Source organism: Malaya genurostris, chromosome 3 (assembly GCF_030247185.1).
Source record: "Malaya genurostris strain Urasoe2022 chromosome 3, Malgen_1.1, whole genome shotgun sequence".
NCBI classification, from domain to species: domain Eukaryota; kingdom Metazoa; phylum Arthropoda; class Insecta; order Diptera; family Culicidae; genus Malaya; species Malaya genurostris.
The window spans coordinates 42,018,502-42,090,590 of NC_080572.1; the positions used below are offsets into that span (position 1 = coordinate 42,018,502).

At 37.0% G+C, this 72,089-nt stretch overlaps 5 protein-coding genes across 5 annotated transcripts; 2 read left to right on the forward strand and 3 right to left on the reverse strand.

Annotated features, from left to right (window-relative positions):
- The first annotated feature begins 21,444 nt into the window (after positions 1 to 21,444).
- LOC131437827 (protein Dr1) lies at positions 21,445 to 22,280 on the forward strand. The gene is made up of 2 exons (XM_058607438.1): positions 21,445 to 21,720; positions 21,786 to 22,280. The coding sequence occupies exons 1-2, from the start codon at positions 21,622 to 21,624 to the stop codon at positions 22,206 to 22,208; spliced, it is 522 nt and encodes a 173-aa protein (XP_058463421.1). The 5' UTR covers positions 21,445 to 21,621; the 3' UTR covers positions 22,209 to 22,280.
- A 50-nt stretch (positions 22,281 to 22,330) lies between these two features.
- Positions 22,331 to 23,345, reverse strand: LOC131437826 (DNA-directed RNA polymerase II subunit RPB3). Its single transcript, XM_058607437.1, has 2 exons — positions 23,187 to 23,345; positions 22,331 to 23,132 (listed from the first exon to the last, which is right to left on the reverse strand). The coding sequence occupies exons 1-2, from the start codon at positions 23,270 to 23,272 to the stop codon at positions 22,391 to 22,393; spliced, it is 828 nt and encodes a 275-aa protein (XP_058463420.1). The 5' UTR covers positions 23,273 to 23,345; the 3' UTR covers positions 22,331 to 22,390.
- Positions 23,346 to 27,720: 4,375 nt separating this feature from the next.
- Positions 27,721 to 31,161, forward strand: LOC131436854 (snRNA-activating protein complex subunit 1). Its single transcript, XM_058605796.1, has 4 exons — positions 27,721 to 27,987; positions 28,044 to 28,534; positions 30,580 to 30,973; positions 31,031 to 31,161. The coding sequence occupies exons 1-4, from the start codon at positions 27,854 to 27,856 to the stop codon at positions 31,044 to 31,046; spliced, it is 1,035 nt and encodes a 344-aa protein (XP_058461779.1). The 5' UTR covers positions 27,721 to 27,853; the 3' UTR covers positions 31,047 to 31,161.
- Positions 28,150 to 30,553, reverse strand: LOC131436853 (juvenile hormone esterase-like). The gene is made up of 3 exons (XM_058605795.1): positions 29,121 to 30,553; positions 28,784 to 29,058; positions 28,150 to 28,729 (listed from the first exon to the last, which is right to left on the reverse strand). Exons 1-3 carry the CDS (start codon positions 30,348 to 30,350, stop codon positions 28,561 to 28,563), a joined length of 1,674 nt encoding a protein of 557 aa, XP_058461778.1. The 5' UTR covers positions 30,351 to 30,553; the 3' UTR covers positions 28,150 to 28,560.
- A 9,530-nt stretch (positions 31,162 to 40,691) lies between the features above and the next one.
- LOC131437455 (spondin-2) lies at positions 40,692 to 56,641 on the reverse strand. The gene is made up of 4 exons (XM_058606822.1): positions 55,951 to 56,641; positions 41,408 to 41,685; positions 41,112 to 41,333; positions 40,692 to 41,053 (listed from the first exon to the last, which is right to left on the reverse strand). The coding sequence occupies exons 1-4, from the start codon at positions 56,171 to 56,173 to the stop codon at positions 40,727 to 40,729; spliced, it is 1,050 nt and encodes a 349-aa protein (XP_058462805.1). The 5' UTR covers positions 56,174 to 56,641; the 3' UTR covers positions 40,692 to 40,726.
- Positions 56,642 to 72,089: the final 15,448 nt, after the last annotated feature.

A 72,089-nucleotide genomic window follows, 5' to 3' on the forward strand; every position in this document is an offset into this window, starting at 1 on the left:
GCGTTAATTTGCTCACTGCTAAAAAGTACAGGTGGAGCTTCTGAAATCGAAATACTAAGCACAGATCGCAGTTCGAGAACTTCGCAGAAACAGCTTAAAACTGTGTCGTGAAAATAAATTGAAATAAAATATATAAATTCAAGATATCTTGACGATTTTGAATTATTTGTACTGCAGCTTAAACATTGCAATAAATATAAACCAAAAGGAATTAACGACAACCAGAATGTAAGCACAAAAACAGCCTCAACGAAAACAAGGTCACCATCGTCAACCATCAGTTGATGCTTGGTTTTGGTGCTGAATTACCATCGTCAGAATGTATAACACGAAACTTAATTAAGAAACACAATCAGCAACACGCCCTTCGTCGGTGACTCGTTTATCCAGGGTTATGCCTTGCCAAGCAACATCCGTCGATGTCGGAGGAAGGGGGGGATAAAACACCGATCTCAAGGCACCATTCAGATTAAAGCTCTGATTTAAGTTCCCGGTAGGGAAGAGGATAAAACATACAAAAAGAACTCATCTTCGCCCACCGTTCGCGGCAGATCCGTGATCCCAACTACTCTACATAACGAATGGGAAGGAAACTGGGAAGTTAGTTGTCTGCAAGCCAGAATTGCACAGTAAATTAGCAGAGGGGAACTGGTGTAATTGAATTTTTTAACTTTTTTTTTAATTTAAGCTGGAAATAAACGCAAAGTGCGAACAAGGTGGCACTAATGCAACTTAGATTGCTTGAAGTGACAAGTGTTTAGATGATTAGGGATTATTTATTCGGTGGAATTCCATTAACTTTTCTATTTATCTTGTCAATACAGTTCACTCCTATTCCAGACGCAGATGCAAACTCTTGTGGTTCTTACAAAACTCGGTAAACTCTTCCAGTAGGAAAAGTTTGTTAAGATGAAGAAATCAATGCTAATCTAGAGAAAAAGCTGTTACCGTTGAACCATCTCACCTCAGTTGGGATTGCGATGCCAGTCACGTATCCACCCAGGATACAGTTAAAGTTAAAGTTGAACTCGTGTCCGTTGCCATCTAGATGTCCGTTAGACATCGAACCGCAAAAGATAAAAAAAATCCAGGTGCGAACAGAATCACGAGTAGATGCCGATTGATTCATCAGTTATGCATGAAAGAATCATTCTACCCGAAAATTCTACTGCCAAAAGATGCGACAATACTCTGCTCTGTGTGGATTCCAGGAAACAACGAGTCGTGGGAGAATTTTTTTATCGCTAGTTATTTGCTGTCCTATTTAGGTGGGTAATTAAATTTCTTAGAATTATTATAGCTCACTGGGCCGTAAATAGAGTAAAGGAAACCTATTTGAGATTATCAGTTTTTACTAAAATCAGTACACAACATATTGTTGTGTTAAGAACTACGCTCGATGGAAATCCCAAAAATATTTACAAGTAAGTTCAGGCATATTGACTCTGAGAAAATATTTTACACGGACGGATCACGAATTGAAGAGGCTACTGGGATTGGTATATTCAACAATAATGTTTCGGCTTCATTTAGGCTTCATGAACCTGCATCTGTTTATATAGCAGAGTTAGCAGCAGTTCATTATAGTTTGAGTGTAATCGTCACATTATCTCCAAACCATTATTTTCTCTTCACAGCCATTCGCCCAAACGCTTCTGGCAAAAATGAACCGTTTTTCTTGGGCAAAATAAAACAATACCTGAACGACATTTTGAATAATAATTATCAAATCACAATAGTTTGGGTCCCGGTTCATTGCTCCATTCCAGGCAATAAAAGAGCCGATATTTTAGCCAACCGTGGTGCTATTGAAGGTGAAATTTATGAGAGACCGATTGCTTTCAACGAATTCTATAGCGCGTCTCGCCAAAGAACACTTGCCAGCTGGCAAGCTTTTTGGGATAAAGGAGATCTGGGTCGGTGGATGCACTCAATTATTCCTAAAATATCGACAAAGATTCAGGGGACTGGATGTGAGTAGGGATTTCATTCGTGTGATGCCCAGACTCATGTTCAATCACTACACGTTAGATGTACATCTCCTTCGAATTTGACTATCCAAGACTAATCATTGTGCTTGTGGCGAAGGTTATCGCGATATTGATCATGTCGTTTGGACATGCGTTGAGTATCGTGATGTCAGATCTCAACTAATAAATTCCTTGCGTACCCAAGGTAGATTATCCAATGTCCCCGTTCGCGACATTCTTGCTAGTCGTGACCTTCTTTACATGAAACTTCTTTATTATTTCATTAAGTTCATTGGAGTTCCAATTTAAATTTTATTTTATGTTAGACTCCTTTTTCTTCCATGAGTTCAACCAATAGCCAGGCTAGCTTATATTAAATAAAAGTGATGAACTGATACAAACAAACTTGAGAGTAAATGTATTTTATTTAATATATCATATCATAATTCATAATAGCAAATCGCTTGATAAAAACAGTGTTTAGATTAACTAATAAACATCAACATACTAATATGATATTCGAAGTGTACTATGCATGTATTGTGGATGCCACGGCGAAGAAAAACTTATTTGTATATTGAATATGAAATAACCGTAGTTATGGAAAAAAATATTGGTGTGTTTTGGTGTCGGGTCTTACAACAATTTCAACAAAAAAGTAACATAATAAGCTTTCAAGCCATGTCTGCTAGTTCTGTGGTGACTGCCGCTCGACTAGTGAGTCGTCCTGGCAACAAACAAATATCTGGAATCAGAACTAATTGGCTCAAGTGGCACGTTTCCCTAGTTATTTGGAGATATGTGCCTTGCCGTAGCTTCACATCAATTTCCTGATAGGAAGGGAAGGATAAAAGGGACATGGAAGGGAATTTTGAAGTGGGTGAGATGGGAAAACAACACAAAACATAAAGAAACAAATCGTTCTGCATTCCCGAATGCACAGTTAATAAAACCTCCAACCCCCGAGAGGATTTAGAGATTTTACAAAAGCGGCACCATTCTGCATTCCCAGAAGAATGCAGAACGATTCGCAGTACGTACGAGCAGAAGTAAATTCGGCACCCCATAGAAGATGTCAAACAATCTGCTAAAACCTTTTTAAGGTCAATACAGAAAGGATTCCTTCACTCTAGGAAGAACGATGAACCCTTCTGACTATAGCTCCTTACCACATTGGGTGAGCAACGATAGAATATCCTTTAATTTTAGCTCCCCATGCACAGACTCAACCATGTATGGAGAATAAAAAACCCGGGTACGTAGTTGCGTCAATGCGGGACAGTTACATATCAGATGATATGAAGTACCGTAATCGCATTCACACAAATCACATGAATACACTTGGAATTTTCATATACAAATCAGGTAAAAATGCTTTTGTCTGAGCGCAAGTTTGCAAGCTTCGCCAGTAGCTGGCATCTTTGAAAGTAGCTCAAGAATAGTATCCACCAAGTGAATGAGACTGCTCCAGTATTATTTCATGGCAGTAGACACCAGCACCAACACGACAGAGAACAGACTGTATAACAAACTATGTGTTCATGAAGAGGATATCTCATACTGAAAGTCTTGAAAAGTAAAACTTCATGTGAAAATTAGGTCACTAGGAGCAAGGAAACACTCATTCAAAGTGATTATTTGAGACCACAAGTGTGTGTGGCTAGTAGCATAGTGTATAGGGTTACTGTTCCGAAGCCCTGTAACCTTAAGACGGTATGCACAAGATAATGCTTCTTGTTTTAGGAAAACATGTAGTCGTTTAATGCACAGTAGCGCCTCTAGAGCAGCAGTACTAGTTGTCGTGAATGCTCCTGTTATCGCCATTAGGACCATCCTTTGGAGATGATTTAGCTTTGACTGAACTGTCGGGGGGTGTGGGGATAGTACACCACCTTAAGGACACCCGCAGACACTCAGCTTTCTAATCTCTGCTTGCCGAAGCGATGAACAAAGAAGTCGATTGCTCACCATTGCGTGTATACAATTTGTGATATTTGAAGGTATGCCATGACCACGGACAGGTTATGAAAGTCACCTTCAATATCTAGGAAAACTCTCAAGTAAGATTGCTTTGATGAGAAAGCTTTTTCAATGTTGTACACAACATCATGTAACAGGGTTGTAGTGGACTTTCCACGCTGGTAAGCATGTTGCATTCCATGTAGCGGATGCACGCCCAAACTAATACCGTTTTCGTTTTAGAACCTACACACGGGCAACTCTGACTCCGAGTAAAACGAACACGTGGTACGCGCCCTACACAACAACTCATATAAAAAAGAAAAAATAAACAAACTCACATGGATACGTCGTGCGACCCGAGAAAATTTTCAGAGTGAAACTACGATTGGAGTCCGATTCAGAGTGACCCCAGGTTGCTAAAACAAACTCATCCAAAGTTGTTTTGGTGACTCTGGGTCAGCTCTCGGGCTGCTCTGATCAATAAACGAAAACGGTATAACATTCCTGATATAGTGATCGACTATGCGTTCCACTGTTTTAAGAAGAAATGAGCTAATACTGATAGGCCTGAAACTCTTCGTTTCCTCATAAGTGTCGCGACCACCTTTGGAAATAAATTTGACAATTATTTCCTGCCAGGCTCTTGGAATATATCCTGTCGCAAGACTAAAAGTAAGTATTTTCTTCAAAACACGTTTGAAATGTTCATACCCTTTCTGCAGTAACACTGGGAAAACTCCGTCCTTTCCAGGAGACGAAGCAAAACTCTCAACTGTCCATTTGACCGATTCGATCGTCACAATTTTTCAAGTAAGGGCCCAAGAATCGTAACTACTCGAAAAGGTCTCAGGGACAGCTGTCGGTGATGGCTGCATACATCCTGGAAAGTGAGTGTTAAAAAGATAGTGAAGTACATCACCTTCATCAGACAAGTACTCACCATCTGAAGTTCTTAAGAAACCGACATTAAAGTCCTTAGATTTTGAAAGTGATTTATTTAATTTGCTAGTCTCGTTAAGACTAGAGACATTTGTGCAAAGGCTTTTCCAACCACTTCGCTCAGACGATCGAAGAGCATCTTCTGCATATTTTTTTAGTCATTCCACAAAGGAGTTCCTCTAGTAACTCGCACAATCCGAAGTGAACAAGCGTCTTCATATACTGCAACTATGAGTGAGTTTATCTCGTCGACAACAAATCAATCGCGGTTTCAATTGTTGGTTGGTACCCGTAAAATCTAGTCGCCAAGTCCTGTTCATAAAGTTCCCAGTTTGTAGATTTTAGACTACGATATGTGACAATATTAAATTTAACGTTTGAATGATAAAAAAAGATGTACTTATGATCAGATAACGAAGGTTCGAGCTCATCAGAGACGAGCCAATTTACCAACTCATGCGCAATTCTATCAGAGCAGAGAGTTACGTCCAAGACGTCATCTTTTCCAGATCTCGCAAAAGTTGGACGATTACCTGCATTGACTATGTACAGGTTTGTACTACTCACAAATTCCATCATATCAGAGCCTCCCGAATTTATACCTGTGCTGCTCCAAATGATACGGTGAGCATTTATGTCACTGTCGCTTTTACAGTCGACTAGTGCGTCGTCTTGCCGACTTGCGTGATATTCTACGGTTCGCGAAACATCTCAGAATTTGAAAAGCGAAACCGAAAACAGCGGCGAGGAATTTTAAATGAGTTTTTTTTAGTGATGAAACAAAATACTGTGAGTTCGCAGATATGAGATTAGCGTGGAGCAAATCTTATTCCCAATCTTCGTTTGAGCCTAACAATTTTGTCCGCAGATAATGATGATACCGGAATCGGGTTTTGCACCAAGCTTGAACATTTGTCTGTTGGCTCGCTTTTAGTGAATTTTCAATAACAAGACAGTTTAAGGCATATTCAGTCATTCAGTGCCTTGATTGCCGTTTTGTAAGTTTCGAGAAGATCCTTGAGATTCATTGGAATTAATAGCTATCATTAAACCAATTCGTTCCGATTCAAACCTATCTTTATAGACATATATCTGGAGCGTCTCTCTGTCTCTATTCGGTGCTTGAGATTCCGAGCTGAACCAATAAAATTAATGCGCTATCTAACCGACGATGGCGGCGGCAGTCTTTATGATCTACGATGTCCAGTTCATTCCTGGTTTATCTCGCCTCGTATATCATTCAATACGATTTCAGTCACTCTGTTCGGCCCAGTAAATTAATCGCCGATCCAACTGCCTTAATTCGGTCCAAGCCCAGCTCATTCTCTCCTCCGAACGTGTACCTAGCAATGGGAGGTAGCAACAAAAACATCAACAAAAATCAATTCACGCAAATTAGCATAATTATCAGCACAATCTTCGCTCCCCCCCTCACCAGATTCCACCAAGCAACGCTCATCAAATGGTAATTTTCGATCCGAAGCCGTAGTGCTTCCATCAGCATTCCGAAACCAATCATCATAAGCATCGCCTCATCATTGCTATGCTATTAAACCTATTGGATCAGACTGGTTTTCTTGGAAGTTTTTGCTCTGTTCATTCATCCGAGCAAATACACGAGCAACCAAAAAAAACTCACTCATTTTTTCTCAGTTATCTCTGTCTCTCTCGAAATTCACTAAAAAATAGATGTTTTCTCGCGGATCGAATTTTATTCCTGGTTTATTCCTTTTATATTAGGTATTAGGCTTTTCTTCCGATCGTGCAACCTTGGCCTCTAAACTAATCCTCCTGACAGTTATGGCCGAATCCAGTACGAAGAAAACCAACGTTTAAGGTTTAGAAACTTTAGATTTTAGTTTTGAGCTGATTTTTTCGGAATATAATCAACTTGCGGAACATAATCATCTTGCAGTCCGGTTTCTCTGGACTGGAATTTAAACATTTATAAAACTATACGTACCTACATCTCTCGAGTTTATGATCTCAGGGTGGAAACTGATACATATCATGACACTTTCTCCATGAATGTTTACGATGATTGTAATATGCGTTACTCAGTGAATGTGCTACTTTTAAAAGCGATAATGCTATTCTTTACCCAGATATCACCCAGAACCTATTCGCTCAAAGGCTGCTGGCAAAAATGAACCTTTTTTCTTGGGCAAAATAAAACAGTGCCTGAACGTCATATTGAATAATAATTATCAAATCACAATAGTTTGGGTCCCGGCTCATTGCTCCATTCCAGGCAATGAAAGAGCCGATATTTTAGCCAAACGTGGTGCTATTGAGGGTGAAATTTATGAGAGATCAATTGCTTTCAATGAATTCTATAGCGCGTCTCGCCAAAGAACACTTGCCAGCTGGCAAGCTTCTTGGGATAAAGATGATCTGGGTCGGTGGATGCACTCAATTATTCCTAAAATATCGACAAAGGCATGGTTCAGGGGATTGGATGTGAGTAGAGATTTCATTCGTGTGATGTCCAGACTCATGTCCAATCACTACACGTTAGATGCACATCTCCTTCGAATTGGACTTTCCGAGACTAATCATTGTGCTTGTGGCGAAGGTTACCGTGATATTGACCATGTTGTTTGGACATGCGTGGAGTATCGTGATGTCAGATCTCAACTAATAAATTCCTTGCGTACCCAAGGTAGACTATCCAATGTCCCAGTTCGCGACATTCTTGCTTGTCGTGACGTTCCTTACATGAAACTTCTTTATTATTTATTTAAGTCCATTGGAGTTCCAATTTAAATTTTATTTTATGTTAGATTGTTTTCTCTTCCATGAGTTCAACCAATAGCCAGCTATCTTATATTAAATAAAAGTGATGAACTGATACAAACAAACCTGAAATAGTTATAAGATCATGTACAAAATAAATGTATTTCATTTAATGTAATTTATAATAGCAACTCGCTTGATAAAAACAGTGTTTAGATTAACTAATGAATACCAAAATACTAATAGGATATTCGAAATGTATTAGGTTTAAAGTACTATGTATTGTAGATGCCACGGCGAAGAAAAACTTATGTATATTGCCTATGAAATAAACGTATTTATGAAAAAAAAAATCACCCAGAACCAAACCAAATCAAGTACAGACACACATACATACATACACACAGACATTTGCTCAGTTCTTCGAATAGAATCGAATGGTATATGACATTCGGCCCTCCTGGCATCAGCAAGGTTCCCAAAGTTTGAGCAAATTCTATACTGGTTTTCTATATTTGTAAAAAACGAAGTGGGTTTACTATTATATGTACTTCCAGCACCGGAACCCGAGAACCGGTATAATCAGAGTCGGTTCGCACGGCCACAACTAACTTGACGTACAAACTCTACTAGTTTTTCATCAAATTTTGAAGATTGTATACGATTTTGGTATCGTACTTTAAACGACGGTGTAAATTATAAAAATATGCATAATTTTTGGTAGAACCATAAAATCTTTCATTTGAACCTAAGATTTGAATATCGGTTCTGCCATCTTTGAAAAAAGTGTGTAAGATCCAGTTTTGAGTATGTGACTATTATCTCCCATCGTTGTTTGACAATCTGAAACCAGAATAACCGGAATCGGTTTGTTTGGCTGCTCACTGATAATGGCTACCAGTTGGTGTACTTTTTAGGATATTTTAGAAAAATTTTCACGAGTTTTGTTTCGTCACTTTAAGTGAGAGTATAAAATTTCTAACACACTTTACCCTACAATTCCGGAACCGGAAGCAGAAATTGGTATTGTTTAGCTGCTTACTGATAATAGTTACCGACTGGTGTAGGTTCTAGTCAGTTTAGAATTTAGTTGACGGTTTTTGTTTTGCCACTTTTAATGAAACTTTTCAACACACTTAACTCTATAACCGGACGTCGGATCCGTATGAAATTCATATGGGACCATGAGACCTTTTATTTGAATCTAAAAACAAATAAAAATGTTAAAATCGGTTCAGCCATCGCCGAGAAAACCTAGTGAGATTATTTGACACATACACACACATACACATGCTGACGTGCTGATTCGAATGGTATATATGGCATTATTTTTACTAGTTCGATTTTTAAGTGATTGCATAATCTTTCTATATGAGAAAGTCAAAAAGTTAAATATAGTTGATTTAATTTTTTATTACTGGAACTCATCTTAATGAGAAAAACGCGCATCGAAGTACCTGCCGCTACGGGCTTCATAGGTAGTGGAGTCTCGATCACCCCGAAACTCTCGAAAACACAATTTCACGGTGCAAACGAAAGGAGCACTAGACTCATGATATCATATCTTAACTTTTGTTTGTCTTCGTCCGCCGTTTTGCCTCCCAAAGATTTTTTTTGAAATCAAAATCTTTAACCAAAAAGTTTTCTATGTATAAGAATCTATAGTTTCCGATTTCGGGAAGGGCCAGGGCTTCTTGGGAACCCCCTCCCTCTGGATACGTGACTGAGTACTATAAATCTAATTGCATACATTTCTGCTACTGATATAAATAATTTCGTATGCTTTAAGACAAATACAAATTAAGAAGAAAAGTGTCTTGGTTCACATCTTCGAGGTTTTTAGAATTTTCATGAGATTATATATCAATAATTATGTATCATTCGAAAATTTTGTTGCTTTTTTTTTAATAAAAATTTTTATTCAGACCTTTTCGCGTATAAGCTTTACGTGGCCGATTGGCTTACATTTTTTTTTGCTATTGGATCTCGTTGTCACCCGTTTTCAAGGGAGAGATGAGCTTCAATTTCCATCTAACAAGGATTGAGACTCACTTTGTCCGTGGCTTATCATATCATCCATTGTTTCATCGTCGGTGTTGTGTGTGATTTCCATTTACTTTTCGTTTTCCTTGCTGATCGTAGTCTTGGTCTCGTTGAGAGTTGCTGTAGATGCACCTTGCACATTGGTTGCATTTCCTGGTTGATTTTAGGGTAAGTTGTTAACTGCAGCTGGTGTTCTTTGTTCTATAGGGGGTACTGATGGTTTCGTTGAAGGGGATGCTTCATTGTTGTTGGTGGGTGTCTAAGGTGTACTGGGGTTGCTTGGGGTTGGTGTGAAGGAAGCATAGTTGTCCTTTGGTGTAGTTGTCTCCTTTTCCAGATTATCACATGGCTTACCGTAGTGAACAGCCTTTTGGAAATATTGACATGTGGCCATCTGATTGTCATAGGTAAGAAGTTATTTGCATGGGATTCTTGTATCCTGACCGAAAGTCACATAAGAAGGTAACAAACGTACGCATGCGCTTGAAGAGTAGGTATTTAGAATACCGGGGAAAAAGTTCTTCCACTTTTTTTTTCGATAGAGAGAATCTCTCCGTATAGGGACATAGTTTTGCGAATGTGAGGATCGATGATGTTTGAAAGAAGATCATGCACACGCACTTCTATAGTACTATCTTCCATATATACTGGAATGTTGTACTTAATGTTTTCGTGCTCCACATAGTGCACATTGTTATTCTCTTTTGCGATATGAATTGCATCCAACTCTTTATAAAACTGAATGTAAACAACATTATTTGTCTTATTGCATTGAAGTAAATACACACGTTTAATGTCAAGATGCATCTGCTCTTTAAGCAAACCTTCAAGTTCTCGTATCGAAAGTCGAATTTTACACTACCTGAAGTCAACAATAATTGTATTCTTTCGTACCGGCGGTAGCTTTTGTTCGTTTGGTTCACTCATTTCGTTCTATTGTTCACTACACAATACTGTACTTGGTTTCTTCCGTTCCGAACGTAAACGGTTTTGTTTTATCGACTGACTTGGATGAGATGTGAAAGCGAACTGGATTTTTTGTTGCTTTGTTCCACATCATTAGCTCGAACAACCCAATGAGGCTGATCCTTCAAGGTTTCTCATTCAATAGCCGTGCTGCCAGTAACCAGAACTTTTGATGATATATTTGATATGAGTTTCGTTACAGTGTTTTACTTTTCTCTATAGAAAGAATGTAGAATTGTTGAAGAATTTGACATTTGACATCGGAGCTCTAGAAACTACTAGTGTTATTTACTATTTGACTCAGTTCGACGAGATTGGAATGTGTCTGCATGTGTGTATGTGTATGTGCATCGTTCAAACATTTTCCTCTACGCTCGATTTTCTCGGAGATGGCTGAACTGATTTCTGCAAACTGAGGCTTATTTGAAAGCTTCTCTGGGATTGGGAATCAAGTTTGTGCTGTTACTTCCGGTTCCGAACCTATAACGGTGACGTAACCGACAAAACGCATTGTTTCCTCTGATCGATTTTCAATTAAATTATTACGTATTGCTTAGTTCGTAAATTTCTTCTTTCTCGATTTGGTACGCGCAAAAACATCAAGAATGAAAATAAGCAGCGAGTAACTTCTCTCCAAAAATCAAGTTATTTTTATTTTCACTTTATAACAGTAGTCATTCAGGGGTTTTGGTACCTCCTGGGTAACCGGTTTGGGCATTTTCTCGGGGATGGCTGAATCGATTTTAGCAAACTTAGGCTCATTCGAATGCTACTTTTGGGATGTAAATCAAGTTTAAAGATTAAATGACTGTCACTTCTGGTATGACTTCATTTTATTGAAGTATAATTGTTAAACAATACTAATAAATAATCAATAACCATTAAAGACTGACCCAGAAAGTATGGACGCACTTTGATTTCGCTGTAAATAATTCACAAGTGTTAGATATTCAAATTTTATTCGATATACTGATAATATTAGACTACAACAAGAGAATATTAATCTCAACATTTGCTACTTAGCCATTGTAGACTAGCTGGCGCAATTTCTTGCGAATGTTCCTCATTAAATTCCGTTTCGAACTGTTCTTTTTCGAACTGTTGAATGGTTTCGGCTGCCAAGACATGTTTTCTAAGATGTGCCTTCGTTAATGCCCAAAATTCTTGAATTGGTCGAAGTTGTGGGCAATTTGGTGAATTCATGTCTTTTGGGACGAAAGTGACATTTTTGGTAGTATATCATTCTACCGTTGATTTCGAGTAGTGGCAAGAAGCAAGATCTAGCCAGAAGAAAACAGGATCCTTGTGGCTTCGAATCATGGGTAGAAGTCGTTTTTGTAAACATGCCTTGATGTATATTTCGCTGTTCATTGAAGCAGTGGTGATGAAGGGTTTCGAAATCTTACCGCAGCTACAAATTGCTTGCCAGACCATAGCTTTCTTACCAAATTTTTCGACTTCAATCGATGTCTCGGACTGGTTTAACACTTGCCCTTCTCGCACCGTATAATATTGTGGTCCCGGCAAGGATTTGTAATCGAGTTTCACGTAGGTTTCGTCGTCCATGATTATGCAGTTCATATTTCCAGCAAAAATCGTATTGTACAGCTTTCGAACCCTCGGCCTGATCGATGCTTCTTGTTTCGGACTACGTTTTGGTTGTTTCTGCTTCTTATAGGTTTGAAGATTCAAACGAACTGAAACCTCCTTCTTCTGCTCGAACGCCTTCAGTATACGTTTATCCAACTGAGGGTTAGCAGGACCTTTTTTTCGACCCGTTTTCGGTTTATCCTCTAACCGAACTTCCTGATTGCATTTCGCACGGCTTTTTCACTTACTCCTTCCAATTTGCTATTTTTCTCAGTGACAGTCCGCGTTCTGTGCACCGTTTGTACACAATTTTTCGACGTTGTTCTGCTGAAAGTCCACGCATTTCGAAACAAACTAATGGAAACAACTGCACAAGTGCTTAGAGAAGAGTGTAAACAACAGGACGCAGAAATAAAAATTGACATATTCTGAACCATTGCGAAATGGCAGCGGTTTTTGGTTGCGTCCATACTTCCTGGGACAGTCTTTAACGAATAATATGATGATTAGTTGGAATTAGAATTTGATATAATTTTACACTAATTATTGTTGTATCCAAACAAAAAGCTGAATTTTAGAGGAATATCACACAATAAAAGAAACCATTGAGCAATTTTAAAATATTTTTACAAGTACGAATAATTAAACTAAGGATATAAAATTAAAATAGTTATTAAATTTCTCAAAAAATTTTATTAATTCTATTACTTCTTTTTAAAACATTATTCAACAATTAACATATCAATATTGCACTTCGAATAAAAACACAGTTCAAACATAAATTACATTCTTTATCGTGGAAAATTATTTTTTAGATTTACATAAAAATCAGAGAAAATCATTGATATGAATTGCTAAATATTTTAAAATTTTGACCTCTTGAAAGGTTTACCCAAATTGTGCCGCCCTAGGCTCGGACCTCAGGGGCCTAGGCGTAAATCCGTCACTGCGCATAAATGACGTATGCATTTTTTTCTCTCCGTCCAATTTTCCCTGAGATGGCCGAACCGATTTTAGCCAGCTTAGTATCTTTTAAAGATTTTTTTGGGTTGTGAATCTGCTACGAAAATCAACAAAATTGAAATGTAGAATACAGTGACTGACCTTAAAATGTATTTGAATTATCTTTGAGGGAACACGATTGACGGTTTCAAAAAGTGTATTTATATTGTTGATACATAACAAATAAATGACAGTATAAAATAAAACGTTGAATAACTGCTGTACAGTTTATAATCCAAAACTTTAATGAATATCAAACAAAATTTGAGTTTTGCTTGTATTTTTACTGAAATAACTAATATTTTTAAAACATCTCTAGAAATAATCAAAATTGTCTAATAATTTATTGAATATATTGGTCTTACACCTACATAAATTATGTTATATTTAAATTGAGGAATAACTATACCAAATTGAAGATTATTTTGCATTTTCAATATATAAGCTAGATAAACAAGTTAGAGATATGTTATTAACGTGTATATCACAAAATTCTGTATTCGCTTGTACGGAGCTGCTCTTGAGATGAATTCTATCAGTTGGCTGGACTCCCGCTGGTATAATTGTGTGATTATCTTGCTAGACGGAAAATAAAAACTATGTTATTTCACTTCTTTTTACTTCATTTTGAGTTCTTTAGCATCTTTTCTTCCATTCGCTTCTTCCATTGTTGTTAATATACAAAGAGCCAAACCACCCAACAGCGAGAGTTTCGTTCAATAAGTTAAAAATAAGTAAGTCGTATGGGGACAGGTATAGCGTGATGGGTTAGTCGATGCCTTTCACGCAGCCCACCTGGGTTCGATTCCTAACCCCGCACATAGGATCAGAAAGCTTTTCTGGTCCGAAGAGGCAAATGATCTTAAGGTTGAAACCGTATCAACCTGAATTTGAGTCAATACGAATCAACTGTAGAGTAAATATAACTCATCTTTAAGTATTTTTTGCACGTGTCTTACGGAAACTACCTAGAGCCTACATTACCTAAAATTAGGTTACTGAACGGAACGCCCAAATAGGGAGGAATGTACTTAAAACGGTACGGTCCAGCCATCTCCGAGAAAATCGAGTGCACATTTTTGTTACATACGCACATACATACACACACATTGGCACACACACAGACATTTGTTCAGTTCGTCGAGCTGAGTCGAGTGGTATATGACATTCGGCCCTCCGGGCCTCGGTTAAAAGTCGGTTTTCACAGTGATTGCATAACCTTTCTATATGCGACAAGCAAAATACATTGACAATTAGGAACCAATTCAAAACTTATGTCACATTTTGATGTTATCGCTTGTCAATTGACGTACATACACATGCATAAAACTAAAAACTGTGCTCTATTCGTGTTTTAAATTCATTTTCAATTGAAACAAATATGCCGAGTAGTTTTAAATCAGTTTCAAATTTGGGCTAGAAAAAAAATTGATGCTCAATGTTGCGATTGGTATGTTTTAGCTTCCAGTAGAGCTGAAGTAGATTAGCCCATATACAATGGAACAGCATTGAGGACAGTTTTTCGACTGATTGCGACTATATGTGTGTAGACTTGATATTACAACTGTCCACATATCCATTTTGGAATAAATTCCGATGAATTGCACGAAAACTGACATACTTATGTCACATCACCCATTTCTATAACAGAGTGTTAAAAAATGACATGTCACTTTTTTAACACTCTCTCCACTAACACATTCAATAAGAGTGTACCTTATTAAATATATCGTTGAATAAAAAAAACGAGAATTATAATTCAATCAGAACTACGTAGTCGAGTAATAATACATTTCTCAGTTCGTCCAGGAGAGTGCATCTGTCGGTACAAGTCGAAATCGTTGAATTTGACAACATAATTCACTGAAGAAATTATGATTCCCGACACATTAGTAGATGTTTGCAGTTCTTTTTCGGTATGCGGATAATATTCAGATGTATAGTTTCTCAAATGAAAAGTACAGATTGACTCGGACAGACGTCGGCATTCCTAATCGATTCGTAATCTTAATTAGAGACCCTACTGATATGGACAACTTGATGGTTCTTGTTACCCCGTTCTGGATCGTGCCTCCGCGTCTTCATATCGCTTATGCTTTTGTCCGGATTCCATCGCTGACGTTCCCGTTTCTCTTACGAGAAGCTATGCTCTAAACGTGATTCGATATCTCAATTCGTTGATCAAAAGCTCATTATAAATTCATCAGCGATTCTCGATCTCTCCCCTCCTAACACAGCATGCGTCTTTTCAGTGGCCGCTTTAGTCCCATCCAATAATCACGATGCGGTGATTGTTGATGGTAGCAGCCGAAAGTGTTCTATCTTGGCCACGTTTTGTCGCCTATTATTTGCTACAGTAGAGCTACAAATATGTAGTGAACTTGTGGTTCGGAAATTGGAGATTGTTTGTTGTTTGTGTGTACATATTTTAGATATGTTCTTTGAGTGATGAACAAACGGGTACGTAGTGATTTGTCAGCTTTTCAATGTCTTGTACCAGCATTGGTTAAAGATAATGTTTGATTGAATGTATAATGTAATCGATACAGTGAATCGAGAATGCTATATATCCAGGCCCGTGCGCAGGAATCATCCATGGGGGGGGGGGGGTTTCAAAGGGAGAGGGGGGTGTCCAAAAATGTAAAACGAATTCTGATAGGATCGTGCGCGGGGGGGGGGGTGTGTTTCAAATTATGTCAGTTTAAAATTGATAAAAAATTTATAAAAAAATATGAATTGTCAAGTTATTTGCACTTTAATATAATAAATACTCCATTGTTCATGAAACTTAATTTTAAAAAAAATTTTCATGGGGGGGGTTAAAACCCCCAAAAACCCCCCCTGCGCACGGGCCTGTATATATCCTACCATATGTTGTAGAAACTTGTCAAGACTAGTTGTACTTCATATAAAATGTAAATCATGATTTCTTGACAGATGATTTTGATCTTTTATTTATAAGATTCAATAGCGCATTCTAAGCCATTCCACAAGACGTGTTTGGTTTCTTACAACTGGAGCTAGCCCTGGAGCGATGGAGTAATTTTGGAGGTCGCGAAATAGAATATATTTTATCTGGTATTTTTGTGTCTTAACTTATCAAACATGAATCTACCTGACCAGCTCTAATGGTATTTTGACAAAACAGACCTGAATTTCACTGAACCGGTGTGAGCCTGAATAATAACTACAGCTAAACAATTTATAAAATTATGCAATTCATCAAGCAATAGTTATTAGTGCTTGGTAGATTAGTCCTGGTGTAGTCAGAACGATTGGGTCAAATATCACATTCACCCGGTTATTTGGAGATGTGTCTTGTTTGTTATATCACGAGTTGTATGTTACATATAACGTCACGCAATTTTCTTAGAGATGGCTGAACCAGTTTTCACAAACTTAGATTTAAATGAAAGGTGGTCCCATCTTATCCGACTTCCGGTTCCGGAATTACAAGATAATACGTGCAAAATTATGAGAAAATGCGCACTTAATTTTCTCGGAAATTTCTTGACCGATTTTCTCAAACTAAGATGCAAATAAAAGGTTTTGAAATTCTTTAAAAAGTCCTCGAATTGTTGATCCCAATCCGACTTCCGATCTCGGTACTACAGTGCGATAAGTGTAAAAATTTTTGAGTATTTTTCCACAAGTAGTGGTGAAACGAGGTGCAAATTAGTATAAAACTTAGCATCATATAAAATGATGCTCAGGGCCACCGAGAAAAAATAAGGGTCCGGGAGATTACAATAATACGGGGCCCTATACATGGGAATAAACCCTCCGTGTATTTCCCACTTCAGAACTCTCGCCTGAATTGCACCTTAAGGCCTTTCCGTAATCGGCCGGTGAGGTCCGTCAGACACGTTTTTTTGTCTTCGGCTTCGACTGAAAGTGCTGTTTGTGCATGCATTGGTATGACGGATATCCCCTCCCCCCTTCCTCTCTGCGGCCCTGTACGTACTGGTACGGAAGAAAAAACACCCCTGCCTTTGCGAACGTATCACACAGTGTACTTTGTTCAGTTTCGTAAAGCGTGAAGGGGAGAACGAAAACTTACAACGGCTGTGATTACAAATTATTGTATTGATAATAATAACAAAAATGAAAATCCAATCACATAGCATGTTTCATGGTGCTGCTTGAAAAGTATTATTACCGGCTTTACGTCAAACCAAATAAAATTAATAAATCGATAAAACTTTCGCCCGTCTTCTAGCAATCCAGCTTTTCCATTGATTTTTTTTCGCTGCACATGTTGGTGAAAGCAGCGCAGCATATTATTGTTAAGAAAACACTAACACGATACCTACCGATGGCTACCTTAGAACCGATGTGGCAAAATTCTGGTGGATGTGGTCAGGCGCGGCAACTATGGGGGGGGGGGGGGGGGGGGGCATGCCCCCCAATATTTTGACAACAGGAATAAATATTAGAAAATTTGCTAGAGATATCTTATGACATAACACTTTTTTCTGTTATCCCCGTAGTTGGTCTCCGTAATCCTTCATATTACTTAACTAAATTAATAAAAATTTATAACTAATATACTACAATGTGAAATGTGCTATACTTTACCACTTTCGAATATTGGTTATTACTGGAATGGTAGGGAAAATCCCATTACCCCCACCCACCCAATATTTCATGGAACTTACCGCCCCTGGATGCGATTGTCTTGTTTGAGGAGTACACGGTTGAATTGAGTACCCATTTAAGTGTACTATTCGACTCATTTCTGACAAAACTGGGAAAACTCACTTAATGGGTAAATACTCTTTCCTTAATAATGGGTAAAGTGAAAATGTGTATCAAAAACAGGTGATTTAGTATCCAGTTTCAAGTGAGGGAACGAACTTACCTAAAAACTGGGTAATGATTCAGAAATCAAGCATGATCGGTTACTTAGAAAAAGAAAAATGTGTGAGAATTATTGGAACAATTTATTGAGTTATGAACGTATGTGATACCTTCAATTTTATTAAGATTTTTTTAAATTTAAGAAGTTATACTTGTCATAGAAATTTCTAATATTCTTGACTTCATATGGCGGTCTTATGATTCGCATACGATATTGATGTGGCTAAAAACCATACGATATCATTTGAAATATATGTTTTGCCTGAGTGCACATATTTTTATCAATAACAATTGAATTTCAATTCCAGATACTTAGGCAGTTTGAAAATGTTGATATGGAATTTCAACGCCTAATATGCAACCTCTAGTGATGTCATAAAACTCTCAGTCTGATGAAGTTTCGTAATGCAAGGACTTTATTCAGTTTAAATTATTATATAAATATATATTAATGTTGATCATCGAATATCTACACAAAACATTTCCATTTCAATTTGTGATTCGTCCGTTGATTAATAAACTGTTATGTCGTTACTGCAATGAAATATCTCAGGCGGAAAAGTTTAATTTTTCCTTTCTTGCTTTTTTGTGGAATCTATTTAAATTTGTATTGAATTAAGGAAATCTGTTTTGTACAAAATCTGTATCTGCATGTAAAATCTGTTTAACACAGTTAAATCTGTATAAATGGCATCTCGGAATGGCTGGCAGTGATATTATACCCGCTATTAGCTGTTAGTCAGCCGTCTGGCAGCCATGCAGGTGGTAAAACAAAAGAAACTAGCCCGGTGGCAAAGATAAGGCGCTTCAGCAAGTGCTATCATAGCCAACATCTGGGGCATTTGGTGGGCAAACAGAGCGCTCAGTCTGGTAAACAAACAATCAAGCATTTCAAATCGAGTAAAGTCTTAGTTTCCTTATCGTAGTGATGATATTCTGATCGATAATAAGTGGTGAAGAGTGATAAAGGATGCTGAATAAACAAGTTGTTAGTAATACCCAATTTGTTGTTAGCCATTCTTCTTCATTGTTTTGGTCTTTGCAGAAGGATGCTGACCACAGTTACATGACTTCCTAGCAGGAGGCTGAGAGAAACTCTCGATGAACATTAGAGAAGGTCCCAAGTGCAAGTGACAGTTTCTCTTGGTTTACTCTCTCTTTCAATTATTACGGCAAATTACAGTAATTTCCAACAAATTCTACAGTGCATATCGAAAGTTGATGGTTTTTGCTATAATCCTATGTGAAGTGTTAGATGGGAAGGTTGCTGATTGGACCGTAATACTCGAAAGAGAAAGTAAACAAAGAGAAACTGTCATTTGCACTTAGGACCTTTTCTCGTGTTTGTCTTCAACTGTTATTTGCCGATAGGACCTTTCCTAGAGAATGTCGTTATTTTTATACTTCAAGTTGACAAAGATTGGATAACGTAATATTTTCACAACCCTCAATGAACCAATATTCGACGAACGGATATTTGACAGTTCTGTTGCCGATGATGACCACGATGATAAATGAACAGGTGACAAGATTTTTCTATGTGTGAGTGCGGTTCCCGTAAAAAATAAACCATTGATTTTACAGCATAAACAATTGATTCACAATTAGGCCTATAGCAGCCCTTACACGTGACAATATTATTGTCAATCCAAAGTATTGTCAATACCGTCAATCCAATTGGCTTGGTAACTTGAGTCCGCGTTTTTCGAAAAAATCAAGCGTTTGGAGCTTTAAATATTGCAACTGAATATTGTAACATTGAGAGAAACGGTCATAATACATATTTAACTGTTTCCTCTCTGGAGAGAAAGTATTGTAGGATTGATGAGCAGTTTTGATTTTTTGACAATATTTTCGTCAATCCAAAGAAGTTTCCACTACACGATCAAAAGTATTGTCAATACTCCTTGTATTGACAATAATATTGTCTCGTGTAAGGGCAGCTTATGGGTAACAATACATTTTATTGTATCTTGATAATTTTTTTTTTATTTTCAATGATTCAATATATAGTTTCCACGATTTTATAATTGAATGAATTGTACACGTGGTGTTTCAAAGAATATGCGAACTGCAAATTTGATTGTTTTCAGAGAAAACAAGTTTGAGAAAATTTTATGATTCGAATTATTAGGATACTTATCAACCTATACATTCTATTGTAAAAAGCATATTCACAATAAATTGAATAGTATATAACAATACATTAAAATATTTTTCAATGGTCAAAGCAAAATTGTGGAAGGTTTTGTAACACCTAATCGTATTGTTTTTCTATAATATTTTTTATTCGCATTGTCATTTATTTTAGCAAAACAAGAAGATGTGGGGAAGAAAAGTGTAAACATCGAGCGTTTCCGGATCATCCGTCGAATCACGCATAGTTGCTGTAACCGAGAACAAAGTTTTATTTCATACTAGCTGATTTCCTCCGCGTTGCCCGAAAAAGTTTCGTGAAGGCAAGGCCGAAAAAAAATTTAGGAATTGTCCTCCATTGATACTCTGATTGTAATGGGACACAGCTTAAACGACAATCCGATTGAACAATACTCCGTTCATGTTCAAATTGCGAATGATCTGTCCCATCTCAAATCGTACTTGAATTACTATATATATATATATATATATATATATATATATATATATATATATATATATATATATATATATATATATATATATATATATATATATATATATATATATATATATATATATATATATATATATATATATATATATACATATATATATATATATATATATATATATATATATATATATATATATATATATATATATATATATATATATATATATATATATATATATATATACATATATATATATATATATATATATATATATATATATATATATATATATATATATATATATATATATATATATATACATATATATATATATATATATATATATATATATATATATATATATATATATATATATATATATATATATATATATACATATATATATATATATTTATATATATATATATATATATATATATATATATATATATATATATTTACCAAGACATAATACTTGGAGAAATTAAATTTCATACCCGGAAACACAACACTAGATATATGTGTCAAATGTTTATTACGATTTAGTAACAAAAATAAACAAAACGAGTTTTTTATTGCATTTTGTATGGATTGTTCTAATACACGCAGTGCCCGAACACCGTTTCTCAATTCACTATCAAATCTGTCATTTGGCAATATGTTGACCAACATACATGCACGGACTTACGAACAAATAGTTTTTCAAGAAAAGCAAATCTCGGCGCCATACTTAATTTTGTGAGCCAAAAGCCCTATCTCGCCACCAGTGCTAATTCTACATCGTGGATGGTGACTGGGCGGCCATGTTGTTTGTTTTGAATATAATATATCCATCATCGTAACGTTCATTTATCCCTTTTTTGTTTTTGTTACTCTTTGATAATTTTTACCGTAGAACTACGATATTCTTTCGATTGAGATTTGTTTGTTACCCCGGACGCTTGTGCCGAGGGATCATAATGTCGGATCCTCAAGACGAACTTTGTCCACCTAACAATCCAGAGGACGATGAACTTACTTTACCTAGGGCAAGCATCAACAAAATCATTAAAGAGTTGGTAAGCTATTGAATCGTTTATTAGTGATAAAACATCGTACCAGTTATCTGTTTTCATTGTTGTAGGTCCCTTCGATACGGGTAGCAAACGAGAGTCGAGAACTGATTCTAAATTGCTGCACAGAATTCATCCACTTGATCAGCTCAGAAGCGAACGAAGTATGTAACCAGAGAAATAAAAAGACCATAAACGCAGAGCATGTGCTTGAAGCCCTAGACCGATTGGGATTCAAGGATTACAAACAGGAGGCAGAAGCTGTGCTCAACGATTGTAAGCAAGTTGCCGCCAAAAGGCGGAGGCAGAGCACCCGGTTAGAGAATTTGGGCATTCCGGAGGAGGAACTACTCAGACAACAGCAAGAGTTGTTTGCCAAAGCTCGAGAAGAACAAGCAGCTGCCGAACAGCAGCAGTGGTACAGTCTTCAACAAAATGCAGAGCTTTATCAGAAACAATTATCCCAAGATGAGGATGACAGTGACGACTACTAAGCTTATGAGTAGTGTAATTTCTAGAGTTTCCTAGGTTTTCAATTGAATGAAAGAAATAAAAGGTAATATAAACTTTTTGCAGATTCTACTGCTACACATAAGAACCTATCACACAGCTTACGTTAGACTTTCTCTAACAAAGATTTATATTTATATACTAAAGTTTAAAATACGCAATATATTCAAATTGCCAATGCATCTGTTTGCGTCTCATGACTGAGCTGCGTCTGCAAATTGGACAGCTTATTTTTAAGCACCTGCACACCCATCATAACAATATTTTCTGGCTTCAGGGCTCCTGAGGATTCTACATTGAAAAAGAATTTATTTGGCTTAGCCTCCCAGTTGAATTCCGCTTCGTACTTGTCATCCTCTAATTCAGTGTGTTCGGACTTCGGCCACTCGTCCGGTTTAGGGAAAAGAGTGTGTCGCATCGAGTTATCGGGATCGTACTCGAAACAAACGCCGCATGTTGGATTCCATTTGGCGTGTTCTTTACCGAAGCCTTTTTTTGCATAGGCCCGCAATTTCAATTCCTGTCCCTTTCGTAGTTTAATGATCAATATCTCGTCGGTACCTTCACCGTATTCATTATCCTCGTCATCACGGTGTCGGGACGTAACAGGCAGCACTCGTGGATCGCTAGACTTCAAATCGGCTGTCGTTACGTGCCGCGTATGCTCGTCATTACATTTAACATCCAGAGTAAATTCCACGCTGCACTCGGTGCAGAAATCCAAACACGTGCAATCCCTGCTGTACTGCATTCGTTCCACTACTTCATCGGATATTAAAGGAATCAGCCCAACACGATGAGCGAGAAACTCGTCGGCGAGTACTGTAGTGTTCGACTCCAACTGGACCCAATCAATTGCTAGTGTTGGTGTTTCGGCTATGAAAACTCGCCGCAAACTGTTGGTAACGCTAAAAGTAGATAAACAAATAACACAAAGCCATCACCAATAACGCTAAATATACCTTAATTCGGTGTCTTCTACCACAAATTTCACATTTTCATCCGTAAGCTCTGTAATAGTAACTGATGGTTGATTAGCGTATGGCATTTTAAATGTAAATCACGCTTTGCAGAAATCGCGTAAAAAAATATGAAGCCGTTTCAACGCTGATACGACCGAATTTGACAGCGATAAACCCGAGATGCCAGGTGAAATTTCAAAAATCTGCAGGCAGGGTTGCAAAAGTCTATATAGCTGAGAAAAAAATCTGCAGTCAGCAAGTATGTCTTGCTGGCAGCAAATTCTCTACACGCTCATTCAATGTTACTCTCAAGTGAGTAGTTTGTACTCACTTTTGCTCATTTAGTTCAAATGTCAAAAAGTGAGTAATATTGATTTAGAAGAATGAGTAACTTCGACTCAGTTTCTAAATTGACAACTCACAGAGCTTTGAAAACGTTGTGTGAAAATTTACGTTCACTGAACTTTTCCCTTTGTCGGAGGCGGAACTTTTCCTTTTGTCGGAGGCGGAACGGAGGAAGGCAGACGGATCCTTTCCAATGACCGATGAACAGGTAGCGGCTTCCTTCATTCTTTGCTTTAAACAAATACCGACTTACTTATTTGTTTAAAGAAAAGAATTCCTTATTCCAATCCCTTATTCAATTCGAATGATTTAGTAATGTTTACTCACTCGAGCTAATTTTACCATTTGTAGCACTAAGTAAATGTTACTCAGAATTTGACAAATACCATATTTACTCAAAAGTGAGTAAACAAGCTTTGCTCAGTATAGAGTAGTTCCACTTTTAACGAAAGTGAGTGAAATTGTACTCACTTTAGAGTAACATTGAACGAGCGTGTATGAAGTATGACACGCAAAACTGATTTGACGAGCAACAAAAAAGGTCGCGGCAATTTCAAAAGTCTGTAAAATTGGACGAACGTCTGCGAAAACCTCGATTTGCAAAAGTCTGCACCACAAAAAATGTTTGCAGCACTATACACGAAATTCGCAAATTTACAAACATATCTGCAGATCTGGCATCTCTGTGATAAACTGACATTATACAGTCGATCAAACTTTTCGTCGATTCGACGATTCCGTACATTTTCAGTGTTGCCATTCAGTACATTTCACACTTACTATGACTAACTAAAATTGGGTTGCAAGTCATCCAATTTCGTATCGATCATACCTAGAGCACAGACTAACAGGGACTCTAATTAGATTCTTTAACCATATAAACGGTCATTTCGAATATTCCTTTAGTTGGGACAGTACTCGCATATGTCATGATGGCGCCACGTTACCCTATCAAATTAATCCTGTCTGTCATCTAGACTGCGTTTATTTTTTTCATTTTCCAACCGAGTTGCCATTCATACAGAATTACCTGTAATGTATTGATTTGTATACGTCCATGCGAATTTCATGCAGGATACAGATTTAATGCATATTGCCAAAACTATATACAGAATTGTGCCTACTTCTCATCCTCCAACGCAATACAAAATCGAACCCGTTTTGTTACAATATTTATTTGCTTCATGTCTGCCGCCACTTAATTTCGGGTCCAGAAGAAAATTTGTTTCTGGTCTGCCGCAACATAACAATCAAAAATAATCTAGATGAACAACGTTGAGAAAAATAAAAGGTGGAGCTAGTGTATCACGAAAAATAATTTTTACAAGAATTTACTCATACTGTCATGTCTGTTAGTCTGTGCATGGGGCTTCGGGAACTGCATGAGCTTTCTATTATTTGCTTTCTAAGCCAGGCTAATTTGATGAACTTAAAATGACTCTTGATTTTAAATTAAAATATGTAAATTTTAAATTTGAAAACATCAATTATGAGAGTAACTTATAAATTGCTTCCGAAGGAGCAAAAGTAATGTTGGTTCCAGAAACTAAGTGTTTATGAATTTGTTCCGAATTTAGGCGTTACAGAAAACAACCCCGAGAGGCTTGTGTTTATACGACGAACATTAAAATTCCATTTCTTGTGAAGATCACAATTTGTTCACTTGTAATGAAGGCATTTTTGTCACAGAAGAAATGACGTTATGTTCCAATCGGTATTAGCACAGACTAACAGACATGACAGTATTAGTAAATTCTAATAAAAATAATTTTTCGTGATGCACTAGTTCCACCTATATTGTACTGCGCGAACTATTTACTATCGGTACACCCCTTGTGTTATGCAAAAGTTTTTTTTTACTAGTTGGTTTCCCCTCGTTTGTCAACACCGATCAGCTGCTTGCAGAGATGCCTGCTTTCATCAAAATATTTGAAAATGAATCGTCGCAATAAATTATTGGATTACGTTGATAATATATTTAACTTTTTTGCGATGTTGGAAGGTAACCATTTATTTGACTCAACGTTGTTCATCTAGACTATTTTTGATTGTGTTGGTAATTTTCACCCGAAATTAAGTGACGGCAGACCAGAAGCAAGTAAATATTGTAACAAAACGGGTTCGATTTTGTATTGCATTGGAGGATGAGAAGTAGGCACAATTCTGAATATAGTTTTGGCAATATGTATTAAATCTATACCCTGCATGAAATTCGCATGGACGTATACAAATCAATACATTACAGGTAATTCTGTATGAATGGCAACTCTGTTGGTAAATGAAAAAAATAAACACAGTCTAGATGACAGACAGGATGTTTTTGATAGGGTAACGTGGCGCCATCATGACATATGTGAGTACTGTCCCAAATAAAGGAATATTCGAAATGACCGTTAAAATGATTGAAGAATCTAATTTGAGTGTCCTGTCTGTTAGTCTGTGGTATTAGTATCGGTCAATCTGATTTCATATCGATATCGAGGATTTCAAAGTAAAGCTTACTAATATTTGGTAAATTTTATTTTTCTATGCGTAGTCACTAACATGATTGACTAGGCGAGATGGATCAACCATGATCTTAGTCAGTCTGTTTACTCCTGACAACACAAAGGAAAAAAAAATGATTGGCTTAGGCCACAATCAGCGTTGCCAGGTCATTTTTCCAAAAATCTGTCTGATTCAAAAATTTGTCTGGATTTGTCTGGGTGTACTATCTACAAGGAAATTTTGATCGGGCTTCATTTTCAGTGACCAAAAAAACAACAAAAAGGTCTCACCATCTACCGTCTTGAGGCCAAACGCAAGAAGATCTAACGAAATTTGGGAAAACTTTTAAAATCTGGCAAAACATATCTGGTTAGTTAGAGCGACGACACGACCAGGCACTCCGAAGAAAAATCAGCATTAAAACTGTTCGCTAACGATTCACCGCCAGTTACCATAAATCTAGCGACCCCTTGTAAATGATAAAAATAATCTTCTCGAGCAACACTGTTTAAGTTGCTATGGACTTGTTACCAAGGAACCCCAAAACAAATAAACATGTTTTGAAAGCGGTGGAATAGTTCTATTAGTATTAAACTTTGTCCAAATTAAGCAGAAATGCATTTAAATGGACTCGATTTTCGGAATTTAATCGAAACTATGGATGAAACCAACGAACGAGGACAATGATCTGCTTCCAGCGATTCATCCGTACACTTCAACAGCTAGCTTTTCTGGGCAGTAGGATTCGGTGTAATATGCCGGTGTCAAAATTGTTTTGTGTCGGTTGATTGCGCAGCAGTGGAAACAGTATTTCACTTTGTTGGCCACTATTCGAGGATTACTAGTGGAATTCCACGAAGAAATCATTTTACCGTACGTTATGCAGGTACCGCAGAGCACTAGCTTCGCTCAGCTCGTTGTCGGTCATTTCCATGTCTTCCTTCTCACACAACGGTTCCAAGTCAAGATTTGAATTTTGAACTTGGCTTTATAAAAGACATAACTCATACTCCTCAATTTTTACATTCCGCTCGAGTCAGGTAAATCCATTAAAATGTTCCGTAATATAATAACCGATCTGAAATTTATTTTGTTTACATTAATCTTGCCTTCGATATGCAGTAACCAAGGTTATGGTGACTGTTATTCAAAATCAATAAATATATCAACTTGTGCTGCCAGTTTAAAAAAATTCACTAGCGTTTTCGATTTGACATTTCCAGTTACTGAGGGGTAGTTAAATTTACGATACAGTTTTGATAGACGAGTGGCAGGTCGTGTCGTCGGTTAGAGTGTCTGCCTCAGTGAGAAAAATCCGGCATTTGCCCAGCCATCTGACACCGGTATGTGAGCACCAGCCATTTGAAAGTACACCGATTACGTGGAGCCCCAAACACTGCGATGTTTTGATACTCATCGCGACTCTCAAATTGTGAAAATTACCTGCACTTGATGTCCCAAAACATTGTCCGCTGTATGTTAGCTAAACCGACAAGTTATTGTGAGAGAGTCGACCCAAAATTCACTAATTTTCGAGCTCTAAACAAGGTAAACCGTAAAACAATTGCATTATTGATTGTTTGTTTACGTTGCAATCAGCTGATTTTGAAGCTCCGATTTTGATCTTATCAAGATGGCGTCGTGATAGGAGACCGCATTTGTCAGATAAATCTGGCAACCTGGCAACGCTGGCCACAATTGACACATCTCGTCATAAAAAAGTATTTTGTATTTACATTCCTCTTTTCAAATCAAATCAAATTTGATCCCACTTGCCGCCAACACAGTTTGAAAGAAAACAAGTTTTCTTTTATATTTTAGAAGAGGTTACTGGAATGGTTAGTGAAATATCCCGTGGTTTTCGGGAAGATTGTTTCACATTTCTAAATGAATTCTCCAAACATGAGTCTATGGAATTCCGGTATTTTTGCCACGAATGGAAAAGAGTCAACTTTCAATACGTATTTCAGTAAGACATTTCTAATATATATTCTGATCCATCGGACTAAGTTATGCATATTACAGCGGTCGCAATACCGACGTTGAATTGGTCGAATTTGTCAATGAAGCGCTACTAATCGTAAAGCAGATATTTCTTTGTTCTAAGAAACCATTGGAGAGGATTGGATCGTTCTATTTAATGTATGCGTTATATTTCAAACAACCTTCAAATTTATTCTGTAAGATACGTGTCACTCCCGGAGATTGGCGATTTTTTAAACGGTTTGTGCAAAATCCATCGCAAGGAAGTGAATCGCAGGAAATCAAAGTAATTTTTTGGAAATTGTTTGTCGGTGATGCTTTTCGGTTTGTTCAGGATGAAAAAGAACACGGCTATGATCCGTTCTTTGTCAAAGGACTTCAAAGTAATCGGTTTGATGATAAGGTTCGAGAATCGTTTAAAATTATCAAAGAAGCGGAAAGTGATTTTCAGGCGATGAAATCAAGCACTGGTCTGTTTACGGCTCTAGATGCACTGGAGATGGCCTACAATGAGATGAAGGAGTCGCTGGATGGTAGGTTCCTTTGACAGGCTTTTGAATTATTCGGTATTTTCTGTGGGAAGGGGAAATAGCTGATCCCAAATAGCAAATCTTTCAGCGAAGAGCCCTATCTCCATTGTTAGAACCTGTCCAATGTTCAAGTAGTGATTGTCTGTTTTGGTGACAGGTTTCCAGTGTGGCATTGAAATTTGTGCATTGTTCGGATCTCTGGAAAGAAAATTATACTGTAATTTTTAGCTTTGAAAGGTATTACTAACGCACCCTGTATTAGCAAATGCACTCCACATTCCAGTAAGCCTCTCAACTGTTAAATTTTCCGGATCCGTAACATTGAATATAGGTGCTCTTGAAGGAATAGACAGCAGATATAGTAGATCGTCGTGGTGTACTGCTCCGTAAGGCGTTTTCTCATATGGGTAGTAGAGAAAGCTGTATCGGCCGACGTAGGAGAATTTGTACTGATAAACAAGGGTGTGCCGTGAGGCAAGTTGCACAAATCGATGCATTGCAAATCCTATAAGACTATCAGCGAAGAGCTACCAGAATAATTTTGATTTAGAATTCAAGACTATCGAGCCTTATATGCGTTTATACTTACATAATTTAAACCCTGCAGAGAGTTGTTCAAACTAAGGGGTTCATCTCTTAGAAATTCCTCTCGCAAAAGTCGACTCCTGTTTTTAGACTCCTCTGTGTGTCTTTCATATAAAAATAAAATGGGTGCAAGAGTATCAAAGTTTAGATCGAGCTCATTTCTAAGTGTTTCATTCCTTAAAAATGCCACCGCTGGACCTGCAAATTCATCCTTTGTAATTCCAGCAATTATGGGAACCTTCATGAAATCGCCTTTCAAGAATGCCTCCGTTGGATCTTGATCTAGGAAACGTTCCTGACCAAAGTTTGGTTCAATGACCGGCTTCCACAGCAATACTGGGTTCCACGATATTACAAACATGTACTCCAGGCTGTCGGCATAATCCGTTGCCGGTTTCTTGCGTAAACAGGCCATCATTTTATCAGCTGGTATCACTGGGCATCCCAAAAGTGCGGCCTGTTTCCGAGCGAGTTCAATTTGATCGGTTGGAATTTTAACTTGACTGGTAGCGGCAGCACTCATAACGATTGCCCGATGAAACAATCCTCGAGACATCGGCGAAATCAAATGCAGTGTAGTGCTTAAAGCACCTGCACTATAGCCCATCAATGTCACTGAATCTGGATTACCACCGAAACTGGAGATGTGATTCCGAATCCAACGAAGAGCCATGACTTGATCCTTTAGACCGGCATTTCCTGGACAGTCTTCCGTTCCAGTACTCATGAAACCTAACGAACCTAGTCGATAGTTGATTGTAACAAGAACGATATCCTGATCCATTAGATACTGAGGGCCTGCGTTGTTGTGGCTCTGACCGGAGAATGCATAAAATCCTCCCGGATGAATGTATACTAGCACGTTTTGAGGTTGTATTCTGATGAGTTTACCGGGAATTTGCTTCGTGTAGATGTTGAGGCGAAGACAATCTTCAGAGACTTCGCTTCTATTGTAGGCAGGCTGAGGACACATCGGTCCATCTTCGGTGGCATCCAGTAAGTTTTCCCATGGATCGACGGGTTGTGGAGGCCGGAATCGAAGATCTTCGATGGGCGGCTTAGCGTAGCGGATGCCTCGAAACGCGAAGATGTTCTTTCCTAATCGAGATGTTAAAATGGATCCTTTGATTGATCCCAGCGAGGTGTTTACGACGGGAAATTGTGACAAATGATCTGCTAATGCACGGTTGTTTGAAAGCAAAATTGCTATCAAAATAACAGTAAACAAATGCATGATGATCGTGTCAACGCCGAATAGAACTGAGCTATCAGTCGGCTGCGAACTCTTATTTAAGCAATGAAAACAAAAGGGGATTTCCCGTTTTATGCATCGGTTTACTATTTTTACTTGAACCCATACACACACACTCTCGGTAAAACTATGATCAGGGGGTTTCAACTCATTTGAATACGTTGTCTTCAACTCGTAAAATTCTTTCTGCTTTCTTATATTTTTTATCTAGAAACTGAAACAAACTCAAGCTCAACAGACAAAATCCCACAATCGAATCTGATGCAAAGCTTGCATGGTGATCTGGATGAAATCGTAAAAATTCTCGGTACTGATGAATCCACTATAGTCACTAGTATGACGATAGTCGGTCTCGATCATAGCGACGAGTTGTATACTGTGCGATCCAGCGAAAATATTGGAGCCAAACGGTCTTCGCTGCGTGAAAAAGCCTTTCGAAGGAAGGTTAATAAAAGGGATCTCCAGATAGCGACAGCGATAGTGTCTAATGTAAATAGTGATTCGACGATGGCATCATCCAGTAAATCTTTGCGACCACGGGCTACCAAGAAACGGGATATGAATACATCGGTGTTGCTAGATGATTCCATTGCGGATATGATGAGGTGAGAATCACAAACTAGGAACTGTATTACAAGCAATTTTATTTGTATATCTTACAGCACTGACGAAGACTGAACGATCGCGTAGGAGGTATCTCCGACTAGCAGCTGGATAAGTATCTTAGAAATGGCGCAAAGGGTCTACCAAGTGATATTTTTTTGTTAGTATGTAGTAAATATAAAATATTGAACCTAGATTTTTGTTTGATTGTTAAGTGTGATATTTTTCTGTGTGTATTGTTGATTAACTCAAAACTAGTAACCCACCGTTGCCGTTCGCTCGGGAGTCGATAAGTCGGAAGTCCCGCTGCGGTGAAGTCGTTTTATTTCTACGGGAAATTTTGATTTAATTACGGGAACAATGCGCAAAGTTAATGAAGCGAGATTTTTTTTATGTGGAACACATCTTTGTTTTCTATATAAGGGTGCAAATTAGAAACTCAAGGGAAAATACACGTAGAAATGTGATCAGGTTTTGAACACTTACGGCCCAGTCGATTTTGAATCAATTATTAATATTGTTTCACTATTTGATTGAAAATATTTGATTTGCATGTATCAAGCCACGTATTTTTAATCATATATGATTGAAATTTTGATTAATAGCGAGAAGTGTGGCAAGTGAATTTCCGATTTCAATTTCCTGGTTTTTTCCCGGTTTTCCCTTTTTTTTAGATAAAATTTCTCGGTTTGTGGAATAGGCTAGAATCGCCCCTGTTTGGTTTTTTAAAAATATTTTTTCATTCAAATTTTAAACAGATATCCCATGTCCAAAAAGGATCATTGTAATAGGCCCGCTAATTAGGGATTCAAATACTTTCCAGGCATTTCGATGTATAAATAGAAAATATTCATTATAATATGTGCATATAAGAAAAGCATAAACCCTTTTTCATTCAGGGGTTTTGGTTACACGTAACCGATTTCTTCCGAGTGCAAAATACTGTTTTTATTTTTTTTTTGGTATACATATGATTGAAAATAAATCAATAAGAAACAACCAATCCCTAAAACGAACGCTTGCCACTCGGAGAAAACAACAACAATCTATGCTTGCAACTTCGAATCATTTTGTACAGACCTTTCTTCGCTCCTTCCAGAAGTGAAAGTAATCTCAGTTCGGCGGGAAAATTATAAACGGCATGATGGCCAAGAATGGTTTATATCGTATCAAAGAACGCTCTTTATCAACTCTTCACACGATTCAATCAGTGCCATCAAAGAGAGGCGGATATCATCTCAGCAACAACACACCGTCATGGTTCATATAACTTAGAATGGGCACCAGTGCGAAAGCGATTTTCTTTCGATGACCTGTCTGAGCAACACGGGTTAGCACGCTGCTGTGGGGATTGTCTCTGAAGCAACAAACGGTCGTTTATTCTCGTTTTGCGATCCGATTCTATATAGGTAGTGGAAAATTGCGATAGAATCATTTTACTATTGCCGGTTATTCTAACTATGTGCATTTCTATGAAAATAGCTGTGAATGTTCCAAATCAGGGTTTTGAAATATTATAGATGGTGACCTAGTATGAGAATCATCAAGTCGAATTATCTACGATAATTATAAACTTGCGATTCTCTTGGGATTGGTAAATTCCTCACCGCGCCGATCATTGCCAGACTGTATATATTTTGTTAAGGGCTGTGAAATACTCAGAGTATGAAGTGGAGTGAAGAAATGTAGAAAAATTTTCTCACTGTTCATGCATTGAGAGACAGCGAGTTCTTGTAGCATCTTCTACCAGATTGAAAATGTTGTATACAATGTAGAGAAATATCGATCCACTTTCTGCCAAATTATCGGCAATAACAAACACTGATCATGGCACAGCGAATCTAACATAATATCGTCATTGCCAGGGCTTCGGCCATGGTACAATAAATTGTTATATGGACATATACTGTTTAAAATATGTCGCTTGCAGGCACATCTGTTCATTTAACGATACCCTCAGATGAATTATCATGCTGTGATTGTAATGAAAACCATAAAACCAATTATTAACAAAGTCCTGTCAGACAAAAAATTTGAAATTTTCATGTAATAGAATTGAATTTAAAATCATTAGATGTATTGGATGTGTGTATTAGAAGATTTCGCAAAACCGTTCGGCTGCCACGACTTGCTCTTTTAAAACACAATTTTTTTTCTAATATATCTGCTATTTAATAAACAATGTTTACGATTTCAATGCGTTGATGGGCAAATAAATCAAATGATAGCAGTTAAAATGCACAATATATTGATCTATTTTTTTCTAATAGGATTCTAAATGCTCGTAGAGTAATCAGAAAAATAATCAGAAAGTACGAGTTATTTCCGATAGCTTAACTAATTTATCTATATGATAAATCTTTCTACAATTGATCTGATTCTAGCAGATCAATCAATAACATTCAGGGTTTCAAATTGAGCAATGAATATTTCAATTAGTTATATATTCTACCAGCTTAGAACTAATCGACTAGAATACTATCGAATGTAAACCCTGAAATTGTTCTGGGAAAAATAGATATGGCCGTATATAATTTAAATCATTACCTTATTGAAGTTCCAAAAGCTCAAATTAAATTCAATTCACCTTTACCTACATCAATATCAATGTTCTTGTGATCCTACTATGGAATACTTGAGGACCTTTAAAAGAAAATTAAACATAGATTCACTGAACAAATCAATCCATTTTCTAAATCTTTCATGGATTCTATATTAGTCCTCAGAAATCAGTTTCAAAACATGGAGGCACAGACTGTGATGGATGTTCCTAAAAATGTTCAATAATTAACAGTTCGGTTGAAAAGTTCGTATCGTTTAATAGAAACACACATTTTTTTTTTGCCAAAATTCGTTTTTATTATTCAACATAATTGCCATCAGAGGCGATACAGCGATTATAGCGATCTTCAATTTTTTGATACCATTTTTGTAGTACGATTTGTCCTTTGCCTCAAAATAGGCCTCAGTTTTAGCGATTACCTCTTCATTGCTTCTAATTTTTTTTACCAGCGAGTATACTCTTGAGGTCTGAGAACAGGAAAAAGTCACTGGGGGCCAAATCTGGAGAATATGGTGGATGAGGGAGCAATTTGAAGCCCAATTCGTTGAATTTCAGCATGGTTTTCATCGACTTGTGACACGGTGCATTGTCTTGATGAAACAAAACTTTTTTCTTCTTCAAATGAGGCCGTTTTTTTGAAATTTCGTCCTTCAAACGCTCTAATAACGATATATAATAGTCAGTGTTGATGGTTTTTCCCTTTTTAAGGTAGTCGAGGAAAATTATACCATGCGAATCCCAAAATACAGACGCCATAACCTTACCGGCCGATTGTTGAGTCTTTCCACGCTTTGGGTTCGGTTCATCGCGTGCAGTCCACTCAGCTGACTGTCGATTGGACTCCGGAGTGAAGTGATGGAGCCATGTTTCGTCCATTGTTATATATCGACGAATAAAATCGGTTTTATTTCGATATAACAGCTCCAAACGCTGCTCAGAATCATCAATTCGTTGTTGTTTTTGATCGGTTGTGAGCTCACGCGGCACCCATTTTGCTCAAAGCTTTCTCATATCCAAATATTCGTGAATAATATGTTCAACACGTTCCTTTGATATCTTTAGGGTGTCAGCTATCTCGATCAACTTCACTTTACGGTCATTGAAAATCATTTTGTGGATTTTTTTCACGTTTTCATCGGTAACAGCCTCTTTTGGACGTCCACTGCGTTCATCGTCTTCGGTGCTCATATGACCAGTACGAAATTTTGCAAACCACTTACGAATTGTTGCTTCGCCCGGTGCAGAGTCTGGATAACACTCATCAAGCCATTTTTTTGGTATCGGCGGCACTTTTTTTCATAAAAAAGTAGTGTTTCATCAACACACGAAATTCCTTGTTTTCCATTTTTTTCACAATAACAAAAGTAGCTTGACTCAAAATGCAATATCTCACAAACTAATAATCAGACAGCTGTCAAATTTATACACGTATCTTTTGAAGGTTGGTACTAACTGAAAATGGTATGGATTTAGTTCTAGTGGCGCCCTCTCATAGAAACTATACGAACTTTTCAGCCGATCTGTTATATTAAAAATTTTCCCTATGTTACCTTGAGATTTTGCCATACATTTTGCAGGTGTGTTGAATACTTATTCAAAAATTTAATAAAAAATTCAACAGAAGCATCCAAATTATCCTTATTTTTCATTATGCTGTTATTGATAACAACTAAAAAAACTTTGATGTTTCCTGTTTGATTTAGAACTGCCTGCAAGCCTCTATAAATCGTTGGACGAGACATAGGGTATTGGCCCAATTTCCAATAGACAATAAGTTATTTCAACACTTGTACTGAACATTTCGCTCAAACGCAAACTTGGGTCTTGTCTCCTACTTTTCAATTGTTGAAAAAAATCATTATGCTAACAACTGTTACTCATAGGTAATATTTTTATTCACTAAAATTCCCTAAATTCACTAATAGTAATATTTTTATTCACTAGAATTCCCGACTTTTTCCCGGTTTTCCCGATTTTTCCGGTCACTTGCCATCCGGAAGACGCTATGCTGGCTTACAAGATTTTCCTGACGGAGACGATGGTTTTGAAGGAGTAAGCGATCTATCAGCGGAAAAGCATCGCTCTGATTGGTCGATTGATGCAAAAGCGGTAATTTTTTCATCTTTGCGAGTTCAGAACAAATCCGAAAAAAGGCGTGGAACTTGTTTTTTCGCACACATTGTTGACAGTACCCATACGTTTGCAAAGGGTATTTCTCTTTAATAGTACCGAGAATTTCGGTTGTTTTATATTTTACCGAGATGACTGCCGAGAGCCCTGCTGTTCAAATCTCGGTAAATTTTTTCCGAGGTTCGAGAAGAAAATCCAAGATCGAATCGAAATGGGGAAAAAATCCTAAAATAGAGCAAAGCTTTTAGATACTGGAAAATCTGTGTATATGGTGATGAGTTTTGTAGTGAATACGACTTACTTTACTATGGGGCGCCTTTACAAAATTTACCCTGATAAGTTTTTGATCGTGAATATCTCTTGTTATACTTAACGCAGCAACATATTTTTTTCTCCATGCTATCAGAAATATAATCAGGAATTTGTGATTAAATTTTCAACAGTGTTTAATAACCATAAATAACTCAAAAACTAACTCTGACTTTTGGAAACAATGAGGAAAACTCATCACATTTGCTTGCCCTTTTCGCACCAGGACGACGGTTTTGAGGTAGTCAGGCACATATCAGTTCCAATGTTCTACTGGCCGAGTGTGATAGGTAAATCTTGACCGATTCGCATTCGGACGTCGTGGCTAGCAGTAGCAGAGAACTGAATTTTTAGTTAAATTCAAGAACTAATCTCAGAACCTAAATTCTGGTCCACCTGAATTCTGAAGTTAGTGTTAAGTTCCGAATTTAGTTTCATACTTCTATTTCAAAATGCAGTTCCAGATTACTGGTTCAGAATTTAAAACTATGACTAGAACTGAATCCTGTTTTTGGATTTTGAAACTGGTTTCAAATTTAGTTCCTTATTCAGGGATCCAAATCCAGAGATATCATTTAGGATTTTATCATCAGAATTCATGAACAAAATTCAGGATATAAATTTTAGATCTGTATTCTGACACTAACTGTCATCGTCATCGAACCTTCATTTAAAAACTGAATTCAAAACCATAGTTTAATTCCTGAATTAAGTTTCAAAATTTAATTCATCAAATCAGTTTCAGCATTTGTTTCCAGAATTCAGAACCTACATGTAGGAACTAAATTGTTAACATGATTTCTGGAACTAGATGTTGGAACTGAATTCAGTTCCTATATTAAGACTTGATGTTAAAGTTCAGAATTTAGTTCTATAACGCAATTTGGAAAATTCTAAAAATATCTACAGTTCCTTACTCTTAGAACTAAATTTTTGACCTGAGTTCTAGATCTAGATTCCGCAAATTTGCAGTTGAATTTGGAGCGTGTCCCAGATTTCTATATAAGTTCTTAAATTTTACCAGTTATAAACATTGGACAAATTACGCAAAGTGGTTTTTTTAGAACTACTAAAATATTTCCAAAGGATTTTTAGAAGTTTAATTTTACTAGTATCTAAATCAACAAAACTGTATTTGTCCCGTGTTATTAAATTGTATGGTAGAATGTGTTTGTAGTCAATTATTCGTACTGTTGTACAGATGCATCGTTAAAATTCTGGAAGCAAAGCAATGAAAGTTGCAAAATATACACAATCTTATACGAATGATTTTCTTTATCCGGAAGTGAGAAAGAAATATGTCAGTTTTAGTCGTATTCATGTCCTCCAGTTATGTCTGTGACATTACCCACCCGCCTTTTTCCAGTTAAAATAAAACTTCCTAATTTTTCAAGTTCATTCCAGGAGTCACCAACTTCTTAAGTAGTAGTGAAATGTATGAATATGTGTTTCGTTTACTTTTTAAAAGCTTTATAAGTGTTTGATATCGCTAAATAGTTTGAACGGTTATTTAAGCCATAACAAAAAAACGCCATTATTGAAGGCGTTTCATACCACGTTGTTTACTCTCAAGGTGTGTTTTCAAAGCATGAATAAGTGAGTTCCGGATAAGGTCCGGTAATATTATCAATTTCAAACTAGAACCACCAAATCGACAAAGAAGCGTAGGTCACATTTAAGAACTGTTGCAAACTCACTATGAAATAAAATCTTTTATGAGATGCAAATATCTCAGACTAATGCTACGCGAACGATCCGATGGCGTTGGTTCTCCTCATCAGGTGTATCGAATCAAAACTATTTTGAAACAAGGGGAAAACGATTTGAATAAATGATATGCTCAAATCGCTTATAGAAATCAGTTTTGAGAATATTTACGACACATTTAAAACCATTTTTGCTGTGGCGAGCATACTGGAAAAGCGTATAATAAATATTACAACAGGTTGAAAGTGTAAATCGCTCATAAAATGTTAATAATGAGATCACACCAACAAACTGTGATGTCGCCCACACAGTGCATCAGTCGAATATCTCATTCAGGATCGGAATTATCGTTTTTACTAAGAGAGTAAGTTATTTTTATCCCGCTCCAACTTCGTATAGTTGCGCTGTCTTCAGTAACTTCAATATCACTATAAGTCTTGGAAGTGAGGTGCTGAATCCCATGGTAATTAATAATTTCGAACGACTAGTCGAGCTTCGATCTCAAACAAAATTCATGACAGTATATTTTAACCATATGTCACAGGAAATCAACCCTTCAAGATATATTCCTATCCGTGTCAGCCTCCTAAATGTCCCTGACTCAACTTTATTTTTCGATACATCCATGCAGCGCGAAGTGCGTGGAATCCCGGATCATCTACGTTCGACGGAAATCCCAAAAATATTTTCAAGTAAGTTCAGGCATATTGACTCTGAGAAAATGTTTTACACGGACGGATCGCGAATTGAAGAAGCGACAGGGTTTGGTATGTTCAACAATAATGTTTCGGCCTCATTTAGGCTTCAAGAACCTGCATCTGTTTATATAGCAGAGCTAGCAGCAGTTCAATATAGTTTGAGTGTAATCGTCACATTAATTCCAAACCATTATTTCCTCTTCACAGATAGTCTGAGTGCAATTGAAGCCATTCGCTCAAACATGACTGGCAAGACTGAACCGTTTTTCCTGGGCAAAATAAAACAGTGCCTGAACGACATATTGAACAATAATTATCTAATCACTATAGTCTGGGTCCCGGCTCATTGCTCCATTCCTGGCAATGAAAGAGCCGATATTTTAGCCAAACGTGGTGCTATTGAGGGTGAAATTTATGAGAGACCAATTGCTTTCAACGAATTCTATAGCTCGTCTCGCCAAAGAACACTTGCCAGCTGGCAAGCTTCTTGGGATAAAGATGATCTGGGTCGGTGGATGCACTCAATTATTCCGAAAATATCGACAAAGGCATGGTTCAGGGGACTGGATGTGAGTAGAGATTTCATTCGTGTGATGTCTAGACTCATGTCCAATCACTACACGTTAGATGCACATCTCCTTCGAATTGGGCTCTCCGAGACTAATCATTGTGCTTGTGGCGAAGGTTATCGAGATATTGATCATGTCGTTTGGACATGCGTGGAGTATCGTGATGTCAGATCTCAACTAATAAATTCTTTGCGTACCCAAGGTAGACTATCCAATATCCCAGTTCGAGACATTCTTGCTTGTCGTGACCTTTCATACATGAAACTTATTTATCATTTCATAAAGAAAACTGGAGTTTCAATTTAATAAAGGCCCCTTTCAAGACTTAGTTCTGATCCCAGCTGCGTCCATGAGTTCAACCAATAGCTAAATTAGAATAAAAATAATGTAATGATACAAACAAACTCGAAACAGTTTATGAAATTATTAACAAAATGTCTGAAAATAACAGCTTATTTTATAATTTATAGAAGTTAATCGTTTGGTTCAAATAATATTTCCGAGTAGATTTCATAATTAATGACGAGTTACCTAAGATGATATTTAAGTAATAAGAGAATATGTTTTAATAAATGCAAAACGTTGTGACTATGTTAGAATTAAATTAGGATAAGAATATTATGTAAAAGTGATGCTACGGCGAAGAAAAACTTATGTAAACTGCCTTAAGAAATAAACGTATTTATGAAAAAAAAATAAGTCTTGGAAGTGCATTTCCAGCCATGTGACTTGGAGGCTCAATAATTACTGGTTTAATGGGACTGACCACGCACATGATCTGAATGGTTAACCTTGGCGGAGGATTACAACCGAACAGTGGTAATCCGACATGATTAACATACGAAATGAAGTTGTGATTTATAGTAATGTGACCAGATCCATTTTTGGCATCTACGCCATCGACCCTCAAAATGTAGATCGATGGTGCGGTATTGTGAATTGGAGCTGGCATCGTGTTTTTCAGAATGGTCTGTTGTTTTTTTTTTAGTTAAAACTATAGAACAAACACTTTCATATACTAGCCTGGGCTCGTAATCAGTGGAATAAAAAATAAAATCCTAAATTAGGCTGAAATATTGCGATGAGTTTCAGCTTCAACTAACTTGCTTAAAACCAATCCCAGTTTATTCATTAAAAGTACGATAGTTAAGTCCTGATGAGGAGCTAAAAAGCGATAAATCTGTTTACGACCTCACTGTCACACAAAATTACATTTATTCCGTCGTCCATTCGTTCGTCGGCCAGCTGCTGTTGCCGTGAGCGACTATAAAACGGACGTTACTGCAAAACCATGCCTAATTAAATTGCTATGACGAGTCAACGCGCCTGATACAATCATTAGCAACGACCACCAGCCAACCGATGCATCAATCGGTCTGCAAAGTTTTCCTACTTCTGAATGGATGGCCATCCTTGCCACTTGAGTCTGTCTACTGGACTGCTACTGCATTGCGACGGAAAACTGGCTGCAGTACTTGCAGCAACAGTTTCCCATTGATAGTAAATTTATGACTGTAATTTGGATACATAACTCGGTCTGCCGTTAATAAAACAAGTAGACAATTTACAATTACAGAAGTGTTTTATGAGGGCAAACACTTGGAAGTTGCCTTAATAGTAAAATGAATGCTTTCATGTGTTTATGTTGTTTATCGTAACTGTTTGATTACAGTTGTTTCGAGCTCATTCGGATAATATGTTAATTTTTTAAATTGTGAATATTTCAGCGAAGGAAATCCCGGTGTTTATTTAGCCAACAAATTTATTAACCGTGAAGCTTTACCACCGGAAATAGTTCTCACTAACAGTACACTCCCGGGCCGATCCACACCATTGCGTCTCCATCAGATGCGGACACTCTTTGCCTTGATCTTTCGCCGGGCTTACGATGACCCGAGTACGGGTTCTTTTTCCCAGTCCACAGGATTGACTACATGGACTCCAGCGAGACCAGCTGTCAACACGACAGTCGTTGATCTGCTCATCGGTTTCATTTTCCAGCTTCCGGTTGGCTTGAGCCAGTTTCTTTAGCAGTTTCGATCGCTGCTTTGATTTGAATTTCTTCACCTTCCTGGGTAGACTTTTCGTGCTGCGATACTCACGGATCTTGCGGTCGAAAGGAAACTGATCAGCACGGGATAATTTTTAGGAACTATTAAATTACCTTCGTAAATGTCACTTGAGCAATGGTCGGTAGATGCTTGATCTCGGGGTAGAAGAAACTGCTAGCTAAATGTTTCGGGTATCTGGCCGTAATAGTTTCAATGACATTCGGCGGATTCGTTGGCCACTTGGGCGAAGTGAAAGTCAATCCATTGTTAGTACCAGCATCAAGAGGGTTCAAATCAATGGTCACGTTTTTGATCCATTTCCCCCCTGAGCACAACTAAGAAAAGAAGAAAATGCTATCATTATATAGTTGCTGATAATCTTTTTTCTTGCATCTTGAAGCTTACTTACATTATACGAATCCAAACCAATAAACCAATCTGGTGATGGGATAATTTTGGTGATAAATGAAACCTTATTGTGGTGACCATCAACGAAGAATGTAGCTTCACTGACACCAAGTCCCTTGGGAATTTTGTGCAGATGGAACTCATCATATATTGCAGCATTTCTATCGGTCAGCTCTTCCTCCAAGGCATGCGCGTGGCCGCTTTCGACAAAGATTTTTACCGATTCGGATGCCGGTTCGTTCAATTGGAACAGGTGGAAAGCAGCACTGTGAGATTGGCCTGGAAGAAAGTATTGTTGTTGTAAAAAAACTAGAGTAATGGTTAAATCTGGACCTAATAGAATCCGGATATCATCCGTCTCTTTAAATGGCGGTTTGAAGGTTACAACTGTATCTCCTTTGTTTCTAAAACCAAATGTCGGATTCGAATGAATTTCAATAGAAGTCTAAACAACCTTTAGACTTTTCATTTGAAGAATACCACAGTATTATATATGATAGTATGATTAATTTGAGAAAGCCATCATTACACCACTAGGCGGATGAAAACAGGTTTTTTTCTTTGTATTTTCTTATAGTAAATCATTTCAAGAATGCGTTGTCCAATTTTGAAGTCATTCGAAGCAAAACTCTGGTAGCTATCGGCTTTTATCTCTTCTTTTCTCATACTACGAAAAGGCAAGAGTTCGCCGCCAATTCATTTCAAATTTGTTACGAACTTTTTACTTCCCAAGTAACAACGACGCATTATAACTCTACATTAATTCAGCTTTAAAAAAAGCTTACTTTTGCTAATTTAGATTTTTTAATTCTAATTCCCTTAATAATAATAAAATATTTGTTGAAATGGTTATTTTTTAGATGAATTCACCTATTTAACGTGCTGTCATTTCTTAGCTAAGACACACTTAATTTCCATTCAACTAATTTTTTAGTGCGAAATTACATTGGGTTTCTCCAGGAAACTGTTTAGCGCACCAATAGCTCACTAAAACGCGAAAATTTGTATTATCCCGTTTTTTAGGTATCTCCTCTTCGTGTCGATTAAGGAAACTCGCGTACAAAAACGAATAACCACACTTAATCTCACTACTTACATTTGAATACTTTGGCATCAATGCAATCCCCCTTCTATAAAGGGTAATAGAACTACAGGAAAAAAAACGACTCTTAATCGAGCTCGATCAAACGACCAGGTCGACGAGATCGGAAAATGTTTCTCAGTGTGTATGTGTGTTTGTGTGTGTTGAAGGCTGAATCAATTAAAACAATTTTAGATTCGTTTGAAAGCTATTTTTGAGTTATTGGTGAAGTTTGAAGATCAAGTGGCTATCCTTACTAGTTCCAGAGATATGATGATATAAGTGACGTAAACGACAAGTCAGTTTTTATCTACCAGTAATTGTTTTATTTTAGACTCGTTCGTTATCATTTGTTTCAGATAGAAATAATGAAGAAACATTGTTACACCTCCAGTCGCGTAAAAATTGTGAATCCACCACGTGGCTCCCTCAATTCCCTTTTTCGTCTGTGTGTTTAAGAAAGTTATGATGGAAACACTACATTTTGGGAGCCTCATATCAATTATGCTCCTTATATCGACACCAATGCATTTTAAAGGGCTCATGTGTTCGGCATATTTTTTGTAGTAACATGTTCTGTAATTCTTCAAAACGCTTGAATTCACTACCACGCAATGTATGCAAATTTAAACTTATAACTCACTTCTAAGTGGATTAATGACAACTTTGATTTTATTCGAAGAAGAAGACAGCTCCAAACAAAAGTTTTCCTGAATGCAATGAAGCCTCAAAATCAACTTTTAAAACTCAAACAGGTAACGTATTTTGATGTGGTTGGGACCACTGAGCACTCTGTTAAAAGTGAATGGATTTTTACAATTTATGGCTTGAAACTGTGCAATCCAATTATTGCAATTACAAAAAACCTGTTTTAATCCACCTAGTGGTGTAATGATGCCTTTCTCAAACCAATCATACTATCATATATAATACTGTGGTATTCTTCAAAATAACTGAAGATTGAGTTCTCTCTAAGCTGACAGGGTCTGGTTGAAGCTAAGTTTGGGATAATGAAATGGGTACTATTTTGAAGTTTATGTCCACTATTTTCATTGCTTCTAAAACCGGGAACTGGAAAAGGGATAAAGCTGAAGTTGGTTGGTTTGCCTATGAACTGACGTGATCTATAAATTGAAACAATTTTGAGCCAAACATAGAGTTTTCTCCAATTTTTTAATGACGGAAGATTTAAACACCATTTCCGGTATATCTGAAACCGGAAACTGAAATCCAATGTATCATTTTTTTTCAATTATAGATGTTTTAATTTTTTCGTCATTCGCCTCTTTGGGTCAGAAAAACTTTTTGACCCTATGTGCGAGGTTGGGAATCGAACCCAAGTGAGCTGTGTGAAATGCATCGACTAACCCATCACGCTATACCCGTTTTCCTAAATAAAATTTGTTTGGCCATCAACTAACGAGGCGTTAGTGTTTTTCACAAAAAAATTACATGGTTAGTTCAAAGAATTTGACTGTTTATTACATCATCAAGTATAGAAATACGCAGTTTATTTCAATTTAAGTTTGTGAAAATTGCTTAAGCCAGCTCCGAGAAAATTTAGTACATATTTTGTGCAGTTTTTCACATATATCACTTTGAGATTCCAGAACCGAAAGTCGTATTCAGATGAAATTCAGAAACTCAGTATAAGATCATGACACCTTTTATTTGAACCTAAGTTTATGAAAATATGTCCAACCGTCATTGAGAAAATCAAATGAGTTCCATTGTAGAGTTTATGACGACTATTTTTGGTGCTTCGGGACACGAAAAGCGGGAACTGGTATAGTCTTAACAGGTTCGCTTGGACGTCAACTGACAAGGTCTATCGATTGGAATTGATAAAAGCCCATTTTTAAGAAATTTTCCATGTTTTTCATCGCCGCTTTATATAATTGTTTGGTGTTTTGAGCACTTAATTTTGTTATTTTGTAACCGGAAGTTTTATCTTAATTCAAGAATTATTCCTCAATACATTTCATTTGAATCTAAATCGGTTCAGCCATCTCCGAGAGTGCACATATTGCAGAAGGGATCAAATCTTTCGTTACGTACTGTGGCTAGAAAAAACCAAAAGGTCTCCAATTTTGGTGTATGCCTCCCTGCACTTGCAAGGTCGTTCAAGATGAAACCGAACCGTAATGATAAACAGGATATAACGGCTAAAATCCGGGCGCAAGTTATATCGGGAATATTTGACAAAGTTTCCCTACGTGATAACGGACGATGGAACTTATGTACTGGAAGACTTTCAGGCGCTTCCCGGAATGTCTTTTTTTACTGTTATGCAACGAATCGGTGTAGAGGAGCATTTCACGACGAAGAAATAGGCCAAATTTCAAAAAAATATATTTGATTTGACAGGCAATATGAAGCTGTGGTCAAGCAACCCAAAGCTCTATCACTACCGGAACGGTAAACAAGGTAATATACCGTGGAAAATGCCTAAAGAAGCGATTTATACCATTCCTACGTAGACATGACGCTCCCTCACTTCTCTGGCATTTTGTCACTACACCAAAGATGTTTTGAAATAGTATAAAGCTAATGGAGAACTCTCTAAATATAAACAACAAGCCACAACTAGAGAAAAATTTCGAAAACTTGGACAAAAGCAGCTAAATCGGTTACAGAGAGGTTTGCTCAGACCTGTGGCCCGGGAGATTTTTTGCAGGTTAGGCAGCCCAGCTGCTATTTCTAGGCCCGACACAGCCGGGCGAGACACGTGAAGGGGGCAACTCTAAGCTGGAATAAAATCAAAAGTCTAATAAAATAACTGTAAATAATTTTAAGATGACTAATAATAAAAACATAAAAAATGCATCTTTGATTGAACTAACAGCATTTTTTTTAAATTCTTTAAATTTTATCTGTCCAAATTTTGTCGTGAAGAAGTCTTCCATAAACCCCAGGCATTTGAGCTTAGGCCTGAACAAAGGCATCATATTAACAAGATATTCAGCAGCTGATACACTGATGATAAGTGCAAATAGCATACGAAATACTAGTATCTGTCTGTCATATTACGTTAGTATTATAACGAAATAGTCAAAATTCTTAATTTTTTTTCAAAACCGGGTTAGTTCGGTTCAGAGCGGCCTAAATACCTCCGTCACTCTATTGGTTTGTTCAGTAGCTTTATTTTTTTATAAAAAATATTTTTATTCTGGCCTATTTGCGTACAAGCTTCACGTGGCCGATTGAGTTGAATTTTTAGATAAATTTTTTTTTTGTATTGGATCTCGTTGTCACCCTTTTTCTAGGGGGAGAGGAGCTTCGATTTTCCTCTTGCGAGGATTGAGGGGCAGTTTGTTCGTGGTTCGTCTCGTCATCCATTGCCGTGGTATTGTTGTTGATTTCGTTGCTAGCTGCTGTAGATGCGCCTTGTTGTAAATTGTTTGCAATTTCTGGTTGGTTGTATGGTAAGCTGTTAACTGCAGCTGGTGTACTTTGTTCTATAGGGGATACGTTGGATGGTTTCGTTGAAGGGGATACTTCACTGTTGTTGGTGACTGTCACAGGTGTACTGGTGTTACTTGGAGTTGGTGTGAAGGAAGCACCGTTGTCCTTTGGTGTGGTTGTCTCCTTGTCCAGTTTATCACATGGCTTACCGTAGTGAACAGCTTTTTGACAATATTGACATGTGGCCATCTGATTGTCATAGGTAACAAGTGATTTGCACGGGATTCTTGTATCCTGACCGAAAGTCACATAAGAAGGTATAGGCCTCTTTAAGCGCATGCGTAGCAAACGTACGCCATTTAGAATACCGGAGAAAAAAATTCTTCCACTTTTCTTTTTCGATAGAGAGAATCTCTCCATATTGGGACATAGTTTTACGAATATAAGGATCGATGACGCTTGAGAGAAGATCATGCACACGCACTTTTATAGCACTATCTTCCATATATACTGGAATGTTGTACTTAATGGGCCGCATGAATAAGACGTAGCATGCTTGAATTTTGGTAGTAAATGCTACGTGTTGATCACGTTCCTGTCAAAACATGCTACAAACTGTAGTATTTACTACAAGTTTTCGGTGTTATTGTCTTTTGCGAATTGAATTGCATCCAACTCTTTATAAAACTGGATGTAAACAACATTATTTGTCTTATTGCATTGAAGTAAATGCACACGTTTAATGTCAAGCTGCATTTGCTCCTTAAGCAAACCTTCAAGTTCTCGTATCGAAGGTCGAATTTTGCACTGCCTGAAGTTAACAATAATTGTATTTTTCGTAGCGGTGGTAGCTTTTGTTTGTTTGGTTCACTCATGTCGAGGTCGTTCTATTGTTCACTACACAATACTGTACTTGGTTTCTTTCGTCCCCAACGTAAGCGGTTTTGTTTTATCGACTGACTTGGATGAAATGTGAAAGCGAACTGATCAGTAGCTTTATGATAATTACCGTTAAGTTCGTTGTACTAATTGACATGTTTGTACATCTCGAATCGATGTACCAACTTCGAATAAAAGGTCGCTTTAGAAAATTTTCCGAAACCCGGAGAGTATATGTCTGGTCTTCTCGGCGACAATTAAATGTTTTTGGAATCGGATGTCTACGTTTAGAGTTATACGAAATTTTATTTCAAAGTTTTCAGTTTGAGCAAAGTAGAACACGATTTTAAATATTGTTGTATGCAATTCTTTCTAAGTGCCAAGTAGACTGTGTGCTGCATCCTTTTTCATGACATTTTGCCTCGTTTAAATATGACATGTGTATTAGAAAGATGACAGTATTTTCGAATTCAAAACAATTCTATAATTATACTGATTTAAATTGCTTACAGCAATAATTGCTGGAGGAACATGACTTCTTACACTCATTACCCAATCGAATCAGTTCGTCGAGATAAGCTAATGTGTGTGTGACAAATAATTCAACTCAATCTTCTCGAGACCGGCTAAACCGAATTCCATGTAGAAACTTAGACTTATATGAAAAGTCCTATGCTACAAGGTTATTGAGTTTCATTGGGATCCTACTTCTGGTTCCGGAATTACAGGATGATATGTGTAACGAAACTAAAATAATGTCACTCATTTTCTCGTAGATAGCTGAACCGATTTCCTCCATCTAAGATTCAAATTAAAGGTCTAAAGATCCCATAGAAACTTCTAGCTTTCGATTGAATAATAAGCGTAAAAATGTCAAATTTACATAAATCGATCGGGTTTCTTGGGTTTGCAGTAGAGATGAGCAAAACAGTTAATTTGCTGAATTGAAAGAACTAGTTTTCCAGAGCCGTTTGTTCGTTCTTTTGATAGTTGGTATGTTCGTCCCAAGACTAAACGAGAACCTAATTTTGTTAGGTTGAGCTAGCAGAAATAAACTCAGTTCAAGAGGTTTCGCGATAAAGCTTTTCTATTAGAGAACTACCGTTCTCGAAAAAAAGAACTATTAATCATTCATTCTTTCACAAGAACTAGTTCTTTTGAACCGTTCGTGAACGAATTGCATATCTCTAGTTTGCAGATTTCGATAGTCGATGACTTATTTCAGTTTCACCAGTATTCGGTTGTTGATCGCGGAAACAACTAAAAAAAATTATTTTGAACGCACTACGATTTCTCAAAGATGGGTACACTGATTTTCGAAAACTTCGAATCAAATAAAACGGTTCACAATCCCTTTTTTTTTTTTCCATAAATACGTTTATTTCTTAAGGCAGTTTACATAAGTTTTTCTTCGCCGTAGCATCACTTTTACATAATATTCTTATCCTAATTTAATTCTAACATAGTCACAACGTTTTGAATTTATTAAAACATATTCTCTTATAGCTTAAATATCATCTTAGGTAACTCGTCATTAATTATGAAATCTACTCGGAAATATTATTTGAACCAAACGATTAACTTCTATAAATTATAAAATAATCTGTTATTTTCAGACATTTTGTTGATAATTTCATAAACTGTTTCGAGTTTGTTTGTATCATTACATAATTTTTATTCTAATTTAGCTATTGGTTGAACTCATGGACGCAGCTGGGATCAGAACTAAGTCTTAAAAGGGGCCTTTATTAAATTGAAACTCCAATTTTCTTTATGAAATGATAAATAAGTTTCATGTATGAAAGGTCACGACAAGCAAGAATGTCTCGAACTGGGATATTGGATAGTTTACCTTGGGTACGCAAAGAATTTATTAGTTGAGATCTGACATCACGATACTCCACGCATGTCCAAACGACATGATCAATATCACGATAACCTTCTCCGCAAGCACAATGATTAGTCTCGGAGAGCACAATTCGAAGGAGATGTGCATCTAACGTGTAGTGATTGGACATGAGTCTGGACATCACCCGAATGAAATCCCTACTCACATCCAGTCCCCTGAACCATGCCTTTGTCGATATTTTCGGAATTATTGAGTGCATCCACCGACCCAGATCATCTCTATCCCAAGATGCTTGCCAGCTGGCAAGTGTTCTTTGGCGAGACGAACTATAGAATTCGTTGAAAGCAATTGGTCGCTCATAAATTTCACCCTCAATAGCACCACGTTTGGCTAAATTATCGGCTCTTTCATTGCCTGGAATGGAGCAATGAGCCGGGACCCAGACTATAGTGATTAGATAATTATTATTCAATATGCCGTTCAGACACTGTTTTATTTTACCCAAGAAAAACGGTTCATTTTTGCCAGCAGCGATTGAGCGAATGGCTTCAATTGCACTCAGACTATCTGTGAAGAGGAAATAATGGTTTGGAGATAATGTGACGATTACACTCAAACTATAATGAACTGCTGCTAGCTCTGCTATATAAACAGATGCAGGTTCTTGAAGCCTAAATGAGGCCGAAACATTATTGTTGAACATACCAAACCCTGTCGCTTCTTCAATTCGCGATCCGTCCGTGTAAAACATTTTCTCAGAGTCAATATGCCTGAACTTACTTGAAAATATTTTTGGGATTTCCGTCGAGCGTAGATGATCCGGGATTCCACGCACTTCACGCTGCATGGATGTATCGAAAAATAAAGTTGAGTCAGGGGCACTTAGGATGCTGACACGGATAGGAATATATCTTGAAGGGTTGATTTCCTGTGACATATGGTTAAAATATACTGTCATAAATTTTGTTTGAGATCGAAGCTCGACTAGTCGTTCGAAATTATTAATTACCATGGGATTCAGCACCTCACATCTTATTAGCAGGCGTGATGAAAGCTCCCAAAATCGATCTTTTAATGGAAGAACTCCCGCCAGAACTTCAAGACTCATTGTATGTGTCGAGTGCATGCAGCCTAAGGCAATTCTCAAACAACGGTACTGAATTCGCTCAAGTTTGATAAAATGAGAGTTTGCAGCGGAACGAAAACAAACGCATCCATATTCCATCACTGAAAGTATCGTTGTTTGATACAATTTTATTAGATCTTGCGGATGAGAACCCCACCATGATCCTGTTATTGTTCGAAGAAAATTTACTCTTTGTTGGCATTTCGTTATCAGATACCTAATGTGTCCTCCCCACGTGCATTTGGAATCGAACCACACCCCGAGGTATTTAAAAGTTAAAACCTGTTGGATCATTCTTCCCATCATATGGAGCTGAAGCTGCGCGGGATCATGCTTTCTTGAAAAGACGACTAACTCTGTTTTCTCCGCAGAGAATTCGATACCAAGATGAACAGCCCAAACGGACAAGTTATCTAAGGTATCTTGCAATGGTTTATGCAGATCAATAGCTTTGGGCCCAGTAACTGAAACCACGCCATCATCTGCCAATTGCCTTAGTGTACATGGGGTTACTAGACAGCTGTCAATGTCATTCACGTAAAAATTATAGAGGAGCGGACTGAGGCATGAGCCTTGCGGGAGACCCATGTAGCTAATTCTGAATGTTGCCAAATCGCCATGTGAAAAATACATGCACTTCTCTGACAAAAGGTTGTGCAAATAATTATTTATAACCGCTGGAAGTCCATGTTGGTGGAGCTTGTCTGAAAGAACATCAATGGAAACTGAATCAAATGCTCCTTTAATGTCTAAAAATACAGATGCCATTTGTTGCTTTTGAGCGAAGGCAATTTGGATGTCAGACGAAAGTAATGCAAGGCAATCATTCGTCCCTTTATTTCTACGGAAGCCAAACTGAGTATCTGACAACAAACCGTTCGTCTCGACCCAAGTGTCGAGACGTCGTAGAATAATTTTTTCGAACAATTTTCTGATGCAGGACAACATCGCAATGGGTCTATATGAGTTGTGATTGGAAGCTGGTTTCCCCGGCTTTTGAATGGCGATAACTTTCACTTGTCTCCAGTCAGGCGGAACAATATTTTGCTCAAGAAACTTGTTGAACAATTCCAACAAACGTCTTTTTGCGATGTCGGGCAGATTCTTCACCAAGTTGAATTTAATTCTGTCCAACCCAGGGGCGTTATTGTTACAAGACAAGAGTGCTATAGAAAATTCCATCATTGAAAATGGGTTATTAATAAAACCATTATTTGGAGGAGATTCCCGTATAATGCTTTGCGTAGGAACAGAATCTGGGCAAACTTTCCTAGCAAAGTCAAATATCCATGGGTTCGAGTATTCATCACTCTCATTGCCTACGTTACGATTCCTCATTCGTCTGGCCGTATTCCAAAGAGTGCTCATTGAGGTTTCTCTTGACAAACCTTCGACAAAATGTCTCCAATAGCCACATTTTTTGGCTCGAAGTATGCTCTTGTACTTGGTTTCTAAAACCATAAGTTTTTCAAAATTCTGAGGAGTTCCTCCTCCCCGTTTTAGAAACGTCTTGCAAGCATTTTGTTTTGCGAGTTTAGCCTCTGAGCACTCTTTGTCCCACCAGGGGTTGGGAGGCCTTCTGTTAGTCGTTGGCCCAGGAAAGCGTTTAGTTTGGGATTGTTCTGCTGCCTCCAGAATCGAACAAATGAGGAAGTCATATTCTTCAAGTGGAGGGAGCTCTTCCATTGAATTCAAAATACTAGAGATTCTACTTTGGTATTTAATCCAGTCGATATTTTTTGTCAAATCATATGGAATACTAGCTGAATTAGCAATACATTTGTTACAGCTAATTGAGATGATGATTGGTAAATGATCGCTACCGTGTAAATCAGGCAATATTTTCCAGGTGCAATCTAGTCGAATTGATGTTGAGCAAAGAGATAGATCTAATGCACTTGGGCGTGCAGGAGGTCTTGGGATCCGTGTCATGCTACCCATATTTAATACCGTCATGCTAAAATTGTCACAAATGTTTTGTATTAAAGATGATCTGCTATCATTGTAAACGGAACCCCACATCATTCCGTGCGAATTTAAATCCCCCAGAATCAATCGTGGAGCAGGAAGGGCTTCAACCATTTCATTAAGCTGTCGCTGTCCAACTTGTGCTTTTGGAGGAATATAAACCGAAGCTATGCAAATATCTTTGCCTTTAATGTTTATTTGGCAAGCAACAACTTCTATACTAGAAGTTGAAGGGATGTTTAATCTATAAAAGGAACAGCATTTCTTAATTCCCAAAAGCACTCCACCATACGGAGAGTCTCTATCGAGACGTATAATGTTAAAATCATTAAAATTTAAAGCTATGTTTGAAGTAAGCCATGTTTCGCATAAAGCAAATACATCACATTTTTGACTAAGCAATAAAATTTTAAATGAATCAAGTTTTGGCATGATGCTTCGACAATTCCACTGCAGGACAGTGATTGTATCATTTGCGGCGGGTGATAAATTATCCATCAAAAGATACAAAATCTGAGACAATTGGCCATTGAGCTGATAACTGCTTCAAAAAATTTCTAGCTATTGGAAGGAATGCCATTATGAGGGTCTTTAAGGGTTCAGATATATTGAATGCTGAGAAAATCCATTCAACAATTTCCGAAAACTTCAGTAATCCTGTTGGTGGCTGTGAAATGGAGCCCACAGGATTATTACCTTTTTCTGTGCTAGATCCTGGATTGGTTTGTGAATTTGACAAACCAGGAGGCACAGTCTTTGGTTTTGACTTTTTTTGTTTAACACGGGGATCTTTTTTTGAAGATGAAACTTTAGGTGTCTTTTTTGGTAATTTGGAAGAAGACTTCTTTCTCTTAACTGACCCTTGGGTAGTGATAAACGAATTACCTTCACTATTTTCGTCAGAGTCAGAGTCCTCTGTTTCCTCTAGATTTGAAAACCCGTTTTCGGTTTCCAAAGGGGGGACATCAATGACCGTTTTAAGCATTTCTGCATATGTGCGCTTAGACCGTGCTTTTAAAGAAAGCTTAATTTTGTCTTTGTGCACTTTAAATGCAGTGCATACTGAAATATCCTCATGAGGACTTTCCCCACAATAAATACATTTTTCAATTTCCTTGTTGCAATCATTATCTTTATGAGGTCCTTCACACTTAATACATTTTGGTTTATTGCTACAGTAAGTAGCTGTGTGTCCGAATTTTTTGCAGTTCGTACAATTCATTACATTTGGAACAAAAAGCCGAACAGGGAGGCGAATTTTATCGACATAGACATGGGACGGCAACGCAGATCCGGCAAATGTCACTCGAAACGAGTCTGATGGGCGATAAACTTTTTTTCCCTCTTCATAAACTACTGAGTACAGTTGTTTGCACTCCAGTATTTTCACACTCTCAAGCATAGAGTTCTTGAAACGACCAACACCATGCTTGAGTAAATCATCTACCGAAAGACTCGCTTCGGTAACAACACCGTCAATTTCGACATCTTTGGAGGGTATGTAAACTTTATACTCTTTAATGAAATGTTCCGAAGAGACAATATCATTCGCGTGTTTCAAATTATTTACCACAACACGAATTTTATCGTTATTTACTTTTATGATCTCTTTGATTGAAGAGTATCGTGATGTCAAACCTTTAGAAATTTGGTAAATGTTTAATGGCTTTGATATACGTCTAAAAAAGACTATCCAAGGCCCAGAAGAGCTCTCCTGATATTTTTTCGTTCGTGGGGGTATAGGATTCATGCTAGGATTTACGTCCATGGATTCATCCATCACATTAAAATTTTTAATCAAACTTTAAAATAAAAAATGAAACCAACACTACACAGTACTCAATTAAAAGGAAAAGAAAAAACTTCTACCTTGAAATTGTTGTCTATCTCCGTTGCACTGCCGTGTAGATCCTCGTTGCTCTAGATGTTCTTGTTGGTTGCTGATTGTTGAATGTGATGCTACTGCTACCTGACATCCAGCACCACTCGATTTCCGATTTACTTTTGTCTTCGCCAGCTGTACCAGCGCAGGTCACCGGTGTATACCTGCGTGTTGTATGGCAGTGGAAAGACCGAGTTGTCTTGTCTCCTTCTTCCTTGTGCTCCGCACCGATATGCTTCTGCACCGAAGTGCCTTCGCACCGGTGTGCTTTTGCACTCTCCTGCTTCTGTGTGCCTTTGCACTCTTCTTCTTCAATGTGCCTTCCCGGGTAGAAGTGATTTGCAAACCAATACCAAATTCCGGGTTTGCACTCTCCTGCTCAGCACTTGTGGCTGTATATTGTGGCCTGGGTAGAGCTTGGGAAACGCCCTTTGTTGTTTCCTTCACCAGCTTAGCCCAGCACTAGGGCTCTCTTATGCAGCACGATTTTACGTTTTAACGGCTGCTGCCAACAGGTCTCTACCTGTAGTTCAACCGTTGTCGTATTTAACGCGTGTAAACTAACCAGCGTTATTAAACTGTACGCTTCTATACACAACCTTCTCGGTTGAACGGCTATTACTGAATGTTTCACAATCCCTTAGTTGAATTCAACCGACTCCAGCTCTACCGATTCCCGAATTCCGGTTCCAAGAGAATCGGAAATAGAGATCAATCGTTTTCGCAAAGAAGGGCCAAAACGAATTTCATAAACAAAAACTCCAATCAAAAGACTTATTGTTCCATACGAAATTATTGAAATTTATCCAATTCTGGAATTACAGGGAGATGACTTTTTCAAATTCAAACCGTCATAGAAGATGACGATACCAAAAAATCATCAAAGTTGATCTCAAAACTATTCCAATTTATTCGTCATGTTAATTCATGGCCATACGAACCGTTTTGGGTTATGCTGGTCTCTGAATATCGGCTCTGGAAGTACTGTAAATGATTACCAAAAACTTTAAAGCGGTACTCACTTCGTCACCTCATGGAATGCTCAAGTTCAAAGTATTTTTTTTTTATGGTTTCATACAATTTCTCTTTTCGATCCGAATTGCAGTTCCGGAATTAGAGGGCATGATGCATGATTGAAATTTCAAACTGTCACTTAAAACGACGATCATTTAAATAATTTTATGCAAAAAATTAGTACTTATTTTTGAACAAAATGGCCACATTTCGATAACTCGAGAAATACTTAGATAAATTGTCTGTGTGTGCCGCAGTGATTCTTCGGAAAGATCATTACACAGACTTTAAAAAGAATCACACGCTTTCGTTTGACACATACTGCTCATATCAGATTCGTGAAAAAGTTTTTCATTCCTTTCTGGTAGATTATTTAAAGTTACGGGTACGTTCCTTATGAAGGTCTCAAGTAGTGACCGACATATTTATCTACAAACGAACATTGTGCCATGTATCGGAAAAAGTGCAAATTCGAGTTCCATTAATGCTATTACAGTTGATGTTCTTTTTTTCATGAAAGTTAAAGACGCTGAGGATCAGACGATTGCGAATTTGATTACATGTTTTCAATCATGGCCAGGATAACCAAGACTAATGAGCATGACAGTCAGCGAACAATCTGACTACTGACTAAACTAGACATAGCTCAACACATTTTCAAACACTGTTAGCTGATGCTTCATCCTAGGGCAACCCGTTCAAACTTTCCGGCTATTCACCGAATCACCAAACCGAGGCAATTATTTTCTTCTGCACTGCCCACCCTATGGAGTTGGCACAAAAGATCTTCGTTGCTTACAAAATTGTTACCACTTTACTACCATGCAACAATTTTGTCCGGATCACCTCCCAACAACCTGTGATCATCAACCGAGCATGGATAGTTGCTAGTAGCACGTGTTTCTTTTCGCAAATCACCACCGACTCTTCTGACCGGTCTACAATTTTCCACTTGGCTTTTCTTAAATCGATCTTCGGCGTCGGCACTGTTGATGGGTGTATTTTAAAACGGTGCATTTGTTTCTTCTTTTCACTGGGCTTACGGGGGCCCAGTGCTATTTAAAATTATCGGACAGCCAACCAACCGATGGTGAATCGCTATGACTGTGCTTACATCTTTTTGGTAATTTTAAGATCCATGTAACTATAGCTGAAGGGCATTGGACGGGTTAACTGCAAGTTACGAAAGAGTTTTCAGTATAGAACCGCTTTGAAATATTTCTCAAGGTCACTTTTCGCAACGGTGAGAAGGGCCCAACTGGATTTTTAACGTTGTATTTCTTCGATACATTAAGCATTAAGAAAAGAAGTAGAACACTCCAAGACACGACTGAACTTACCATAAGTCATACTCCACTGCGGAGGGGGCCGGAACTCGGGATAATGCTTCGGGAAGAGTTCCTTGCTCCAGTTCGTCACCAATCGGATCCGGTAGAAGACCAAAGCATCCGAGTGGCAGCTTTCACTTTGAAAAACCGCCCCTTCAACGGCGGAATCCATTAGTAAAGGAAGTAACAGTACTGACAGCAGCAATTGCAAAGAGACTCGTTTCGATCTCTTCATTTTTTATCTGGTAGGCTGAGTTTTTCCGCCAACTCGTATTAACGCTGTAATGCTTGTAGTTTAGTTTTCTACACCGGGCGCTGAGACTAGGAAAGAAATTTATAACACCTGAAGTAAAGCGAACGCGACCGACGGGTGTGTCTTCAGACTACGCGATGACGGCAGTTCTCCAACCTAGCAATCAATTCGTCTAGACGAATTAATCAATGCACTGTTTTTCACGGACGGAATGAAAGAAAATTGCTGGGATTGTTTGAGATTCGAATCGAACGAAAAAGTGAGGCGCAATTTCTACACACTTGTCTGTCTGCACACTGGCGACCACGAGCCAAAAAAGTGAAGTTCTACCACTCTGGATGAAATCTCACTTAAGACTGAGTCATCTGGTCGCGCCGCCGATGATCATTAATGATGCAAAAAAAAAAAGATATATTAATATTCCTATCAATGCCGTGTTCCGTCCAGCGAATTCACTCATGCGACAGGCGTGAGCAAACTGAATGTTTAATAAACATGGCAAAACCGAAACGCAACAAAAGAAGGCAACCAACGACCAACGACATAAGGCGAAGATGAAAAAAAACAAACTTGTTACTATTCACGATGCCATCTGCTGCTACGCTTAGTCCCCCGTGTGTCTACGCAGACTCACTTCCAGCCGTGGTTTCCTTTTCAGGCGGGTGTCCTCCCGACTAGAAGTTTCAAATCGGTTTTGTTGATGATGGTCAAGTGCTTTCGGGGGCATTGGAAATAATAATGAAAGTACCAATGTATTTCAAATGCAATTGATCTTATTAGATCTTAATCACAGAACAAAAAAAAACATTCGAGTTGGCAATAAAATCCAACGAATTTTTTACCACTCAATTTTCTCAAAGATGGCTGAACCGATTTTACCAAAATTAAGGCTCGTTTTGAAGCTACTTTTGTGTTATTGATCAAGTGGCTGTCACTTCTGTTTTTGGGGATATTTTTTGGAGATATTTATTACCGCTCAATTTTCTCATAGATGGTGTACCGATTTCAAAAAAGTTCGGCTCGATTGGAAATTACTATTGGTGCATCAAACAAGTTCGAATTGGAAATGACTGTCACTTACGGTTCCAGTGATATATTGGTATAAGTGACGTAAACATCAAAACTCATTATCGCTCATTTTTTCGGATATAAATTAAGCGATATCAATCATTTTAGGTGACTAAAATTGGGCTGTGGCTATTACAAAGATCATATGGCTGACACTTCAAGTTACGGAGATATGATCGTACAAGTAACGTAATCGACAAATCATTTTTTTTTTCTATCCGCATAGTTATCATAGTGACCTATGATCACGTTCTAATGTATTATTGTAAACACGCTTGATTTGAGAAATGTTACCAAATATGTGACATATACGCTGAAACATGCTTTTGTTAACTACCCGAAACAATCAGAATAAATTAGTGTCAACAATGAGCCCAAGTTTGGGTCAGACATCATCCTAATAAAAAAGGCACAAAATGTTTCAATGAGACTGTGTCGATGAAAGAGAAAGGCTTTATCACCACTAGGTGGATTGGGAACCGTTTTTTTTACGTTTCGGCTTCGACCCATTAGTGTGTTAGCAGTTTATGTTGAACTCACCTCACTTTATGTGCACCTCACGGGGCAACAACATAGACCGCTAAACAGACCTGAAGTAAAGGCGTGAGAAGAAGAGTATATGTTAATCACTCATTTTTTTCATAAAAACACGAAAATAAAATTTATTTTCCACATAAATTAATACAGAATAAAGGAAGAATCCCGATCAGATGCACATAACAAAATCAAAACACAAGTATATCAACAGTTTATATGTATAACAATTTGTGTTATTTTGAGATATTTAATAAATGAAAACAGTTGAAAGTTAAAACTTATGATAACTATATAATAACAAATTCAGTTATGATGTTTTATTTTCATTTGCAAGACTCATGATAAAACTCATTAATTCAAAAAATTAGTTCTTCCGTTGCTTCATATCGAAATATAATGATCAGAATTTCAAATAACTAAAAGAAGAAACCAGATCACTATTTAAATTATTTATTTGATAAAAAAATCATTTAACAATTTTGGATTGAAACGATGCTAACAGTTGGCTGTGCTATAGTTTTTCTGTGTTTAATTTACTGTTTAATTTATTACAACTATTGCTATAAATTTCTGCTCTCGGACTTCTGTAGTTATATCAAATTCGATTTTGCTCCCGGTAGAGTCTTTTTTTATATGATTTTTGTTATTTTAACAGCTTACCAGTCAAAAATATTTCAAAATCAGTTACAAAATATATGTGCAATATAAAACTCCAGTTGTTATAATTCTGTTATTACCATCTGATCGGGATGATTACTCAAGCTTATTTTCCAGAGAATGCGGATTACAGGACCTTTCACTGTACTCTCTCTATCAAGCATTGCACTACCTCCTTGACCATTTTTCTTGCTGCAAAACGCCGTCTCTCGCACCTTGAGAATTTTCCTAATGATGACCCAATATTTTACAATTGGGTGCAGTTCTGGTGTATTGTCCGGGTTTATACCCGTGGGCATTCTTCAGGGTCCTTTTTTCCGATTTGATAAGATGCCAAAACAATCATCTTGCTCAATAATTTTCGTGAGAAGACATGTTTCATGATTTTTAATCTTGGCACAGGCAATGCATTTTTATCCGTGTAGGTTCCATTTTTTTTGGCTTACGCAAACGAACTTCTTCAGCCTTTTCATGTACAGCATCCGTAATCTTATTCTGGTCAACTCCTCCACGATTAAGAGCCACCACATTCTTGTAAGTTGGACCAGACAATCCCAGTTTGCTTGTGGCGTCTCGAATGGAAGGGGTTGGGTTTCCGCTCGAAACAGATGGTTTCTTTTTTCGGCGTTTTCAGTCGGGTAAACTAACTATCGATTTCCATCTAATCCAGTCTTATTTGCAGTCGAAAAGCGTATTACGAAACATTTTACTACGTTTATGAGAGTCGATTTGGTCTCATTCAACAACTTTGCCAGATTGGTGAGCGTGTAGGTCGGATTTTAGCGATGCGTGCAGGTCGGATTTTTGCGATGCGTGAGCAAAATATTGATCCTTTACTTCTCTTGTTTCGATATCATTTTCACAACTGAAGATCAAATGTCAAAGTCATCTTTGAAATGAGGGATGTTTCGCTTCAAGTAGAAGCAGACCAATTTTTGCTGATGATCCCATTAACTTTTTTGATCGTGATTTTAAATATCGTTTTCTTTTGAATTAGAACCAACCAGCAGGAGTTCATCCTGGTATTAAGGGCTAAGCACTATACGTTACGGACGTAAGTTTTTAAATATTTTCCGCTTCAAATAATTTTTTCTTTGAAACGGTGATGAATATCTTAAAATCCACCTGAAGATGTCTATGAAAGTTAGCTGAAAATGTCCTGTGAAATTTTCAGAATAATTCAATGAGTGTACAGCTCGAGTTGTGCCTTTTTTCGAACTAGATAACTGCTGAAAACTGCATCACTTGGAATGCCATACCTATGTCTAGTTCAGCAAATATCTCGACATTTAAGGAGGAATGTAGGGCAATAGCTCCCTATTTCATCTCATTCGTAAGGATGTTGTCTCAAAAAACACGATTTAGCCACTAAAATAGAATTTCTAAAAAATTTCATATTTCTGCTTCATTCGCCTTGCTGAATTGATTCACATTTCTTAAAAATTAAACTAATGTTCACAAAACAGATAAAAACTCTTATTATGTGTTCACTACTCTGCTCACAATTTCATCTCAATGGATTTTTATTCATACTATCGTTGGTTCTATATTCGTCCTATCAATTAGCAATGGCGATAGCAATTCTCAGGTTCAAAATGTCCACATTCTTCTTAAAAGGCCTAATGCCAACTGTGAGACAACACACAATATTTTTAAAACTAGTTTGGAATCATTTCGACTTTTTTGGGTCGTTTCCGTTTCCTTTCGTTTTACGTTTAAAATTTCACTGTAAGGTTAACCTGGAATGGCCCTTCTATATTCTTTTCGTGGAAAAATATTGGGAAATAAGTCGGTGAAGAAGTTTTTTTGAGAACTTTTCTAAAAAAAAATCATGATTTGCGCTGTCTACTGTATCTCAGCGCAGACTAATCAGAAGTGAACAAATCAAAGTAGCATAGATAGAGTAGAAGTTTTTGTAGACGTTTCTGCTTGATTTTTATTTTAATTTTTTGAAGTTTTGGTGGTTGTTCAAAGTGAAAACTACGATTTTTCATGAAGAAATCCGCCATTTTGTTGCTGTAAAACCTCCCCAAAATAACAAACAACGAAAGGAAAAACGTTGGGGTCTGGTTTTTTATATGCAGAAAGTATGTGAAAAATTTAAAAAGAATTGGTTCAGTAGTTTTTGAATGACGATGGGCAAGAACTTTCATAAAAAAGCGTTCAAAGTTTTTGTGTATAAAATCAATGGAAACAATTTATTGCTCAAGGGAGCTCGTAGGGTCTAACACTTTCAACAAATCATATTTTTTCTTTAATAATTTGTTATAAAGAAACATTTTCAAAATGTTTTGTCTAGTTTTTAAGTCAATCGAAGCAGAAATCTTGAGCCTGTGCGTCGAGCTCTTACTTCTTCGCAGTATGAGATAAGTAAAGATAAAGGCCCATAACTTGCTGAGTTTTGTTCCGAATATAAAGAAAATAATAAATGAATTTTCAAAAGTATTAGACCCTACCCGCCCCATAATAGCGTTTTGAAGCCATATATGGGAATGAAACTAGTGCTACTACATTTGCACTATGGTTATTTGATTAGTATTTGACACGTTTTTTCTGGTAGCCGAAACGTTTTTATTGATATATAAATATAAGTGTTTTATAACATTACTTACATTACAACTTGGCAACCTTGCGATACTAAATGAGATGAAAACGAAGCGCAATGAAGGGAGTTAAGTGAAAAATTTTCATCATTTATTCTTGAAGACTTTTCTTGCTTGTCGGGTAATTAAAAAATTTTAATCGTTCATTAAAGTGGCAAGTGAACATTACTATTTATGAAGTCATCCAACATTCAATAAAGGTGTAATTATATGATCATGTTTTGAGATGAATAGATTAGTAAAACATGTTCTAGTGGTAGACGTAATGGTATCGAAAATCTGTTCAAAATTGGTCGAGTCGTAGATGTTCAAAATTTGATCACTGTTGTACGGTTTTATTATGAATGTTAACCCCTTTTTCTATGCGGGGTTCCGTAGCTCTTCGTTGGAAAATAGAAAAAAGCGAAATTCTTCCCGTTCATGCGATGTCGTTCGAAATTAATATCAGAAATATACAAACGATACATCAAATTGAACAGGAGACAGGTCTCAAGTGTGTGAAGCCCAAAAGTTGTATGAATTTTCAAAATTCTGCAGCACTTAAACATACAAACAAGAAATACTGTTTATTGCCAGAAACGCTTTACAATAACTGTGAAAACCGATTTTTTAATCAAAACTCGGAAAAACTACCGGATTTCAGTTATTTCCGGATCCAACTTCCGATTCTGAAATTACTGGTTAATATGTGCAAATGAAACCAAGTGCACTCACTTGGTTTCAATTAGCCCTTGAAATCAAGCTTGTGAAATTCCAAAAACAATACTGAAATTTTAGTAGATCCGACTTACGGTGATTAGTGCAAAAAGTACACTTCCAAGAGTGTTTTCATAAGCGACCATGCAAATAGGAGCCAATTCTCTAGAACTGATTAGAAAAATTTTGAAATTTTCAGATCTTATTAGTTGCTAGCCAAAAGAAAATTAAGTTCGGTAACATCAGCTCCCGGCTTCTGGTTCCGAAAGTTCCGGAAATAGTGATAATAAGCTCCAAACTTGAACTTACTTCGATTTATCAGGTTCAAACAAAATTACACTTTTGCTCTATGAATAAATTCTACTTAGGGGACGGGTATAGCGCGATGGGTAGAGCAATCACCTTTCACGTAGCCTACCTGGGTTCGAACCCCAACTCCGCACATAGAGCCAGGAAGTTTTTCTGGCTCGAGAGGCGAACGACCACGATGTTGAAACCTCTATAATCAAAATTTAAAAAAAAAATCTACTAACTGCTAAAAATAAGCTCAAATAGAATATCTTATGATCTCATAAATTTACCATGAAACTTAATCCGGACTGGACTTTGGGTTCCTCCAGGGTATATAGTGAAGAGATTTAAAAAGACATGTAAAGAGATTTACCAAGATGTCCAGCTCTCACGATTCACGAACATATCATAAGTTGCAAACATTCTTGTGAGCATATTGACGCCCTAAGACGAGTCCACATCGAATTTCGTACAAGTAACTGAGAGAAATAATTCGTGCACGCGCTAAAATAGCAACAATATAATTGACATGATATATTCAATGTGATGTCCTGCGATGGCCTATCTGAATTCAAGATTGATTTCTCTCTAAGCTGGACGCTTCTGCGAGACTGTGCCAAATAACTATTCCAAAATATAGGTCTTTTTTGTTAACGAATAAGCCGGTTCCTGGTTTTCTCCTCCAGAAATACCAGAAGTACTGACCGAAAATCCAGTAAAAACGGAATTCACTACGATTTTTCAGGGACAGTTGAACCAGTTTTCACAAACTTAGATTCATAGATATTGCTTATGTTGCTCTGGGTTGCCATTAAATGGAATCCATCAGATTTCCGCCTCCGGAACTTAAAATGACGATGCAAAATACGTAGAAAATTTTGTAGCCATACAGATATTCTGGGCTAGACCTATACAGGGAATAGTAATTCTGAAATGAGCCTAGCATAAATTTCTAAACTTGCCGCGACTTAGAAAGGCAGCATGACATCACTAGTAGAATTAAAACTGGTTTTTGAAAGAGTACCCCTGTAACTAATTATTTCCGTACCCAGTGAAACACTCATTCTTTCTATAATCTCTAATTTTGACTTCAAAATCACCGTGCTCCTTGCTCACCGTAAAAACGGATGCCACCAGTGTCCAACAAGACAGACTAAGTGTCGTCTACCATCTGCGCAAATGTCATCGAACATGACAGAATGCTTGCTGTTTTTGCTTCTGCTTTGTTCGATCCAACAGGTCAGTGTATTGATGATACATCCGAGATGGGGCTGCATGTCACTCACGTACACGGTTCTGCGTCAATCTTTTCCAACAGATCACCCGTTTTAGAAATTCAGCTCACGGCGGCTTGTGCCATCGGTCATTCCAAACGTCCAGTCCATTACCGCGCCCAGGGTGCAGTCGAATCCGAAACACAAACGCAACAAGTGCGAAAGAATAAATTTACGGCCCCATTGAAATATTTCAAATGCCGTTCCGTGGGAAGTTACGTGTGGTCAGTTTGTGTGCCGATGGCAGCACACAAGCACTGGTCAACCGCCGCCACAATCACTTCGAATAATTTATGGTTGCTGAATGGGAGTGTTTATTTATTTTAATGGCTGCCTTTAAGGGGCCTATTGTCACTAGTTTGGAGGAGGTTGTGAGATCGGAATTAAAGTTTATAAATAACAACACCTCTCTTCAAATTCGCTTTGTTATTTGTTGAACAACTTCTGATTACTATTCATGGTTAATGAAATATTTTTTGGTGTCTCAGTATATAGTTTAATTTCGAAGCCTTTTCGTGTAAGCTGTGATGAGGAACCCGTTAACAATTTTCTGAACATTTCACTGTAAATCACGAAACACCCAATGAAGCTCAGACCAGAAATTTGATCTGTTTCAAATGAGTGTTTTTTTAATGAAAAACTCCATTAATAACTCTACCATTAATTTAGAAATCCTTTCCCCCCGGCGAATGACCAATTATGGTTAAAACCGGGTTGAAATAAAATAACATTAATAATAACAATTGGAAATCCTAGATGACTACAAACGATTTGTAGAAGATTTTTCAATTTTAAATGAATTTTAACCTTGCATTTTTAATGTAATCGGTCTTGTCCCCTACACAAACCAGTCATTTTCGGCTCTCGTATATTCCATCGCACCATTACAACTCTGCAAATGTAGTATTGAAAGTTTACAAAATTCACACAATCAATCAACTAATACGTGCGATTATTGATATTCGGAAGTGTGGAAAAAGTATGTCAGTTTTATTTGTATTCACGTCATCCAGTTATGACTCTTTTTTTCATTCACAAAGAGGCTATTTTCACCCACCTACTGTGGAAGCACAAGACTCTTCCATCGAGTTTTAGCTTGTAAAAATCGGTCAAGCCATCTCTGAGAAATTGATGTGGGATTCGTTTCGTTCTCGATCGCTAATTCTGAACCTGAAACAAGGAATTGGTATAACCAAAGTAAGTTTATATGGCCATCAACTAATTAAACTTACAAATTGGAGTAGTGTACTCTCAGAGTCCTCCAACGCTGTTCCACAAGAGAGCTATCACGGAGCTATTTCTGCTCATGCTATCCGTGAATGATATTTATTATTATTATCACTATTATTATTATTATTATTATTATTATAATTATAATAATAATAATAATAATAATAATAATAATAATAATAATAATAATAATAATAATAATAATAATAATAATAATAATAATAATAATAATAATAATAATAGTAATAATAATTATTATTATTATTATTATTATTACATTACAAATTCTGAAGAAAGCATATGACAGATTCAAAGCACACTCTCTAATGGCAAAACTAATCTGTTATTTTTCATACTACTCATTGGATTTATTATGCTTTCAATCAACGTTTTTGAAAAAAATATGTGTCTGCTGGATTATATATTATTTTATCCTTTTAGAGGAATGTAAACTACTAAACATAGATAGATGTGGTTGTGGAGGCAAAGCATACTACAGTCATATCTTAAGTTATATAAGCATATCGGAGACTTTGATGTAATTGATGGATGAGTAAGCGTAAAGTATTCTTTTTTCGACTTCTGTCTAAAATTTGAAAACTGTCGCACTGGTGTCCATTCTATGTTAAATGAACCGTCTCTCTTTGATAGCAATAATTGAATCGTGTGAAGAGTTGCTAGAGAGCATTCTTTGGTACAATAAAGCCATCCTTGTTCCTGATAATTATAAGTCTCTTTGTCAAACTAAATCCACCAGCTTAGAACGAATATGATATATTACGATTCATCCCAACCGCAACAATTTAATTGGAATTGGTAATTTAAGGTTTAGTTTGAAATTACCTTATGGCCAATTGTCTATTTCAAGCTTTGTCAGTCAAATCTAAAACGTTCGATCGGTATGGTTTGACTGGATCCAACTGCTTTACTTTTTATTTTTTTCTGTAAAAGGTGTAAATTGACTTCCCCTCCCATCCACTAACCGGAGGTACGCACCAGCGATGCCAGATAGTAGTAGTGTCATTTCCTTAGATTGGCATTTTTCTCGGAAACTCTCGCGGTGAAAAGCTTTTTTGCTCACCAGACAAAACTAGTTTCAATAGTTCTCCGTTGATGAATCTTAATTTCCGTAGATTTCCGCAGAAAAAATACAATTTACGTAGGTGTTCGAATCCGTAGATCTTCGGAGATTTCCGTAGATCTGACATTGCTGACGCCCCTTGACTCATCAATCGAAGTTCAGAGACTTTAGAAATTTACCAAATTAACCGATTTTCTAAATCGCTGCAGTCTTTTGTTTTGTGCTCGTTAAACCGATTCCGTTCAGCTTATAGAAAATTTGAAATCTGCAGACTTATGTTCGAATTTACAGACTTTCAACCATGCCTGAAGTTATTTGAACTTTTCACCTTGCATCTCTGTTTGCATATTGCAGCAGATATTTTTTTGTCCTCAGATTTTTACTTTTTTCGAACATTTTTGCAAATATTCTGCATATTTCTGAATTTCTTTCTAGACAGTTAATAAAAGTTCCAAACTTTCGAAACTGAACCTCCCTTTTTTATGTTGCTCGCTAAATCTACAAAGAGGAGCATTTTGTTTTTTTTTATTTTACGTTCACAAAAATGGAATATATTGCATATTTGAAAATTGGACCTGCCACCTCTTTGACTAACTTTTATCAAAGGCAATGAAGATACATATAAAACGGTTTGAAATTTCAAACACTGATAACCGTGCCTTTCGTGAAAATAATACCCCCACATTGAAATATTTTTGAGCAAAACTAAGAAAATATTTGTGTTTGCATCCTCACATTCGAAATTTTTAACCTCCATTATCCTGTATTTTCAGATCCAAATGTTGGATTTCGATGAAATCAAATAGAAACATTAGAATCATAAAATGAGATTTTAACATCATCACCTCTCAAAACACCCTCTAGAAATTGCAATTTTAAACATTTATCGTTCCCGATCGCTCGAGCTTGTATTGTTTATATATATATATATATATATATATATATATATATATATATATATATATATATATATATATATATATATATATATATATATATATATATATATATATATATATATATATATATATATATATATATATATATATATATATATATATATATATATATATATATACATATATATATATATATATATATATATATATATATATATATATATATATATATATATATATATATATATATATATATATATATATGAGTTTTCTGCAACATCTAATTTCCATGGGTTGGAAATTCGTTTTTAAATTTTTATGTCATTTGTAGAAATTTCACGATCAACGATAAATATATGCTCTGCTACCTTTGATTTGAAATGGTATGGTAAACCCTTTTCAGTTTTTAGAGGCTTTCGCTGTTTCTGCGATGTGCTCTTTAAACCGAATTTCCAAAGTCTTTTTCGTCTTTTCAACAGACTTCTACGTTGATATACTGAGGATGCATGCAAATAGCTTTCGAAATACCGGTATCTGTCTGTCACTATTACGTTACTATCATAACGAAATAATTTTTTTCATAGTGGAATCTAATAGGAACCTCTCATTTCTTGTTTAAGGCGCTTTAACATAGTTGTTCGAAAGTTTTAATACTTTATAGACAGTAATCAACAACGGTATCGATATCGCAACAATCAACAACGATATCGACGGATATCAGAAAGTCAAAACTATTCAAACAATTATTTTTGAAATGTTTTTTAGTCATCGCCTATAAAACACAATTAAGATGGATAATAATCACTTTAACGTTTTTCAATTGCCAAATTACGTCCATTTGGGTGTAGGTCATCGAAATCTAGATAATCAACATCTAATATAGACTTCAAGGAACCAGCCACCCAAACATCGGGTGCTGTTTCAATCATTAACTAAATCATAGAAAGTCCACATACCTGACAATCAGCTGCCGCCTGGGTTGTTCATCTAAATGGTTTTATTACATCAACAAAAACGGATGACGTAAAATAAAACGAATGTCCAACTTAATCATGTTTTTCCTGTTCCCTTATTCGCCGAAAACGGTCAAAACAGGGTGCGAGGCCATATTGGCAGCCCTGGTGCAGTGCCATGCAACCAATGTTGAGTTATTATGGTCGTGCTCTTATTTGGCACTGACTGCCTGGTGGGACTGCTCCTAAGGTTGGGGAGCCTAATCTGATGGATGATTTTATCGGATTGCACCGACACGCAGTCGACAAAAGTGAAAAATCCACAAATGGTTTCTTCCGCGTCAAGGGAATTGTTTCGCGGTTTCTCACCGTGCTTCCCATTAGTCATTGTCTTAGACTCGGCCGCGACTCGTGGGGTTAGTGTCGATTGCGACAGGTTCAGCGCAATGGAGTCCATTCTCGCATGACACATCGAAGGGATCAAAAAAGTGACCGCCGAATAAATCTGTCCACTGCTGCACTCAATTTGGATCACCAACACCACCGCCTCCATCGCATTGATCAAACCGTTGTTTGCCGTGATAAAATAGAATCGCATTAAACTCCCACATAAATTTGTGCTGTCGTGTGAAGAAGAGTCACTGCTTTGGAAATTGTTGTTTCTAGCGAATTTTGCTGCTGAAATTGTTGAATGATGTCAGTCTTTCGGTGGACGGTGATTAAAGTAAAAGTTTGCCAGCAAGGTCAGTAGTCGGAGAAAACAAAATCCATGATTAACTTTTGAACACGATTGCATAAATTGCCTGTCTCTGTCAATTAGGAAATCTTCTAAACACGTTCAATCAAATATTATTCTCAAGCCTGTGATTGTATAAAAATGATACTGATAAATGGATCTTGTCATACAAATTTATATGCTCTACACAGTTTGAAAGAAACCCATCAGTAAAATTCCATTGAATCAGCTAAAACCATTGATCATATACAACAAAATTTCACGCTCAATTTGAAAATTACATGATTGAAATCCAATGAAAATACACATCGAAATCAAATATATTTTATATTGATATTTATCACTCAAGGGAATCCAATACAAATCGAAAAAGAGGGGGGGGGGGGGGGTATGGAGGTTTTAACCAGTTTCCATCCTCCATGGAAGATTTATCAACCGTAAGTTCCATGAACAATAGAGTACTTTCTATATAAAAGCGCAAATAACTTGACTTTTCTCTCTAATTTTTGCACCTTTCTTACTCCTCTCCCTCCATTGAATCCTCACCCACCGTTGAGCCCACCCCCCTTTTAACCCCTCCCTTAAATTCTCCCCTGATACCCCCACCCCCCTTGAATGATTCCATCGCACGGGACCTGATCTCATGAGGTAAAATGTCAATATTGTTTTATAGGTTGCGTTTAGCACGCACCAAAATCTGCAGAGTTAGAATTAAACTTATCGTCCTCACATTCAAAAGGTATGAAGTGGTGTTCAACTTTTCTGAAATTAAAACGACCTGATATTGTGTATTTATACCATTGGAATTGGTAAAACCCGCATACTTGTGGATTGATTTGTAGAATCAAGATACTGTAATAATTAATTCGAAAATGTTGGCAAAATTCTGGAATTAGCATTACCCGGGTAGAAGTGATTTGCAAACCAATAACAAATTTTATTATTAAAACCGAACATTTCAATGGTAGAAATTAACATTATTTTGTTAGATATAAAAGTAAAAATATAAAAATTCAGAACAAAGTCTTCATGAGAAAATGTGAACAAAATATAAAATTCTGTCATTGTAATATCAAACCAAAAACAAAATATTTAGAAAAGAAGAATTTTTCAGTTATTTTATACTCTAGAATTCAGAATAACAACATAATAAAAATTTCTCTTATATGATTCTGATGCAGTTTATTCTATTGTATTTTATTTGAAGATAGAACTACTGGATGAATTGTACTTAATAAAATTGGAATAACTCATCAATAACGAAATAAGATATAATAGCTAATTTAGATGCTAAACAGTAATTGTACAATTTCTTGATTCTCTAGATGAAATATCAAGAAAATATCAAGTATCGCTATGATAGCACAGAAACGTCAAGACAAGATATGATGGTAAAATTTGTTATTATTTTGATTTTTTTTTTTTTCATAAATACGTTTATTTCTTAAGGCAGTTTACATAAGTTTTTCTTCGCCGTAGCATCACTTTTACATAATATTCTTATCCTAATTTAATTCTAACATAGTCACAACGTTTTGAATTTATTAAATCATATTCTCATATTACTTAAATATCATCTTAGGTAACTCGTCATTAATTATGAAATCTACTCGGAAATATTATTTGAACCAAACGATTAACTTCTATAAATTATAAAATAAGCTTTTATTTTCAGACATTTTGTTGATAATTTCATAAACTGTTTCGATTTTGTTTGTATCATTACATAATTTTTATTCTAATTTAGCTATTGGTTGAACTCATGGACGCAGCTGGGATCAGAACTAAGTCTTAAAAGGGGCCTTTATTAAATTGAAACTCCAATTTTCTTTATGAAATGATAAATAAGTTTCATGTATGAAAGGTCACGACAAGCAAGAATGTCTCGAACTGGGATATTGGATAGTTTACCTTGGGTACGCAAAGAATTTATTAGTTGAGATCTGACATCACGATACTCCACGCATGTCCAAACGACATGATCAATATCCCGATAACCTTCGCCACAAGCACAATGATTAGTCTCGGAGAGCCCAATTCGAAGGAGATGTGCATCTAACGTGTAGTGATTGGACATGAGTCTGGACATCACACGAATGAAATCCCTACTCACATCCAGTCCCCTGAACCATGCCTTTGTCGATATTTTCGGAATAATTGAGTGCATCCACCGACCCAGATCATCTCTATCCCAAGATGCTTGCCAGCTGGCAAGTGTTCTTTGGCGAGACGAACTATAGAATTCGTTGAAAGCAATCGGTCGCTCATAAATTTCACCCTCAATAGCACCACGTTTGGCTAAATTATCGGCTCTTTCATTGCCTGGAATGGAGCAATGAGCCGGGACCCAGACTATAGTGATTAGATAATTATTATTCAATATGTCGTTCAGACACTGTTTTATTTTACCCAAGAAAAACGGTTCATTTTTGCCAGCAGCGATTGAGCGAATGGCTTCAATTGCACTCAGACTATCTGTGAAGAGGAAATAATGGTTTGGAATTAATGTGACGATTACACTCAAACTATAATGAACTGCTGCTAGCTCTGCTATATAAACAGATGCAGGTTCTTGAAGCCTAAATGAGGCCGAAACATTATTGTTGAACATACCAAACCCTGTCGCTTCTTCAATTCGCGATCCGTCCGTGTAAAACATTTTCTCAGAGTCAATATGCCTGAACTTACTTGAAAATATTTTTGGGATTTCCGTCGAGCGTAGATGATCCGGGATTCCACGCACTTCACGCTGCATGGATGTATCGAAAAATAAAGTTGAGTCAGGGGCACTTAGGATGCTGACACGGATAGGAATATATCTTGAAGGGTTGATTTCCTGTGACATATGGTTAAAATATACTGTCATAAATTTTGTTTGAGATCGAAGCTCGACTAGTCGTTCGAAATTATTAATTACCATGGGATTCAGCACCTCACATCTTATTAGCAGGCGTGATGAAAGCTCCCAAAATCGATCTTTTAATGGAAGAACTCCCGCCAGAACTTCAAGACTCATTGTATGTGTCGAGTGCATGCAGCCTAAGGCAATTCGCAAACAACGGTACTGAATTCGCTCAAGTTTGATAAAATGAGAGTTTGCAGCGGAACGAAAACAAACGCATCCATATTCCATCACTGAAAGTATCGTTGTTTGATACAATTTTATTAGATCTTGCGGATGAGAACCCCACCAAGATCCTGTTATTGTTCGAAGAAAATTTACTCTTTGTTGGCATTTCTTTATCAGATACCTAATGTGTCCTCCCCACGTGCATTTGGAATCGAACCACACCCCGAGGTATTTAAAAGTTAAAACCTGTTGGATCATTCTTCCCATCATATGGAGCTGAAGCTGCGCGGGATCATGCTTTCTTGAAAAGACGACTAACTCTGTTTTCTCCGCAGAGAATTCGATACCAAGATGAACAGCCCAAACGGACAAGTTATCTAAGGTATCTTGCAATGGTTTATGCAGATCAATAGCTTTGGGCCCAGTAACTGAAACCACGCCATCATCTGCCAATTGCCTTAGTGAACATGGGGTTACTAGACAGCTGTCAATGTCATTCACGTAAAAATTATAGAGGAGCGGACTGAGGCATGAGCCTTGCGGTAGACCCATGTAGCTAATTCTGAATGTTGCCAAATCGCCATGTGAAAAATGCATGCATTTCTCTGACAAAAGGTTGTGCAAATAATTATTTATAACCGCTGGAAGTCCATGTTGGTGGAGCTTGTTTGAAAGAACATCAATGGAAACTGAATCAAATGCTCCTTTAATGTCTAAAAATACAGATGCCATTTGTTGCTTTTGAGCGAAGGCAATTTGGATGTCAGACGAAAGTAATGCAAGGCAATCATTCGTCCCTTTAT

What these genes read in the sequence shown, in the direction of transcription:
- LOC131437455 (XM_058606822.1), bottom strand. Translation starts at nt 56,173, where the DNA reads ATGAAGAGATCGAAACGAGTCTCTTTGCAATTGCTGCTGTCAGTACTG. An exon ending in GCAGTGGAGTATGACTTATG is followed by an intron (nt 41,686 to 55,950) that starts GTAAGTTCAGTC and finishes ACTTTCTTCCAG; the next exon opens with GCCAATCTCACAGTGCTGCT. An exon ending in TTGGTTTGGATTCGTATAAT is followed by an intron (nt 41,334 to 41,407) that starts GTAAGTAAGCTT and finishes TTCTTTTCTTAG; the next exon opens with TTGTGCTCAGGGGGGAAATG.
- LOC131437827 (XM_058607438.1), top strand. Translation starts at nt 21,622, where the DNA reads ATGTCGGATCCTCAAGACGAACTTTGTCCACCTAACAATCCAGAGGAC. An exon ending in ACAAAATCATTAAAGAGTTG is followed by an intron (nt 21,721 to 21,785) that starts GTAAGCTATTGA and finishes TCATTGTTGTAG; the next exon opens with GTCCCTTCGATACGGGTAGC.
- LOC131436853 (XM_058605795.1), bottom strand. Translation starts at nt 30,350, where the DNA reads ATGCATTTGTTTACTGTTATTTTGATAGCAATTTTGCTTTCAAACAAC. An exon ending in CTCTGCAGGGTTTAAATTAT is followed by an intron (nt 29,059 to 29,120) that starts GTAAGTATAAAC and finishes TTATTCTGGTAG; the next exon opens with CTCTTCGCTGATAGTCTTAT. An exon ending in AGTGCATTTGCTAATACAGG is followed by an intron (nt 28,730 to 28,783) that starts GTGCGTTAGTAA and finishes TTTTCTTTCCAG; the next exon opens with AGATCCGAACAATGCACAAA.
- LOC131437826 (XM_058607437.1), bottom strand. Translation starts at nt 23,272, where the DNA reads ATGCCATACGCTAATCAACCATCAGTTACTATTACAGAGCTTACGGAT. An exon ending in GTAGAAGACACCGAATTAAG is followed by an intron (nt 23,133 to 23,186) that starts GTATATTTAGCG and finishes ATCTACTTTTAG; the next exon opens with CGTTACCAACAGTTTGCGGC.
- LOC131436854 (XM_058605796.1), top strand. Translation starts at nt 27,854, where the DNA reads ATGGTTAGTGAAATATCCCGTGGTTTTCGGGAAGATTGTTTCACATTT. An exon ending in AACTTTCAATACGTATTTCA is followed by an intron (nt 27,988 to 28,043) that starts GTAAGACATTTC and finishes TGCATATTACAG; the next exon opens with CGGTCGCAATACCGACGTTG. An exon ending in GATGAAGGAGTCGCTGGATG is followed by an intron (nt 28,535 to 30,579) that starts GTAGGTTCCTTT and finishes TTTTTTATCTAG; the next exon opens with AAACTGAAACAAACTCAAGC.